General features: G+C 43.8%; 1 protein-coding gene across 3 annotated transcripts; it reads right to left on the reverse strand.

Moving 5' to 3' along the window:
* Nucleotides 1-50,658: 50,658 nt before the first annotated feature.
* On the reverse strand, nucleotides 50,659-58,283 carry HMGB3 (high mobility group box 3). 3 transcript variants are annotated; one of them, XM_047716487.1, is made up of 5 exons: nucleotides 58,180-58,283; nucleotides 53,127-53,281; nucleotides 52,762-52,901; nucleotides 52,102-52,276; nucleotides 50,659-51,669 (listed from the first exon to the last, which is right to left on the reverse strand). In XM_047716487.1, the coding sequence occupies exons 1-5, from the start codon at nucleotides 58,256-58,258 to the stop codon at nucleotides 51,529-51,531; spliced, it is 690 nt and encodes a 229-aa protein (XP_047572443.1). In that variant the 5' UTR covers nucleotides 58,259-58,283; the 3' UTR covers nucleotides 50,659-51,528. The 3 variants fall into 3 exon arrangements, with proteins under 3 accessions (XP_047572443.1, XP_047572446.1, XP_047572445.1); XM_047716490.1 differs by lacking the exon at nucleotides 58,180-58,283 and adding an exon at nucleotides 55,582-55,676; XM_047716489.1 differs by lacking the exon at nucleotides 58,180-58,283 and adding an exon at nucleotides 55,380-55,529.
* Between the last annotated feature and the right edge of the window lie 4,835 nt (nucleotides 58,284-63,118).

Genomic DNA, 63,118 nt, shown 5'->3' on the forward strand with positions numbered 1-63,118 from the left:
ATTTACACCTACACTCACAAATGGCCACCTATACACATACGTATATACACTGATATATTCATAAACACACTCACAAATTCACACACGCATGCACAAAATCACTCACAAGCACATTCACACACATCCCCACAGATGCACTGATACTCTGATGTTCATACACTGGTGTTGACACACATACACTCCCCAGGATAGTGTCGCTTTAGGCAGCACTATTGCCTCCACACTGCTTTGTGGGATGGGGAAAGACTTGGAGAAATTTCCAGGATGGCATGTCTCAAACTTCTCTGGCTTATAATCTCCTTTCATAATAATGATACTAATAACATAATAACATTCATAACAGACAGATTTAGACTTTTCCCATCTTAAAAAGCGACATCTGCTCTTCATTTTAATTTATATGAGTTATGAAGCACAAAAAATGGTTTGTCGACAGCTACCTTCTCAATAAGATTGAGCTTGATTAGCTAGAAGATCAAATGAATGTTAACATGTAGATTACATTCAATCACATGTTATAGGATCAAAGACATGCAAACCCTATTTTTATGACCTAATGTTAGGATTATTCTAGTTGAACTTTAAAATTCATGTAATTATTATTTTTAATTTACAGATCTGTGTCCAAATGATTAGCTAAGAACTGACATTTAAGGCTGTTAGTTGTAAGGACTTTTCTCCAAAAATAATTTGCTAGTCTTTATTCCAAATAAATAAAAAGCCAAGTTGGCTGCAAATATCACTACATTATCTATTCTTAACGTTATTTTTTGAAGTAAAGAAAATTCTTGATGTGTTTTATAGGAGTTTTGGTGAGATGAATATAATTTACGTATCTCGTGAAAACCATCCTAGATAAATTTGCAAAATTATTTTCATTTTCATCTTCCTCACCTTGTATTTGAATATCAGGTATGCCTTATGCTTATGCCTTTAAGCAATCCCCCTTTACAAATATAAAATAAACCATGTTTTATTTACATAAGAATAAAATCAATTTACAACTGTATAATGAGTCGAAATGACTATGGGGGATAGCAGTATATAGCTGAATTATAAACTGATGTTCATTATATCTGCACTAAACCCCACACCTGCTCACTTAATATTCAGTGAGACACTTTCAAACTATTCTGGTTTTAAAGGGGAAAATGTTTACATAATTTTTAGCGAAGTAACTTTTAATTGGAGTCGAACTAGGAGCTTCACCATCTTCAAGTCTATAAAACTTGGACCTATAGAAACTATAAAAAAAGGTATAAAACCTTGAAACACCATCACAGACCCTACGCGGGATGGGTCCATTAAGGCTCTGACACTCATTTCAGGTAAGGACCTGGAAGTCCAGGGTTACAGGACAAGGCTTCCTGCCCTTCGAAAACCGACATCTGAGACCTGGCTCCCCTACTAATATCCCATGCGAGCCTCGGTTAGATTATTGCTTCTCTTGGCTTCTGTTTCCTCCGAAGTAAAATGGGAAAAATAACAAAGTCTGCCCTACTTCTCTTACATTATTTGTACAATTATTACCCAAATTTGTCGGATTTGGAGCCATCAGGAACCCTGCAAGCTTTGCTAAGGGGTTTGAGTGAAGTCCTTAGCTAGCAAGGGTGACATCACGGCACAAACCAAGCGCTTGGGTCTAGGTGTGACTGGCACGGATGGGGAGCCGTCTCATCGCCCACGCAGCGTCCTGACTGCAGTTACGCCAGGTCCTATCCAACGACCGCTAACTGGTCTCCCAGCCTCTGAGTCGCCTGTGTGTTTTGCTGGAGCAACGATCTCTCACTAGAAACTCCTTTTGATCTTCACTCCTAAACCACCCATCCCTTCACAGAGTGTGGAAGGAAATGGAATTTTTGGACTCCTGCCTTACGGAGCCCAAGTGGCTCTTGAGACACATCCTGTAAGCGGTCCAAAGAGTCAGGAGCATGTTGTCGGTTCTTCCTTGTTGCTAGAAAAGCCAGACAACAATATTAAGACAATTTTGAAATTAAAGAAAAAATACCCATAATGCCCTATTCGAGCAGAGCGTTATGTTTCTGCCTTTCAGGCAAAATTGCATCGCTAATATTTCCATGTGGAAATATAGCCCCAGTGTCTCTCATTGTTTTTTAAAGATAACTTTTTTTATGTAACACAGGTAACACAGATACATTTTAGAGAGGTGAAGAAGCACAAGCAAAAACAACCTAAGTGTCTGCTGTTTTGTGACAATGATTGACATTCCTGTCTGGAAGCTTCAGCTCTTGGAAGCACTAACATTTTGTCTGCTGCCCCAAAAAGGAACTATGGCACGAGAGGGCTTTGGCAGCAAGCAAGTGCCCCAGCTGGGACAATGGGTTACTCCTACTCAGGATGGGTAGGAGCAGCTCCCTTCCTGCAAAGGCTACTAGAGGCACATCACACCCTTATCCCACAAAGCCTCACCTGATCTGGTGTCCATACCCTCTCTGAAGTCACCTTCCACTCCCCTCACCCCTTTGCTCTGCTAACACCAGCCTCCTTGCTGTACCTTGAACATTTTAAGTACACTCCTGCCTCAGGGCCCTTGCATTTGCTGTCCCCTCTGCCTAAAACACTCTACCCCTAGATATCCAAAGGACTAGCTTCCCCACCTCTTCCACAAATGGCACCTCCTTACAGACTTTCTTTGACCATTGAATCTAAAACAGCACCCTTTATCCCTTCTTCCACCTTGATTATTCTTAATAACACACGTCCCCTGAAGACAGGGTTCCTATGTATCTGGGTGTTTATTTAATGTCTCACCACACTAGAATGTCCACTCCTTAACAGCAAGGGCTCAGAGTCTGTCATTCATTGCTATATTCCCATCCATAGCACAGCGCCTAACTGTTGACTGAACACAGGTAATCCCACCTCAAATGCTATGTAAGAGAGAAGAAAACACCCAACTTATTTCCAAAATGAGAATAATTTTATTGTGTCCTCTGATTATAAGGGTAATTAATAATACATGATCATTATAAACCTTCAGAAAATAGAGCAAAGTGTTCAGAAGGAAACAAATACGTTGCTTGTAATCTGATTGTTCTCAGAAAACCACCGTTACTATTTTGATATATTTCTTTTCCCTCTCTCTCTCTCTCCTTCTCCTCTCCCTCACTCCCTCTCTCCCTCTCCCTCTCCCTCTCTCTCTCTCCTTTTCTCCCTCTCCCTCTCCTCTCTCTTACCATACGTAGGTAGATGATAAATAGATAAAAAATGGAACTCATGCTGCACAAGCTATTTTGTAAGATTACTCTGCACCGAATATCCTTGTAATTCAATCTTTGCCCACATCCTGAATTATTCCCTGAGGATAAATTACTAGAAGCAGAATTGTGGGGTCAAAGCAAATGAACAGTCACAAAGCTTAAGCTATGTGCTGACAATTGCCTTCCAGAAAGACTGAACAAATTTCTCTCCCCTACCATCTTGCACCCTCACCAACACTGGTTGTTCAACCTTTTTACAAATACTTGACCGTTTGGGGCACCTGGGTGGCTCAGTGGGTTAAAGCCTCTGCTTTCGGCTCAGGTCATGATCCCAGGGTCATGATCCCAGGGTCCTGGGATTGAGCCCCGCATCGGGCTCTCTGCTCAGCGGGGAGCCTGCTTCCTCCTCTCTCTCTGCCTGCTTCTCTGCCTACTTGTGATCTCTGTCTGTCAAATAAATAAGTAAAATCTTTAAAAAAAAAAAACAAAAAACAAATACTTGACCGTTTGATAGGCATGATTGCTTTCATTTGCAGCTCTCTGTTTATTAGTGAGGAGGAAATATTTTTCACGTCTGTGAACCATTTGCAGCTCATTATTCTGATGCTTGTTATCATTCTCAGGAGCCAGATCCTCCCCCTGTCCACCGGCCCTGGCTTTGCAGCCTCGCTGCCTCCTGGACTCATTGAGTGACTTTGGGACAGGGGTTACCTTTGGAGCCCCCTTTCATTGACTGTAAATAGAGGCTACTGCAGCCCTCATAGGATTGGCGTGCGGATTAATTATAAAGTATGTGTGAGGAATTTATCACAGTATCTAGTGCCTAGGAAATCCTAGTAAAAGTATAAGAAGAAAAAATAAACTGGCATTACATACTCTCAGGAGAAATGACTTCCTTCTCTGTCTTGAGTTTAATGGGAATGTCTTTAAGCCTTCACAGCTATAATTTAGGCTATTCATTTGGAATTTAGAATCAGGAAGTTTATCAAATCTTTTATCAAATTTTATCAAATGTCTATGGCACCTGTTGAATTTATCGTGTTTGGTCACCTTTGAACTACTGGCTGATGTGATTAATTAAAGAATTTCCTAATATTGAATCACATTATGGTCACATTTTCATTCAGTCAGAAAATATTCATTAAGCATCTGATGTGCCAAGCTTTGTCCTAGGCTCTAGGCCTAGATGTGCCAAGCTTTGTCCTAGGCTCTAGAAATACAACAGTGAGCCAAGCCTCTGCCAAGCCTCAAGCTTCTTCATTGAGAGAGTCAATAAAGAAACAGGTACATGTAGAATGTCCATACAAAAGACAGGAATGCTCTTGGCATGTTGAAGAATGACAAGATGACTTGGGTGGCTAGAAAGCCTTTGAAGAATATTAAACGGGTATTGACAATCTAACTTATGTGTGAAAAATACCGCTCTGGCTGCTGTGTTGGGAAATGGGTTAGCAACGAGTAAGAGTGGAAGCAGGAGGCTCTGACCTTCAACCCAGTATGAACTAATGGAAGACTTTGGTTTGACTGTGGAGCTAGCAGTGGAGGTATGTTTGGGACACATTTGGGTATATTTTGAAGATAAAAGTCCAGAAGATTCAGTGACAGATGGGCTATAAGACATGAGAGAAATAGAGGAGTCACAGGTAGTAGAATGGAGTTGCCATACACTGAAATGAGGAAGACTGCAGAAAGAGTGGGTTTCATGCATGGTACGTTTGAGATGCCTCTTAGACATGCAGAAGGAGATGTCAAGTGGTCATTTGGATACATGCAATTGGAATAACACTTGCTGGATGTGTTTCATCTTTTATTTCATACTATGCTGAAGTCAATTTGCCAGGATTTTGTCTAGGAATTTTTATTATATTGGTCTGCACCTCTTTCTTTTCTTTATGGGTTGTCATTTTCAACCTTTCAAACCCAAATTATGCCGAAGACTCTGATCTAATTGATCTGGGTTGGAACCCAGGAATCTGCACTTTAAAAGCACTCCATAGGATTCTGATACAGGTGGTCCAGGGACCATTATTCAGGAAACAGCATGCTTCAACGTTTTCAAGTTCTTTCAGTATTACTCATCCATTCAACTCTATTTACCTTTCAGTCCATTTTGGCCACTTATATTTTCCTATGAAACCATCCATGACATCCCAGACTTTCAATATTTAGCATAGAATTTACATAATAAAGCCTCATAGTTAAAAAGAAATCTCTGTATCTTGGCTGGAGCTATTCTTTGCCATTCTGAATTATATACACTTCTCTGATACTCTATTTAATTGATATTATTTGTCAGAGTTTACCCAATTTTATTTTATCTCCTCAAAGAACTAGCTCTTCAATTTATTTTTCAACAGTTATCAACTTCACTAATTTATTTTGTCTTTTAGTAATTGCTTCCCTTTATTTTCTTTAGTTTTTCATTATTGTTGATGTTCTTATTGTTTCTAACTTTTTGAATGCAATAATGTATCTTTTCCTTTTATTCTTTCTTATTTGTTTAAGAAAGGAGTTAACTTCTGGGAAAGATGTCAGTGAAAGTGTTCCTTGACAGAAATCTCCCACTGAAATGAACAAGCAGGCCCAAAGAAAGAAAACTTTTTCTCTAGTGAATACATATACCAGCTACAATATAACTTGTCCCAAAATGAAAGAGATTTTCAGAGACAAAACACAACCCTCCAGCTCTGGGTCATAGGGCAGTGAAGATAATAGTGCTTCAGAAAGGACAAGAAACACTGCTTTACTTAAGCCTTTTCTCCACTGAAGATTACTGGGGAGTGGAGTAGAAATCGTACTAGGTAATTGTGATTTTTTCTGCTAAAACCAGCTTGTGATGGTGAAAAAAATTAAGGAAGGTAGGGCTTTGCTACCTAAGACAGGGGTGGGTTGGAGTGGAATCAAACACAACTCAAGCTACCGATACCAATAAACAAAAGAACAGAAAACAGACAAACACTGGATATATCAGGAATATCAGCAACAAAAACCCTCTGTGCAATCTATCTGAGAAATGATTTCAAACCAATGAGTCAGAGTCAGTCTAGCAAACAAGAAAGAGCTTTCTAAGATCTCATTGGTATGCTCTGTGAAATTACAGAGAATATGCAAATATAAAGCAAGAGCAGGACACAAAAAATAGAAAATATTAGAGAATAAAAAAGAATCTTTAAGGATGCCTGGGTGGCTCAATCAGTTAAGCGTCTGCCTTTGGTTCGGGTCATGATCTCAGGGTCCTGGGATAGAGCCCCACGTTGGACTCCCTGCTCAGTGGGGAGCCTGCTTCTCCCTCTCCCTCTGCCCCCCCCCCCCGCTTGTGCTCTCTCGTCCACTCTCTCTCTTTCTCAAATAAGTAAATAAAATCTTTTTTAAAAGAACAAAAAAGAATATTTAGAAATATTTAACACAATTGACAAAATAAAAATACAAATGAGGAACCATAGACATAGGATAGTACAACTGCAGAATACCTTAAAAAAAAAAAAAAGATAAGATTTTGAAAAAAAAATAACAGGGGAAAAGGACAAATTATGAAATAATGACAGTTGGAATTATAGCAGACTTTTCAACAGCAACTAGGTAACTCAGAAGACAAAGGAATAACATCTATGGAGTAAAGAGTAAATATATATAAACCTGAAATTGGTATGCAGCAGTCATCTTTCCAGAATGAGAATAAAATAAGTACATTTACAGATTAAAATAAAACTGGGAAAGTTTAACATAAAACATTTTCCTTACAAGAATTTGTAAGAAATGTAATATAACAGGAAGAAAAATGATCCTCAGAAGAACAATCTGAGATGTAAAAAAGGAATCATGAATAATTTAAATGGTAAATGTACAGGTAAATCTAAATAAATATTGTTCATATAAAACAATTATAATAGTGCCACATTCATGGAATTAAAAATACAAAACTGAAATAGTGAACAATAATATATATCACTACAAAGGGATGATTACACTAAAATATTTTAAAGTTTTTGTGTCATTCATGAGAAGAGTCAAAATAACATTTAATATTAGCCTTTAAGTTAAACATAGATGGTAAAAGTTCAAGAATAATCATAAGTAATAGAAATGGAGAGTGTACATTACAAATTGGTAAGAGGGAAAAGGTGAGAAAAGAGGCATGGAGAGGAATAAAAATATTTAAAATGAGGGGGAAAGAAGAAAATAAAACACAGGAGGAAACCAGGACAAATTAAAATCCAGAAGTTAGATAAAGGAAACAAGTTTAAATATATCAAAAACACAATAAATGTAAAAGTATTAAACTTGACAGTGAAAATATAGAGATTTCCATGTTGGATAACAGAAAAGAAAGCCCAGATGTGTGCTCTTTATGAAAGACATACATATAGTATAAATAAGGGCATAGATTGAAAATAAAAGGACAGTAAAAGATATGTCAGAAAAATACTAACCAAAAGAAAGTGCACCTATATTAACTTCAAGAAAAACAGGTATTAAGACAAAGTGTTATTAAGGATAGAGAGGATCACCACACAGTAATAAAATTCTTGATTTGTTAAGAAGTAATGCAATTGAAAACAATGTGTGCATAATAAAATAACCTCAAATATAAAAAGCAAAACTGATAGAACTGCATGATGAGAATACTAAATCAACCCTCATAAGGAGTAGACATGCCTATCTCAATTGTTGATAGCCAAGCCATCAAAAAAATAGTACATGTATAAAAGATTTGAACACAATTAACAAACTTGACCTAATGAACATATAGAGAGTTATAAACTCAATAATTAGAGTATTGTATTCTTTCAAATACACATTAAACCTTTATAAAAATTAGCCATAATGATAGTCTCATCAAAATTTCAAAGAATAGATATTATACAGACCTGTTTTCACTAACCAAAAGAAACCCAAAGAGGATTTTTGCTTTTATGAAAAAAGGCATTACTGTACTAATGTAGGTCTTTTGTAAAAGTGAAGTGGCATAATGCAAACTTCCAGAAGGCAGGGGATACCTGTATGTGTCTGTAAGGTCCATTTGTTCTATAGTGTTGTTTAAATCTGCTGTTTCCTTATTGGTTTTCTGTCTGCATAATATATCGATTGTTGAGAGTTGGGTACTAAAGTTTTCTACAGGGACAATTGGAATAGACAAATAGAACTAGAGAGACCAGCAACTGATTTGCTATATGAGAGAGGCAGCTTGACAGATCAGTAGAGAAAAAGGTTTAATTCACTAAGTGAACCTGGAAAAAATGATTGTCTATATGAAAAGATGAAATTTAATCACTACTTTATATTACAGTGAAATGAAATGCCTCACACAACAATTAATTCCAGATGGATTAGAATTTGAATATCAAAAGAAAAACTTTAAACTTTTAGTTCAAACTAGAGATGAATATATTTTTCACCTTGGAGTGGGGAAGTATTTGTATCCATCAAGATCCAGTTATAAAAGCAACATCCACACTAGATAGATCATGAGAAATTAAGACAGGCAACTAGTTGCAAAGTTGTTGGAAAGGTGAACAGGCAAATGAAGGACAATGAAGCAATCCAGAGATTAACAACTATAGAAAGAACTCTTTACCCCTAGGAATGGAAGGAAAAAGGGAAGAGATAATATCTCCAGAGCTCAGTAACTGGGGTCACCCATTAGAAGCTGGAACAGTAGGGTCGCCTGGGTGGCTCAGTCGTTAAGCATCTGCCTTCAGCTCAGGTCACAATCCCCAGGTCTTGGGATCCAGCCCTGCATCAGCCTCCTTGCTCGGCCGGAGGCCTGCTTCCCCCCTCCTACTCCCCCTGCTTGTATTCCCTCTCTCATTATCTCTCTCTGTTAAATAAATGAAATCTTTAAAGAAGGAGAAGAAGAAGAAGAAGAAGAAGAAGAAGAAGAAGAAGAAGAAGAAGAAGAAGAAGAAGCAGCAGCTCGAGTAGTAGAGACTATTCATCTGGAGCAGAAACAGGGTTGCCTAGCAGGATCTGTAACTACAGAAGAGACATGGCCACTCCCTGGAGAGGCCACCCAAAGCAAATTTGCATTACATTAAAAGCTACAAATTGGTGATACATATGATTGACAAAGGATTGGTATATGTAAGACTGCAAAACGATAATAAGATAAAATCAAATAATTCAACAGGCAAATAAGCAGAAGACATGAACAGACATTTCATAGAAGAGGAAACGCATATGGCCAATATCCATATGAGCAGATGCTCAACCTCATTAGCAATCAGGGAAATGGAAACCAAAACTACATTCGGATGCCATTTAACATTCATTCAATTGGCAAAAATTAAGAAGTCTGACAAGTGTTGGAGAGGATGAGGGACAACAGAATATCCTATATGTTTTTGATGGAAGTGAAAATTAGTACTATGACTTAGTTAAAACAATTTGGCATAATATTATAAAGTTGGATGTTTGTACACCCTCCAATGCAGCACTTCCACGTTGGGGTACAATAAGAGACATGTATAAGCAAGAGTCAAACTCTCTCTCTTCGCAGATGACATGATTCTTTATATAGAAAACCCAAAAGACTCCACCCCCAAACTCCTAGAAACACAAGCACTGTTTGCAATAATACAAAATAAGACCCTAAATGACAATCAACATGAGAATGAACAAATTATGATATATTATTCAGCAGTAAAAATGAATGAATTAAAATCTTAAATGATAATATGGAAAATTTTCAGTAATGATGTTGAGCAAAAAAAGGCAAGCCCAAGAAGATTACATACATAGTATGATCCTCTTTTTATAAAGTTCAAAAAGAAGTAAAAATAAAAATCTATTGCATAGGTATATATATACATACCTATTGTATAGGTAGATATACCTATGCAATAGATACATATACATATATGTATATATATATATATGTATAAAATTTGAAATATAAATACAAAAATTCAGGGTAGTGATGATGTTGGAGTTATGGGATAGATAAGGAATGGGATAGAAGATGAACACAAAGCCAGATATCAGATATGGGTAATGTTTTAGATCTCAGGTTGGATATAAGGATCACAGGTGGTCTTTATATTAATTAAATAATTAAAATGAATAAACTAGACCATGTAAAAATCAATGGTGATACTGCATTATAAACCAAGGATTATGATTAATCCAATTATTTATAACAGAGGTCATAAAGAAAATAAAAAGAATTGGTTAACAATTCTGGTTAAGGATAGCAGATTGACTAGGTGACTTTATTTCTCCTCCCTCCAGAACCTCATGCAAATTGACTCTAAACTACGGTTAAAATTAACAACACAAGAAACAACAGATGTTATAGATGCAGAGAAAGGGGAACCCTCTTGCACTATTGGTGGGAATGCAAACTGGTGCGGCCAATCTGGAAAATAGTATGGAGGTTCCTCAAAAAGTTGAATTTAGAGCTACCCTGTGACCCAGCAACTGCACTACTAGGTATTTACCCCCAAGATACAAACATAGTCATCAGAAGGTACATTTGCTCCCCAATATTTATAGCAGCAATGTCCACAATAGCCAGACAATGGAAACAGCCCATATGTCCATCTACAAATGAATGGACAAAGAAGATGTGGTGTATATATATGTGGTATATATATATAAAATGGACTATTACTCAGCCATCAAGAAAGCATGAAATCTTTCCATTTACAATGATGTGGATAGAGTTAGAGCATATTATCCTAAATGAAGTAAGCCACTCAGAGAAAGAAAATTATCATTTGATTTCACTCATATGTAGAATTTAAAGAACAAAACAGATGAACATATGGGAAGGGGGAAAAGAAAAAAAAAAGAGGGAGGGAAACAAACGATAAGAGACTCTTAACAATAGAGAACAAACTGGAGGTTGATGGAGAGAGGTGGGTGGGGAAATGGGCTATATGTGTGATCGGGATTGAGGAGGGCATGTGTTACGAGCACTGGGTGTTCTATGTAAGTGATGAGTCACTGAATTCTACTTCAGAAACCAACATTGCACTGTATGTTAATGAACTAAAATTTAAATTTAAAAAAGGCAAAAACAAAAAAAATGGAAAAAGAAAAAAATTGAGTCAAAAGAAAATTTTTATTTTTTGGTTCAGCCACTTTATTATTTATTATTTATTTGTTTGTTTGTTTAGAAAGGGAGGGAGAATCTCAAGTAGGCTCCATGCTCTGTGCGGAGCCTGACAAGGGCTCAATCTCACCTCCCTGAGATCATGACTGGGCTGAAATCGTGAGTCAGACACTTAACTGACTGAGCCACCCAGGCATCCCTCTAAAATAACTTTTTAAATATTATATACTCACCATGGCAAAAAGGTCCAAAAAAAAAAAAAAAAAAGACCTGCAAGAAAAATGTCAAGCTGGAAAGTAGACAGAAGAATGGTAGCTGACTTAGCCAGCCAGGGGAAACCATCAGAGGGGAGAAACAACTTGATTTTCACAGAACCCAGAAAGCCTTCAGAACTGGAGGTGTCAGATACCAAGGAAGGCAGAGTAATGTATGGGGCTGAAAATAGAAGGGTAAAATGATCTCTCATTGTAGTTTTGATTTGCATTTTCCTGATGAGTGATGTTGAGCATCTTTTCATGTGTCCATTGGTCATCTCTATGCCTTCTCTAGAAAAATGTTGATTCATGTCTTCTGCCCATTTTTTAATTGGATTTTTTGGGGGGTTTTTTGTATGTTGAGTTATATAAGTGCTTTGTATATTTTGGATATTAAACCCTCATTGGACGTATCACTTGCAAATATTTTGTCCCATTCAGTAGGTTGTCTTTTTGTTTTCATAATGGTTTACTTCACTGTGCAAAAGCTTTTATTTTGCTGTAGTCTGTATAGTTTAATTTTGCTTTTGTTTTCCTTGCCCTCATGCACTATTGATGGAATGCAAGTTGGTGCAGCCATTGTAGAAAACAGTATGGAGTTTCTTCAAAAAATTAAAAATAGAATTACTATAAGGTACAGTAATTGCACACTGGGTATTCACTCAAAGAAAATTAGCACTAATTCAAAAATATATATGCACCTCTATGCTTATAGCAACATTATTTACAATAGCCAAATGATGGAAGCTTCCTAAGTGTCCATCAATAGATAAATGTGTAAAGATTATATATATATATATATATATATATATATATATATATATTATTCAGCCACAAAAGGTATGAAATCTTGTCATTAAGAGCAACACGGGTGGAGCTAGGGGATATAATGCTAAGTGAAATAAGTCAGTCAGAGAGAGAAAAATACCATATGATCTCATTCATATGTGGAATTTAAGAAACAAAAATGGACAAAGAGAAAGAGAGGCAGGCAAAAAACAAACTGCTAATGGGGCACCTGGGTGGCTCATTCGGTTAATCATCTGCCTTTGGCTCAGGTCATGATCCCAGGGTCCGGAATGGAACCCCGTGTCGGACTCCCCACTCAATGGGAGGGTCTGCTTCTCCCTCTCCCTCTGGTTCCCCACTCTGCTCATTCTCTCACTCTCTCTCTCTCTCTCTCCCTCTCTCAGATACATAAATAAAGTCTTTTTTTTAAAAAAAATGGACCATTCACTATAGAGAACATACTGATGGTTACCAGAGAGGTTTGGGCAGGGGGGAAATGAATAGGTGAAGGGGATTAATTAAGAGTACACTTATCTTGATGAGCACTGAGTATTGTACAGAATTGTTGAATCACTACATCGTATACTTGAAACTAATATAACACTCTATGTTAATTATACTTGAATAAAAAGTAACAGTAATAAGTAAATAAGAAACAAACAAATAAATAAGTTAAAAAATCTTAAAAAGGGTAAACCTCATTTCTTCCCCAGGCAGCTTTTACACCTCCAGTCAGAAGACAGGAGATTTAATCTCTGGAGAATGGGGAACACCAGGCACTGTGAAGGATGGGAGGGAAAACTGACTAACAAATCTACACACTAAGTAGTAAGTTTACCTCTCCCCCAGTCCCCAGAACTCGGGAAGCCAAGACCATCAAGTAACAAGTTTACATACACACACACACAGAATGAGAGAGAGAAAAATATTTTTTAACATTAGAATATAAATCTAAGAGGTCTAACATTCAACTAATAAGAACTCCAGTAAAAGAGAACAGACTAAATAGAAAAATTTTAGGTAAATGATACAATAAAATTTCTCAAAACTAAAAGACATGAGTTTTCATGAAGGACATGAAATTGCAAGGGCCCCATCAAGTACCCATCAAAATAAATGAAAACAATACCCACATGGAATATACAGTATCACGAAAGTTCAGAATACTGTGGGTAAGTAGGAGATCCTAAAAGCTTTAAGAAAGGAAAAGTGGATCAAAGGACTAATTATCACAGTGGTAGAAGACTTATCAACTGCAATAATGGGAGCTTGACGACAATAAAGGCATGCCTTAAAATTTTTTAGAGAAAATAATTTCTGACTCAGAATTCTGAATTTAGCAAAATATCAATCACATGTGAGGGGAGAATAAAGCTGTTTTCAGACATACACGAGCCCCTCATGGAACTCTCATATACTTTTTCTTGGTAAGATACTAGAGGATGTGCTCCCCCAAAATGAAGAATTAAGACATAAAAAGAGGGTAACATGGGATCTGGGAAAATGGGAAAGAAAGAGGAAGAAGAGAGCTTCCAGGATGAGAGCTGGGCAACATGTCTAACAAAAAATAAATCCAAGGGGCGCCTGGGTGGCTCAGTGGGTTAAGGCCTCTGCCTTCGGCTCGGGTCATGATCTCAGGGTCCTGGGATCGAGCCCCACATCGGGCTCTCTGCTTGCGGGGAGCCTGCTTCCTCCTCTCTCTCTCTCTCTGCCTGCCTCTCTGCCTGCTTGTGATCTCTGTCTGTGTGAGATGAATAAATAAAATCTTTAAAAAAAAATAAAAAAAATAAATCCAAATTGGAACAGGGGAGTGAAGAAGTCATTATAGGAAGATCTCCCAAGGCAAAAAAAAAAAAAAAAAGCAATTGAACTTCATGTGCTAGGCTGTATTAAGAGTAATTTTACATCTCTGGTTAGAAAATCTCTGGTTAGGAAATCTGGAAGAAAACCTAATCATAGGTGTAGAGAAAGCAAAAGTAAATGAACTAAATGAAGCAAGGATTGACTTCAGGAAAAAATCAAAAGGCTAATATGGAAGAAAAGGTAATCATATTTCACTCTGTGGCTCACCTGTGAGCAATGCCTACATAGTCATCATAATGTAAACACTGAACATTTATTTCACCAAACATTATGATAGAACTATATTGAAGCAGGGGGAAGAGGGAATTTGCTGACTCGGTGTTAGTGTAAGAGGGATCACACCTCATCTTAAGTCCTCCCTCACCTTCCCTACCCGCACCCCGGGTTGCCAGTGTTAACTGTTGAGTATGTATACTGCCAGATGTTTTGCTCCATCTCATACCATACACAACAATGAACTCCAGATGCATCAAACACTTAAATGTCAAAAGCAAAACTTAAAAACTGAGTGGATAGATTTCTGACCTTGGGGAAGGGAAGAATTTCTTAAACAAGACCCAAAATGCACTGAGAGAAAATTGATAAATTAGGGAAGTCTGTTCATTAAAAGACATAATCAAAATGAGAAGACAAGTCCCAGACTAGGAGAAAATTTTTGTCACACATATAAACAAAAACATATCCAAGGCAATTAATCATTAAGAAACAGATAAGCATTGCAATGAAAACAAGGAAAGGACATGAGCAGACATTTCAAAGGAAAAATAAATACATATAGTCTCTGTGTCTCTGCCTCTTTGTCTCTTTCTCTTCCTGTATGTATTTATGTAGGTATGCATGTATATCTCTGCATATAATCTGTGTGTGTGTATATAATCTCTTTCTGTATATATATAATATACAAAATAAATATATGCACAGAGAGAAATAGGTAGACAGTCTACCTCATTACTAATCAGAGAAATGCAAATCAAGAGAAGCTGGAGCCAGTCTCAAATGTCACCTTCTGCAGTCAAATGCTCTACCACTCAGATGTCACCTTCTGCATGAGGCCTTCCCTGACCACCCTGTTTACAATTCTAGCCCAACATATTCCCTGATTTATATAGCACTTATCACCATCTAATACACTGTCTATGTACATGTTTATTTTGTTTACTTCCTCTTTCCTTCATCCCATTTAAATGCCAACAGCAGGAAGGCATGAATTTTTGTCTGGCACAATGCCTGGCACTTGGTAGATCCTTAATAAATGTTTGCTGACTGAGTGGATGAATGGATTCAATAAAACAAGAGCTCAGAGGAAACACAACAAATGAAATAGAAAAAAATATTCAGAGGTTTATTGTGAGTAAATTTTCTCAAAATAAAGCAAGAAGTGGATCAGCAGATCATAAAAGCATACCACATATGAAGAAAAAAATAGATATAGAATCATTAACTTGGAGGCACGTCCTGATTACATTATTTAACTTGAAGTATTAAAAAGAGTTCTTCAGGTAGGCAAGCAGAAAGAGCTAAGCAGCACAGGGAATAAAAACCAGATTTCCATGTACTCCTCTGTAGAAACTATCAGTGCCAAAAGGCAGTGGAGCAATGTTCGACAAAGTTCCAAAGGAAAGAACATATGGCTCAAGAATATCACACCCAGGGGAGCCCGGGTGGCTCAGTGGGTTAAGCCGCTGCCTTCCGCTCGGGTCATGATCTCGGGGTCCTGGGATCGAGTCCCGCATCGGGCTCTCTGCTCAGCAAGAAGCCTGCTTCCTCCTCTCTCTCTGCCTGCCTCTCTGTCTACTTGTGATCTCTCTCTGTCAAATAAATAAATAAAATCTTAAAAAAAAAAAAGAATATCACACCCAACCAACTTATTATTCAAAGATTAACGCTATCCACAGTCAGGGAAGACTTGGGGAACTGAGAATTCATTAGCCCTTCTTGAAAGACAAATCTTGCCAAACAAGGGATAGACCAGAATTCAGAAATAGATAGCTATGAGCAATGAACCCATTAAAATATAAAACTAAGGATCTAAGGATCTCCACTAAATGACAGGGGAGTCACAGCCTTGCTGAATGGAATGCACTCTAAGAATTGACAAAGTAAAGCTGATATAACCAACAAAAACTGGGATGTGAGGGGAACAAGAAAATGTAAAGGACCCATCCTCTGTTGTAGGAGTAAACTGATAGTGGCTACAGAGATTTTTAAAAGGAAGGGAAGGGAAGGGAAGAAGAAAGGAGGGAGGGGGAAGAGAGTGGAGAGGGAAGGGGAAGAGCAAAATAGAAGTTCCCAATCATTTCACTCAATGACTAGTATACCTCATGGAGAGAAGCAGTTACATGAAGTTCTGCAGTTCCTTTATTTTCACGGTGGTTCCTTTTTTTTATCACATATTCAAATAAAACCAAATTTCACACTTTTCATTGAAAATAACATGCCTGGGGGTGCCTGGGTGGCTCAGTGGGTTAAAGCCTCTGCCTTCAACTCAGGTCATGATCCCAAGGTCCCGGGATCGAGCCCCATGTTGGGCTCTCTGCTCCGCGGGGAGCCTGCTTCCTCCTCTCTCTGACTGACTCTCTACCTACTCATGATCTCTGTCTGTCAAATAAATAAATAAAATCTTCTAAAAAAAAAAAAAGGAAAGAAAGAAAATAGCATGCCTGGTGTGATCACAGTAGTATAAACTTATTTCCAGATAGCTTACTGTCTTGTACCTGGACATATGCATAAAGATATGGGTGGCATGCTGCTCACCAGATGTTAATTGTATTTTTTCTCTTTCCTGGGGGATGAAACTGTTGGTGGTGTATTTCTTTCTTTGCTGCAATTCTTAAATTGCTTCAATTTTATACTATGCATCACCTACTTAATAAAACAATATAACCATTACTCTTTTCAAAATATTAGGAATGAAGAAACTTCCTCCCTTGAGTGAAACCAACACACAGAAAGCTGTTTATTGCTGCATTTTTTATAATAGGGCAAAATGAAAACAACCTAAGTGTTCATGTTGGAGGAACAGTTACAAAAATGCTGTGGTATTTCCAAAAAGATCTACAAGGCAGCAATTTAAAAGAATGAAGTAGAATTATACATGGAAAGATTGCCAGGACAGACAGGTGAGAACTGCAAGTTACAGAACGATGCTTATAGTAAGATGCCATTTGTGGTTCTTTTCCAAACACACACAACCGAAACTCTACATCTCTGTATATGCGTTATTGCAGAGAAAAAGGTCAGGAGAAAAGATATACCAACCGGATAACTGGGTTTCACCAGAGAGCAGCCGGGGATGGGGCTGAGTCCACGAGGCTGGCCTTATCTGTAAAGGATGATATTTTTTAAAGGAAGATTTATCAAGTATTAATTGCATTATTTAAAACCCCTTTCTTTTTAAGACAAAATATTCGGCTTGATTGTTTGAAGCTCATAAAAGGGTCAGCCTTGACAGCAGAAGAATCATGCTCTAGTCTAGACCCAGCAGCAAAGAGCCAGAAGAATCTGCCCTCTATCCCCAAGACCGGAGGAGGTGGAGGAGGTGGCTCCCTAATGGGGGGAGACATTTTCCAGTTAAGGCTGCAGGCAATGAAGAAATCCTTCTGGGAAGAGATTGGGAAAGTGGTGGTATTTGTTTGCAGTGAAATGAGAGTTCTAGAGGGCCTTCGGGAAGAGCTTGGTGGAAAGGGGCAATAGCTGGGAGGAACCAGGGTCCGAATGCTCATAACAATAATGGGAAGGGGATATTGGTTGGGGAAGGGGCTTCAGCCCTGAAGTGTCTGAGTATTACAGTGGTGAGAGGTCTGGTTGGAAATGACTGGCTTCAGACATGCCCAGACTGGCTTATGGTCCCACTTATGCCTGACAGCCTCAAACTGGAAGTTGAGCAGCAAGAAACCTGTTCTTGGAGAGGGCTGCCATGAAATTTGTGGAGGGCTGGCCAGAGCCCTGCTTACCTGGTGTCAGGAATGGCAACAAAGCAGTGGGGGTGGTGGCAAAGGCCATTATTTATCCTCTGCCTATGTATGTAATGGATATCATATTTATTAAAAATAAAAATAGCGAAGACACAGTGCTTACTATGTACCAGGCACTGTTGAAATGCTTTACATACATATTCAGTCCTCACAACAACTCTCGGAAATAGGTCTCTTGCTATTATACTGTCATGGAAACTAAGGCCTAGTGATGGTAAAAGTGGCCGGCCCAAGACCCCATAGCTTGTACGTGGCAGAGTTGGGATTCAAACTCATGCAGCCTGGCTCTCATAATCATCACATTAATTATAAAACACCATATTTTAACATTCTAATATGCCCTTTTGTCATCTTTAAAATTGAGATGCATCTTACAATCAGTGGAATTGCATGGTTTAGCTGGCAAAGTTTTCACTTTCTTCAGGGTATATAAAATAACAGTGCTTCTTAAGTTCAATGATTTGGAGTACTAAACTGTCATATTATTCATTCTCCCGAAATCGTGGCACCATGGGACTTCGCACACATTAGTGCTTGGGGAAAATCTTCAGCATCAGTAAGACCCAAGATGGGGCTGAGTGGGGTGGGGGTAGCATGGTGAACACTTGGTGGTCCACCTCCTGAGTTTCATTAAGGCATCTTCAGCAGCAGTTGCTAGCAAGACACGCAGTGACCAGGTGGGGCAAAGGATATGGCTACAGTGGCCAGCAGGGGTCCAAAGGGCAGCACAGAATTCCCCCAAGTGGATATGAGGCCCCCTCTCCCTGAGGATATATAAGAATCTCCCCCATGGTCCTCTCCTGCCATATGGCATCTGGAGGCTCTCCATCGCTTTGTTTCCCAGTGGCTTCCTCTCCACTCATCACTAATTAGCTGCACTTGCTGGAATCCTGTCCGTGCCCCAGCACAGGATTCTGCCTCCACAAGCACAGTGCTGAAAGGCCTGGGTCTGCCAGGAAACCCACCATGTCCCCTTCTGCCCATAGAATCCAAACTAAATCCACAGGCAAGAGGTTTCAGGGGCTCAATGCCCTCAACCCCAGATCTAGTAGGTTCAGGACCAGGAGGAAGTCCTGGGACACTATTAAACAGGATAGAGAATTGGAAAACCAGAATCCCTGCCAAGCTCTGGCTCAGAGGTGGCATTATGCGTCAAACTCAGGAGGGGACACAGGCAAAACTAGCAGAATGGGGCTGAGCTGGTAGCTAGGGGAGCCTATTGGAGTTTGAGCAGTTAAAACTAATACCACCCCTTTCTCTGCCTGTGCTCAGAGTCAATTGAAAGAGACATCAGGACTTCCCTGAACCCCAGGGATGTGCCCACCTTTTTCAAGTTCAAGGTAATATTTTCATTGTTAGTGTATAAGAAAGCCACTGATTTCTGTACATTGACTTTGTATCCTGCCACGTTACTGAACTGCTGTATGAGTTCTAGGAGTTTGGGGGTGGAGTCTTTTGGGTTTTCCATATAAAGAATCATGTCATCTGCGAAGAGAGAGAGTTTGACTTCTTCCTTGCCAATTTGGATACCTTTTATTTCTCTTTGTTGTCCGATTGCTGTTGCTAGGACTTCTAATACTATGTTGAACAAGAGTGGTGAGAGTGGGCATCCTTGTCGTGTTCCTGATCTCAACGGGAAGGCTGCAAGCTTTTTCCCATTGAGGATGATATTTGCTGTGGGTTTTTCATAGATTTGATGAAGTTCAGGAATGTTCCTTCTATCCCTATACTTTGAAGCGTTTTAATCAGGAACGGATGATGGATCTTGTCAAATGCTTTTTCTGCATCCATTGAGAGGACCATGTGGTTCTTCTCTCTTCTCTTATCGATTTGTTCTATCACATTGATTTGCGAATGTTGAACCATCCTTGTAGCCCAGGGATGAATCCCACCTGGTCATGGTAGATAATCTTCTTAATGTGCTGTTGGATCCTGTTTGCTAGGATCTTGTTGAGAATCTTAGCAATAGAGACTCAAATCTCTTTGCCATTTCCCCTTAGTGTGCCACATTAGAACTTCCCTAATCACCAAGAGAACCAAAATTAAAGGAGAGAAATAACAAGCAGCACTTATTCTGGGGGTGGGGGGAGGAGCTCCTGATTTCCAGAAAGAGATTCTTCCCAGGTTCTGGGGAAGAAGGAAGGTCATGCAGTGAACATGTATGCTTTGTACTGACTCCAGCAATGCACATACATGGGAACCCAGAAGTCTCTGGATCTTCACTTGGGACACCAATGTGGCACAGCTACTCTGCACTGTTGCCTATAGCTAGTGTTACAAATTGACTTCTTCACCCTCTATTGTCCACTTCTCTATTCATGGCTTCTACACTCCTGTGGTTCATTCTTCCTGATAACGTACCTCTGTATCTCATTCCATGGCTCCTCTCATCTCTCTTGTCCTAATAGCCTTTCAATTTCTGCTCCCACTGCTCACTGCCTCATCCTTCAGAAGTTCCCAGCTACAAGTTCCTTAGAGAATCCAATAGATCAAGCTAATTTTGTGTAGAACAATATTGAAAGCTCTTTGAAGGCACCTAAGTACTTCATATTTTGTGAAATTTTAAATAGTAGTATAATTTTTATTCTCAGTTTCCATGTGTCCATTGCTAGTATATAGAAATACAATTGATGATGTATGTTGATCTTGTATCCTGCAGCATTGCTGAACTCACTTATTAGTTCTAAGAGTTTTTAAAAAATGTATTCCCTGGAGTTTGCTACATAGAAAATCATCCCATCTGCAAATAAGGACAGTTCTATTCCGTAAGGCCAAAATTAACTGAAAAAATAAATACACAAATCCATAATTATAGTTGGAGACAACACCCCTGCCCCCATCGCTAACTGATAGATAGGGATGCAGATGACCTGAACAGCACTATCAATCAATCTGAGCTAATGTATAAAATACTCCACGCAGTACCTGGTGCACCCTCGGCTTACGATCCCAAGAAGCAAACAGGCTGAGAGCATATCTCTCCCTGATTCTTCTCCTAAAAAGCAGATTTAAGTTCGCCCTAAGAGGAGATGAAATAAGGCAACCTGCAGTGGTCCATTGAGACTAATAGCAAGGTCTGCACTGATACAAACTCCCCTGCTGTTTTTGTCGTGTCATCAGCACTGACAAGACCAGAGAGAATTTCTGTGTGACCTCTGACACCAAGGGTTGTTTTTCCATCCTTCACATTACACCTGAGGAGGCCACCTACAAGTTGTGCAAACTGAGAAAGATTTTTGTCTCACTATTGCTGAAGAAAGAGACCAAACAGAGCAGCAAGCAAAATAAGCTGTAGGTAAAGTGACTGCAAATATTTTTTTTACTTAATTCAAGATAATATGGTATGAAAATGAAATACTCCATCCAACAACCACAGAATTACACAAACTTCTCAAGCTCACATGGAACATTCACCAATATAGACCACATTGTGGGCCACAAAGTACACCTTATAATTTTAAAACAGGAGAAATCATACAAAGTATGTTCATATACCACAATGGAATTAAATTAGAAATCATAAACAGAAAGGTAGCCAGAAAACTGCCAAATACTTGGAGATTAAACAACGTACTATAAACAGCACATGGGTCAAAGAAGGAGGCTAAAAGAAATCTAAAAATATTTTTAATTAAATGAAAATGAAGAGACACCTGGGTAGCTCAGTTGGTTGAGCATCTGCCTTCAGCTCAGGTCATGATCCCAGGATCCTGGAATCGAGTACCACATCAGGCTCCTCGCTCAATAGGGAGCCTGCTTCTCCCACTGCTTCTCTCTCTCTCTGACAAATAAATACTAAAATAAAATCTAATTAGAGGGGGAGACAAAGCGTGAGAGACTGTGGGTTCTAAGAAACAAATTGAGGGTTATGGAGGGGAGGGGCGGGGATTGGTGAGCCCGGTGGTGGGTATTAAGGAGGGCACGTATTGCATGGATCACTGAGTGTGGTGCATGAACAATGAATCTTGGAACACTGAAAAAAATAAATTAAAATTAAGACGTTAAAAAAAGAAAAAATACATTTATCAAAATCTATAGGATGCAGCAAAAGCAATGCTTAGAGGGAAATTTATAGCATTAAATGCATATATGAGAAGAGAAGAAAGATCTAAAAATCAATAATGTAACCTTATATGTTAGAAAACTAGGAAAGAAGAAATCAGAAGAAAAGAAATAATTTTTAAAAAATGAAACAAACTGAAGAAACTGAAAACAGGAAAACAAGTGAGAAAAATCAATCAAACCAAAAGCTAATCCTTAGAAAAGATCAATAAAACTGATAGAACTCTAGCCAAGGGTAACTAAGAAAAAAGAGAGAAGATACAAATTACTAAGATCAGAAATGAAAGAGTAGCCATCATTACTAATCCTATGGAATCTAGGATAATAAAGGAACACTATGAACAATTTTATGCCCACAAATTTGATAACTTAGATGAAATGGATCAATTCCTTGAAAGATACAAACTACCATCAGGCTCCTTGCTTCTCCCTCTCCCTCTGCTACTCCCCTGGCTTGTGCTCTCTCACTCTCTCTCAAATGATTAAGTAAGTAAATAAATAAATAAATAAAATCTTTAAAAAAGAAAAGAAAAATACATATTACCAGACTCACACAAGAAGAAATAGATATGAGGAGGCCTGTATAAGATAAATTGAATCAATAATTATAAATATTCCAAAACAGAAAGCATGAGGCCCAAATGCTTTTTTAAAAAAGATCTTATTTATTTATTTATTTATTTATTTATTTATTTATTTATTTTAATTTGACAGGGAGAGAGAGATCACAAGTAGGCAGAGAGGCGGGCAGAGAGAGAGGGGGAAGCAGGCTCCCCGCTGAGCAGAGATGCAGGGCTTGATCCCAGGACCCTGAGATCATGACCTGAGCCAAAGGCAGAGGCTTAACCCACTGAGCCACCCAGGCGCCCCCAGATGCTTTAATGGATGAACTGTACCAAACATTTAAGGAAGAAAATTCCAATAGTCCACAGTTTCTTCCAGAAACTAGAAGCAGAAGGAATACTTCCTAACATATTCCATGAGGCCAGAATTACTCTAATACCAAAGCTAGACAAAGACATTACAAGAAAGGAAAAAAAAAAAACCCTACAGATCCATATCTCTCATGAACATAGATGCAAAAATCTGCAGAAAAATTAGCAAATCAAATCAAACAATGTGTAAAAATAATTATATACCATGACCAAGCAGGATTTATTTCAGGTATGCAAGACGGGGTCTGCATTCAAAATCAGTTAATGTAATCCATCACATTAACTAACTAAATCATATGATCATATAAATTAATGCAGAAAAAGCTTTTAACAAAATCCAGTATCCCATGATTGAAAAACAAAAACAACAACAACAACAACAACAAAAGGCCTGTAAGAAAACTAGGAATAAAAGGTTGGTTTTGATTCACCATTTTTTCCCTTTGGTTTTGGGTAAAATCCTATCTTCTTGTATTACTAATTATTCTTTCACTAAGTGCCAAATATTGTTTAGAAAAAATTTAAAAGATACCATGATACTGTGAAGCTGCAGTTAATGATATATTACCACTGTAGTTTTGTTCCTGGCAGACAACTAGGCTAGAGCAAATTAGATTAATCCAATTAGGGATTGAGATGACTTTAAACTGACGTTCAGTCCTTTTTAGGGCTAATCTAGTTCTGGCTAATACTTACTCTTAAAATGTAAGTTTCCTTCAGCATACCAGCTCAAAACCTGGGGGATGGGAAGCGGTTACCAAGGCTGTTCTTTAGTGGGTCCTTGACTATAATTTCCTCTCCCCAGCACTCTGAATCTGCACAACTTCCCATCCTCTCGGCTGTGGCTTTTAGAATTGACATTTCCCCCCTGAGAGACAAAAAGCCAAATGCCAGGATCTATTCTCTGGGCTTCTCTTCCAGATTTTTGTCCTGTAAATTCTTTCTGCTGTGGAAGCTTTCTGATACTCTCAGGCGGGTATCTTACTACTTTTCTAGCTTTTCTTTATTTTTTTTTTCTTTAGGATGCAAATTTCTTTTTTTTTTCTTTTTACAGTTTTTGATGTAGTGTTCAATGATTCATTAGTTACATTTAATAATCTAGTGCTCATCACATCCTGTGCCCTCCTTAACACCCATCACCCAGTTACCACATCCCCCCCAACTCATCTCCCTTTCCATAACCCTCAGCTTTCTAGCTTTTCTATTTATTCTCAGCTGGAGAACTGAACCGAAACAACCTAAGTCTGGTACTGCTGAAAGCAATATTCTATTTCTACATTTTAGAATACATTGAGGTTTTCTTTATGGCCCAATATATGTTCGACTCTTGTGCATATGTAGGGGTACTTACAAGCTGAATTTTATGATTACACAGTATGAAATATGATAAATATAAATAAGATATTGTGATAGATTGTAATACTGTTTCCAACTATTTGCTGCTGTCTGCCTAAAAAGACCACAACCCCTGCCCATTACCAGGTGACTTGTGCCCTCCTGTGGATACAATATACTTCCCCCACTTCAGTGACATTAAGCTTAGCCATATGACCGACTTCGCTCAGGAGAATATGAATGGAAGTGATCTGAGGTCACAATGCCAACACGTCCTAGAGAGGGGTTCTTCCTTCAGTTTGGACTTCGGAATAAAGAGAACAGATGGAGCTGAACCAAAGCCTACCCCAACCAACATGCAATGCGATGAAGAAATATATGTTTGCTCTTAGAAAACCACTGGACCTTGGAGGTTGTTTCTTATCATGGCATAACCTAGCTAAAGATGGTAACTACAGATTGATTTTATCATATTGTTTTGATCTCCTATATGTTTATATTTTTTCCATTTGTTCTGCTATGTACTGAGAAAGATAAATTTCTTAACTACAAATGTGTTTCTATTTCTCCTTGCATTTTCTGTACGTTTTTCTGCATGAATTTTGACACTCTATTATTTCATTCAAAGCAGGGTGTCAACCAAAAAAGCACTACAGTTGGTAAAATTGTGTTAATGCTAATTCAGCGATAGCTATGAATAAGAGACCCTGGGTTCTGACTCCTAGCAAGGTAAATTCTCAGAGTTCTACTACACAACTCGGAGAATTTATCAAGATTTGCCCCCAGCCGGAGGCAAAATATCTTTCAAGATCAGCCAACTCTACTGGTTTTTGAGACACCTGCACTGACTAACTGGATTTTCTAAGTGCTCTGAGAGTGAGTTGGGAATACTCTGACCAGAGAGCTCCTATCATTACACTGATATCTCCCACAGAAGAATGAATCTGGTGGCTTCCAGTCTAACCACCAATCATTTGAAGGTTTAAGTACCTTACTCCCACTCTGAATCTCAGGACGAACTGACAATACAAATATTTGTGTTCTGCAATCCTAAGGGGAAAATCGTGGGTTCTGGTGATGTATTACCACGCCTGTAATAACCAATAATGTTATTATTACTATCATAATTATTACATGACATCCTGAGCCCATTCCATGTGGCTCAGAGGGGTTAATAATCCCCACTGCTCTTGAACCCTAGGAGTGATGCTACATGTCTATGCCCCTTACCTCCAGAGGCACAAAGGCACAGACATCTTGTTTACACTTCTTTCTCCTCTTTCTTTTCATCTCCTTCTCTTCAATCCCCCTCCTCCTTTTCTTTCCTCCTTCTCCCTCCTCTTACTCCTTCTTCCTCTTCTTCTCCTTCTTTTTCCTTCTTCTCCTTCTGCTTCTTCTTCCTCTTCTCCTTTTCCTTCCTCCTCCTCCTCCTCCTCCTCCTTCTTCTTCTTCTCCTTCTCCTTCTCCTTCTCCTCCTCCTTCTCTTCCTCCTCCTCCTCCTCCTCCTTCTCTCTCTCTCTCTTCTCATTTCTGGGGATGGAGGTGCACCAATCTCATGAAGGCAGCTGGAAAATTAGTCCAGCTATTCTAGATACCACTGTCTATCACAAAGCCCATTTACCCTCAGACTCCTGTGTGCCAATCTGGCATAGTTGCCCCTGCCAGTTCCCCGGGACAGTAATCCAGGACCCTGATGTGCCACTCATGTGTGCTTTTCTCTTTTTTCTGGAAATGGATTAGGCATGTGGTACCATACATCACGGGCCAGGTTCCTTTTATGTAACAAGATGATCTGATTAAGTACTCTGGGTTATGATGACAAAAGGCTGTCTTTCCTTGGATCCTCCCACATTCCCATCAGGTGCTTGAAAGTGTCAACACAGTGCCTGGACAGTGATTGGTCCCTTAGAAAGGAAGTGCTCCTTCATTTCTAATAATGTCTCATCTCTGCATGTGATTGTGTGAGTATGCACATGCACACCCCTCCACAGAGTCACACAGATAAAGACTGCCCTTTGATATATCCCAATGATGTTTCTGTATATTTACTGGGTTCTATTCTGTCCACCAGATCATTTTCAGTTTTGTGTATCTGACCTAGTAGGAATGGTCATCTTGAACTACTATTTTGATTTTTCAGGGTGTTTCTCAACTTCTTACATTGTCATTCCATGCCAAAACATGTGAAAATCCTTGGAAACTGGATTCAAATGCATGCAATCACTCGCTTAATCATTCATTTGTTAACTTAGCAAATATATGCTAAGGGCCTACTATGTGCCAGGCACTGTGCTAGGCTGTGGGATGCAAGCATAGTTTCTACCTTTATGGAACTTAGAGACTAAAGGGAAAACAAAAACTGAACAAAGAAATAGTTATTCAAATATTGTGACAATTGTCATGAATGGGGTGCCATGACAGACAATAGAAAGAGAGGGTAATTTACTGAGAAAGGATAATAACAGTCAATGTCTGTAAGAAAAGGACATTTTAGCCAAGTCCAGAAGAATGAGAAGCCACATATGAGGAGAGTAGGAGAAGGACATTTCAGGAAGAAGAAAGAGTAAGTACAAAGCCCTGAGGCAGGAAGATGTGGAGGGAAAAAGACAACCTCCTTGTCATCAGGAGGTTGTACCGGCATTCTTGCCCTTCCACAGGGAGCAGGATTTCCCATTCTCTATTCTGGCACAAGATGATAAGGGGCTTCTTGCCAGCCCTTGCCTCTCTGTACCGAGATGCCAGCTCTAGGATGGAAGAGGCTTCCCCACTAGGCTGTAAAAAGCAAACGGAGGAGGAATGGGTGTTACCAGTGGAGGTATGTTTGAGAAAGGACAATCTCAGAAACCCCTGAGCCTCCATATCATCGCTAGAATATTTGTGGTGGTAGGAGAGGGCAATACAGGCCCCTGACACTCAGCCTGATAATTTGCTTACCACAGCTGCCCCTTGCTTGTCACCATTGCCACCACTATGCTGGCTTCTGAAGGATGCTGCTCATCTTCAGTTCTCTGAATGCATGTTCTTTCCATCACCCCAGGACAAAACTGAGAGCATGTTAGGTGTCTAAAGAAGACCTGCCTGAGGGCTTAAGGGTAACAAAATGTAAAGAAACACAGAAAGTAACATGTAACCGGAAGGGGTATTATCACTTTAGCATATGGTCCACCAGGGTGTTTCCCTTTCTAATAATATCTACTTCCCTACACACAGACTGTCTTTATCTCTTGCCACCACAGAGGAGGGGAATCATAGCATCTGTGTCCAAACAGGGACTCTTTTAAGACTGAAAGAGCACTACTAATATTTAAGCTGGAGCAGTATGTGCAAATTACCTTGGCTAACCAGCACATGTGGTTACCCTCACAAACAGAGATGTGGGAGAGAGAGAGGCAGAAGCCCTTCCCAGGCTTCCAAAGGCCTGCTATTCTCCAAATATTTCCCATTCATTTTCTAGGCACATGGTAGAATTGAATTTCCCTGATCCCTTGAGATTAGGTGCAACCAAGTGACCTGCTCTGGATGATACTGTGGTAGTTCACTTCTGAGCAAAAACATCAAAAGCCAGTATACAAAAGACATGTTTCCTTTTTTTCTGCTTTGGGGATAGTGAAATCATAAGGATAAACCCTCTCTCAGACTGGACTCTAAGAGAAAGTGGTATGGAGCGGAACACCAATTGGCATATTGACTAAGTAAGAAATAAATCTTTGTTGAGTCAAGCACTGAGATTTTGGGGTCATTTGTTACTGCAGCATCATGTAACCCAACCTGACTTATTCTACTCCCGAGTTTTGGTTCTAGGTCCCCATGACTGAGCACTCTGTGCAAAGATCCAACTCATGTCTTCTGAGTTGCTCTGGAGTTACATTCCCCCAAATAATGGCAGTGACCTTCTCAACTAGCTGTCCAAGGCCCAAATGAGAGTGCAGGGAAGAGCCAGACTGAAGGATGGAGTCAGGAGTTTGTAAAGGTGTGGGCTGAGCAGTAAAATGAAAGGAAAAATGATTGTTATGTATTGAATTGTGTTCCCAAAAAATTCATATGAATTCCCAACCACCAGACTCCAGAACGTGACCTTATTTGGAAATAGGGTCAATTCAGATGTCATTAGTTAAGATGAGGTCATTAGGGTGGGCCCTATATTTAATGTGACTGATGACCTTATGAAAAGGGGAAACTTGGACACAGTGCCACACACAAAGGGAGAACACCATGTGACAATGAAGGCAGACATCAGAGTAATGATTCTACAAGCAAAGGAATGCCAAAGATTTCCAGCAAACCACCAGAAGCTAGGGGAGAGGCATGGAAGAGATTCTCCATCACATCTCTCAGAAGGAATCATCTCTGCCAAAACATTGACCTCAGATTTTAACCATCAAAACATCAGGACAATAATTTTCACTAGTTTAAGCCACCCAGTTTGTGGTAATTTCTTACAGCAGTCTCAGGAAACTAATACAATACAAAAAAATGGTGGATCTAGCAGCAGAGCTAACAGGCAGATTTTATAAACCTTCTTGCAAGTCTGAAAGCATCTCCAATGTCCCTTGACACAGATATAGAACCAGACCCAGGGACAAATAGAGACACAGATATAGGCGTAGATAGACAAACAGATACAGGTACATATAGGGACACAGATATGGGGTGGGGAGAGAGAGAGAGAAACACTGAGATATAGGAACACATAGACAGGCATATGTATAGATATAAATGCACGCCTGCATAGAGGTAAAGACACAGAAAAGAAGTACAGATACTAACACAGATATGGATACTAATAGAGACTTAATAGAGTTAGAGAGAGAAATAGATACATGTACAGATGGAGACAAAGATATAGGTAGATGGAAAGACAAACATAAAGATACTTATAGAAAACCAGATATAGGTTCAGATGGAGACAAAGATACAGATACTTGTAAAGATACAGATATAAAGACAGAGAACCAGATACAGGTAGAGAAGGAGATGAAGAAATGGGTACAGATGGAGATACAGATACAGATGCAGATAGAGATATAGACAAAGATACTGGTATAGACACAGATACAGGTACAGGTGGAGACACAGTAGATGTGGAGATGGAGACAAAAATAGAAGTGCAGAGAGACACTGATATAGATAAAGACTGAAACACCGATACAGATGACGAAGAGACCAGTAAAGATACGTAGAGATAAAGATAGAGACCCAGAAACAGCTAGAGATACATAACCAGATACAGGTACAAAGAAAGAGAGTCTTAGAAAGAATTATATATAGAAACATAGCTTCAGGAACCAGTAGAGATATGTACATAGATACAGATAGAGACACAGATAAAGTTTCAAATGGAGACCAGACACATGTATGAATAGAGACACTGATACAAATACACATAGAGAACAAGAAACAAGTACAAATACAGTAATAGAGACACTGACAGATAAAGATAGAGCTACAGATAAAGATAAAGGAAAAAATACAGATACAGGTACAGATAGACACAGGGACAGATCAAGATCCAGATACATTTACGGATAGAGATATAGGCTCAGATAGAGTCTCAGATGTAGATACAGATAAAGGTAGAGATAGTGACCCAGAAACAAAGATAGGTAGAGACCAAAAAAATGTAAAGAATGAGATCCAGATACCAATACAGATAAAAGCATAGATATAGGCTCAGATTGAGACATAGATAGAGGTATATAAAGAGGCAAGATACCAACTACATACAGAGTCAAAAATACAGGAACAGACAGAGACACAGATACAGATACAGACAGAACCAGAAACAGGTATAGATATAGACACACATGGAGATATACAGAGACCCAGACAGAGGTACGGATAGAGACAAAAGTATAGATACAGAAATCCAGATATAGATAGAGATACAGACTCAGAAAGCATAGAGATAAAGACACAGATTAAGATACAAGTAAAGATACAAATCTGCAGATAGAGATACAAATAGAAGGACAGATGAAGACACTGATACAGGCTGATAGAGACCCAGATACAGGTAAAGATACAGATCCATATACAGACCTAGTATTGATGAAGTATCAGTAGAGACCCAGCTATAGTAACAGATAGAAACCCAGGTTTAGGGAGAGATAGATAGACATTGATCCAGGTACATAGAGAGACACAAATACTGGTTTGTGTAGATATGCAGATAGGGGTGCCTGGATGGTATAGTTGGTTAAGCATCTGACTCTTGGTTTTGGCTCAGGTTGTGATCTCAGGGTCATGAGAATCGAGGTCTGCGTCAAGATTCACGTTCAGCGTGGAGTCTGCTTGAGATTCTCTCTCCTCCACCTCTGCCCCTCCCACTCATGCTCTCTTTCTCTCTCTCTCTTTAAAATAAATAAATAAATAAATAAATAAATAAATAACTATTTTATAATGGACTATTACTCAGCCATCAAAAGAATGAAATCTTACCATTTGAAACAATGTGGATGGAACTAAAGCATATTATGCTAAGCAAAATAAGTCAGTCAGAGAAAGACAAATACCATATGATTTCATTCAGTCAGGGAAAGACAAATACCATATGATTTCATTCATATGTGGAATTTAAGAGACAAAACAGATGAACATAGGGGAAGGGTAAGAAAAATAAAATAAGATAAAAACAGAGGAGGAGGCAAACCAGAGAGACTCTTAACTCTAGAGAACAAACTGAGGGTTGCTGGAGGGGAGGTGGGTGGGCGGGTGGGGTAACTGGGTGATGGGCATTAAGGTCACTTGATGGAATGAGCACTAGGTGTTATATGCAACTGATGAATCACTAAACTCTACCCCTGAAACTAATAACACACTATATGTTAATTAATTGAATTAAATAAAAAATTTAAAATTAAATAAATAAATCTTTTTTTTTAAAAGAAATGCAGATAAATGAACAAATAGACAACAAGATACAGGTACAAATAGGGACCCATTTACAGATACAGTTAGAGACACAGATAGTGGTATTGATAGAGTCCCACATACAGATACCTTCTGAAAACCAGATACTGGTCCTTGTAGAGACACTAATACTGGTACAGATAGACACAGTGACTGGTATTTATATTGATAGAGAAACAGGTACAGATAGACAAACAGATACAAGTACAGATAGAGACATATTGAAGTGTGGTGAGAAACACGGATACAGGCACAAACAGACACGTAGTTAACATATACAATTACAGATACAGATGTAAGTGCAGATAGAGACAAAAACACAAGTACAAACAGAGAAATGGTCATTGATATAAAGAGACATGTACAGGTACTTCCAGGCACAGATATAGGTAGTTATAGAGATGGAAACACAGCTACAATTAGAGGCACATACACAGATACAGGTACAAGTAGAAATCCTGCTATAGGAATGACCAGAGAACCAGATATATGTATGATATAGAAACAGACACACATAGAGATAGAGACACAGATACAGGTATATACATAGACTCAGATCCAGGTACAGATAGAAACCCAGATACAGGTACAGGTAGAGGCATAGACTCATGTGTAGATAGAGACCAAGCACAAGTTAAAGATAATGATAGTTTGAGGTACAATTAGAGACATGGATAAGATATAAAGAAAGAGATTCAATTTCACATAAGAACACAGATGCATGTGCAAACACAAATGCAGTTACAGATAATGAAAGACACAGCTTCTCTTACACAGAGAGATCCAGACATGGGTACAGATAGAGACACAGATGCAGGAATATGTTGAGACACAGGTACAGGTACAGGTTGAAACAAAGACAGTGGTACAGGTAGTGATATATTTACTGTTACAGATAGAGACCAAGATACAATTACTTATAGGAAAAAGACATTGGTTCAAATACACAGTTATTTTTATAAAAATCAATATAGTTACAGATAGAGACAAAGTTACATTACAAATAGAGACACAGATACAGATATAAATGGAAACAAATACAGATACAGACAGGGACACAGATACAAGTAGAGAAAGAAACACTGATACTGGAAGGGCGAGAGCCAAATAAAAGTATACATTTGCAGGTATTTATAAACACCCAGAGAAAGGTGAGATTGAAACAGGGAGATAGATATCTCTATCTGTACAGTTACAGGTGCAGATAGAAACACAGATTCAGATATGTTAGAGTCAGAGATAGGAGTACATCTATAGTCCAGACAGGAGTAAAGATAAACCCAGATATAGGTATTGATGGAAACAAAGATACAAGTACAGGTAGAGACCCAGATACAGTGACAGAGGCACAATACAATTAGAGATAGAGACCCAGCTACAGGTAGAGATGGTCACACAGATACAGGGTCAGATAAAGATACAATACAGATTCACACTGAGAAATGGATATATGCACAGTAAGAAACACCAATTCCTATACAGATAGAGACCCAAACACAGTTACAGAGACACAGATATAGGTAAAGATAGAGACCCAGACACCAAGCCTTATGACACCCAAATACAGGTATAGAGGGAAATAGACAGGCTTAGATCTATACAGGTGCAAACACATGACAGAGAGAAACACAGATTCAGACACAAATAAAGTCATATAGGCAAGTACATATAGAGATTCAGATACAGGTACAGATAGAGACACGAATGCAGGTGCAGATTGAGACACAGATATAGGTATTTATTGGATGTAGATACAAATATCTTAGAAATACAGATACAGGTACAGACAGAGGTACAGATTCTGGTATTTATAAAGACATAGGTATGTAAGATAGAAACACAGACACAGGTACAGAGTGAGATACACTAAGAAGTACAGGTAGAGACACATTTATAGGGACTTATAGAGACACAGAAACGGTACATACTGATATACATATACAGGTAGAGTTAAGGGGACAGATACAGACAGTGACAGAGATGTGAATTCAGATAGAGACACAGACAGGTAGATATACTTCTTCCCCATCGTCAACATCAGAATTCAAAAGTGGATTTAATGGCAATTGGGAGGTGCCAAGTGCTAACAGTTGACAGTATCATCAAACGGCCTTTATAAGTGGCAATTAGAATTGATTGACAACTGTGTTTCCTCTCACTAGTAATGAGAATTGTAAGGATAATTGGCTTTCTCTTTTCACTTTGGCAGCCTGGCAATTCAGAGCCTATGATAACCCTTACTGTCAACGGTAGACCTGATGTTCTACATATTCATACATGTCTTTGCCTTGGTTTGATTTTCTAGTATTATTCGTGTTTTCTCTAGGCCTGCTCCTCTATTTCTGTTTTATTAGATGGTGGATATTTTAAGCTATCTCAAATTTCTTGTCAAATGAAGCCAGATGTCGATCAATGAAATGGAGATAGCTATAGAACATAGTGGTTTGAACAGACAGACCAGGGGCAACCCTAGCTCTTCCACTTCCTAGGGGGAAGTTTGAGTTGATTTGGGATTCTCAGGGAGGATGGATTTCCTATTGGTCACTACCATAAGGTAGTGAGCCCCCACCATTGTAGGGCTGTGGCTGGACAGGCAGAGGATGGTAACCTTTGAAGGGCTGGGGTGGAGGGAGCTCCTACTGGGGAGAGTCCTGCTTCCTACAAACATGCCACCAAGTAATCTCCAAGGCTCCTGCCCGAGCTAAGATCCCACCCCATTGTCCCCAGAGATGCTTCAGTTCGAAGGGAGATGCAGCCATCTGGGTAGTGGGCTCCTTCATGTATATGAGACTGTGGGCCTGGGCTGCCTTTCCCACACTTGGTCTTGATCCCTTGCTTGAGAAGGACTGAAGCCATCAGTGCCTGTGGGAACAAGAGGCAATGAATGATTAACAAAGCTCTGGGCAAGCATGACCCCAGCTCTGCAGCCAGCCACCAGCATGGAAGCCTCAGCTCTTAGCCTCAACCTCCTTTTGCTTTGCCCAGAGCTGCTGTGAACTTGACCTGAGCCAGCTCAGTTTCCTCATCTAGTCAGCATTGTTCACATGTTTATAAAAGGGAGAAAAAGAGTTTCCTTTTGTTGATCCTTAACACCACAATAAGAAATATATGTTTATTGTACAAGGTTTAGAAAATAAGGATGACCAGAAAGGAATGTGTGCCCATTACTCAGCACCCAAACAGAACCACAGTTAATATTTTGCTGTGGGACCCTTCAGCCTTGACCAATACCTATCAATATATATTAGTTGAATCGTAGGAAGTTGTTGTTTCGGTAGGTCAAAAATGGTTGAGCTATTGCATATGGCTTATTCTAATTATACACTTAAAATATATTTTTAATTTGAGTAGAGTTAACATACAACGTTACACTGACTTTAGGTGTACAACATAGTGATTCAACAAGTTTATACGTTCTGCTCTGCTCACCACAAGTGTAGCTGCCATCTGTCACCATGAGATGCTATTACAAGACCACTGGCTATAGTCTCTATGCTGAGCCTTTTGTTCTCATGATTTATTCTTTCCATAATTGGAAGCATCTAATTATACATTTATATATAAATACATATGTATTAATTTTTTTCAAAATAGGATTGTATTATACATATTTATTTGTAATATTTCATTACTTGAAATATATAGTGAACACAGTTCCATTTAATGTACCTGGAATCCATAGCAGCATTTTTTTTTAAAGATTTTATTTATTTGATGCAGAGAGAGAGAGAGAGAGATCACGACTAGGCAGAGCAGCAGGCAGAGAGAAAGGGGGAAGCAGGCTCCCTGCTGAGCAGAGAGCCCGATGTGGGGCTCGATCCCAGGACTCTGAGATCATGACCCGAGCTGAAGGCAGAGGCTTAATCCACTGAGCCACCCAGGCACCCCCATAGCAGCACTTTTAAAGAACATTTAGTATTTCAATGTAGGGATATATGATCATTTCTTTAACCAGTTGACTATTTTTGATTCTTTACTATGTCTGCCGGGTTCTCCTGGGCCCACTCATGCAGCTGCAGTCATCCAACAGCTGGACTGGGCCTCCAAGGCCCCAGATGTTCTCACTCAGGTGTTTGCCAATTCATGCTGGTGATCGGCTCTTCACTTCTCCATGAAGCCTCTGTGTCAGGGCTCTCCCAAGACTACCCTTAGGTTTGATGACTCACTAGAAAGACTCACAGGACTCAGAAAAGCTGCTGTATTAACAGTGATGGTTTATGATGGGGAAAGGATGCTAATCAGATTCAGCAAAGGGAAAAGGCATGTGGGACAAAGTCTGACAGAAACCAGTCACAAGCTTCCAGGTTACTCCTCCTAGTGGAATCTCCTTGGGACATGCTTTACTCTCCCAGCAACGTGTGTGACAACACATGCAAAATATTACCAACCAGGGAAGGTCGCTGAGTCTTAGTGTCCGGGGTCTTTTGTATTGCTGGTCAGGCGGGAGACATGTAGCACCCACGTAACTGGCCTTAGCTACTCAGACTCCAGCTCCCCCAGAGGTCAAACTGGTAGAGCCTGGCCCGAAGACTGAGGCACACAGAAACACGCTCAGGCAGGAAAGTCCAAGGGCTCACAGGTTGTCTCTCAGGAGCCAGGAGAGGGCTAGTCTTTTCTTCGGAGTGTGCCTCCGAAGTGTGCTAGGTTAACCCTTTACTGCCCACATCTGCACCCATCTCACCCTCCAGGACCAGAGAGTGGCGCAGGTCTGAGGATTCCAAGAGGAAGAAAATGGAAACGTCAAGGTTTCTTAAGGCCCAGCCTTAGAAGTCACCCAGTATCACTTACAACGCACTGCACTGGCCAAAGCAAGTGACAAGTCCAGCCCGGAGTCAACGGGTGGGAAAATTCACCCTACCTCTTGAGGGAAGGAGCAGCAATGTTACATTGCAAAGGACGGTGGTCATAGGGAGGTATAGTTCATTGGCGGCCTTATTAAAACAACATACCAGGCAAAAAGTCTTCTAATTTTTTCCCATTATTAAGCAAGGCCATGATAATCATCCTCATCTAATAATTTTCTATTTATAATTTATTTTTGTTTAAAAATTATTGTGAAATATTCAATATTCCATATGTATAAAAAGTATAAAAGCAATATAAAAATCAGGTAGATGTAGTAAGTTTAAAGATGTGTAGATTTTGGGGCGCCTGGGTGGCTCAGTGGGTTAAGCCTCTGCCTTCAGCTCAGGTCATGATCTCAGGGCCCTGGGATCGAGCCCTGCATCAGGCTCTCTGCTCATCAGGGAGCCTGCTTCCTCCAACCCCCTGCCTGCCTCTCTACATACTTGTGATCTCTCTCTGTCCAATAAATAAATAAAATCTTTTAAAAATCATATAAAAAAAGATATGTGGGTTTTACACTTGTAGGACACTGTGCAAATGCACACACTTCCTAATAGGGTGTCAGTTTCTGGCATTTAACTATATTTAATATGTAATTTGGGTATTTCTAGATTCTGCAGTAAAGGAACACGAATGGAAAATCTGTCAATTTTGTGGAATTTTTGACTCAGGTAAGGAGTGAGCGGAGAATTGAGAAAGAAAATGTTTTTTACCTTAATAGACATGTTTTTGAGTTGGCTATATTTTGTAAAGTGCTATGGAAGTCTGTTTTCAATAAAAAAATCACAATCCGGGGGCGCCTGGGTGGCTCAGTGCGTTAAAACCTCTGCCTTCGGCTTGGGTCATGATCCCAGGGCCCTGGGATCGAGCCCCACATCGGGCTCTCTGCTCAGCGGGGAGCCTGCTTCCCTTCCTCTCTCTCTGCCTGCGTCTCTGCCTGCTTGTGATCTCTCTCTCTCTCTGTCTCTGTCAAATAAATAAAATATTTTTTTAAAAAATCACAATCCAAATTATTCTAAACACATTTTAAAAAGAAGATGATGGGATGCACTTACATTTTTGCATTTTTGTCAGCTGGTTTCTTAGGGTACACCTTGAGAATAAAGTACAGGCACTTTTCAAAAATTTTCAGTGTGTTGCTGAATTGCCCTCCAGACACGCTGTCTTAATTTACTTAAATTAATTAAATTTACTTAATTTACTTCTTCTTTTGTCACCCCATTAAGTGAAAATAACTTTTTGCTTCATTTTGTATTTTTTTATTAGGTTGAAGTTTTTATATATTTAATGATTATTTGCATCCTCTATTTTTGTGGACTGTTTTTTCATCATTTTGTAATTGTGCAGTTTGTCTTTTGCCTATCAGTCTTCATAGATCTTTTATAGGAAGGATATTAACTGGCTATTTGTCCATTTCAGATTTAAGAAGCACGTCAAGATGGGGCACCTACGTGGCTCAGTCAGTTAAGAGTCTGCCTTTGGCTCAGGTCATGATCCCAGGTTCCTAGGATCTAGTCCCTGCTTCTCCCTGTGCTTGCCACTCCCCCCCTCCCCCCGCTTGTCCTCTCTCTCTTTGACAAATACATTTTAAAAACTAAAAAAAAAAAGCATGTCAAGATGCATGATCTGATTTGATCTTCATATGACTCCAGTGAGGAAGGTATGATAGAGTTGTTCTTAAGTCCATTTTATCAATGAGGGAAACTGAGGCTCAGAAAAGACTGACACAGTGACATAGGGACACAGTGAGTTAGGGCAGAAGCTGAGGGTGGAATCCTGTGTCCCAGCCCGGGGCACTTCCTCAACACCACAGGCCCTTCTACTGCACTGACATTCTAGAAGGAGAGATGACCTTCGTGAGACTCTGAACTGAAGCCTGGAGCTTAGCTGCAACAGTCCGGTCCTCCAAAGACAACACGAACAACATTACTGACGAAAGGGGACGGTTCCAGCAGACACGGGCTTTCCACTCCCACGGGCCACAGTGAGACTGCGGGTTTAAGGAAACAAGTGAACCGGCTGAAGGTCGAAGCTTGTAAAACCGAAAAAAGAAAAGACTATTATTTCCTCCCTCCCCCTTAGCCCCACCGAGGCTAAGCATACTTTGCACCTGGTTTGCAGAGGTCAAAGGGTTCGGAGGAGAAATCCATTTATCTTTACTTTTCTCAAGTGACTGTGGTTAACCTGTCACCAGGGCAGAAGACCTTGCTCCGCCAGATCAGGACACCCGCCCGGTGGTGGTGCAGGTCAAATCCAGCTTTTGGCTGCCGCACCCTGTTTATCCATCAACAAGAAGCTCTAGCTGTGCTCTTGGCTAAGCCACAGCCTGCGGGAGCCGGCCCTTCCCCTTCGAGAGACAGTCCTCCCTGTTTGCTCCTTCGCTTGCGAAGAGCAAGAAGAGCGAAAAGGGGAGGATGTTCTTCTATTTTCCCCGCCTCGCCTCGTGCACAGCCCGCAGGATTCTGCCCCGCCCACGGCTCCACCCCCTCGGAACATCAGCCTCCCTCTCTGAGGGATAAGGGTTTGGACTGGATGCTCTGGCCCTGCCAAGCCTGCCTTCCTGGGATCCACCTGTTCGCTAAGCCAGGAGGCCTGAGTACCCATTGTGGGTAAAGCCAAGAGCCCCCTCTGTAGGAAGTCCTGGGCATCACGAAGGCCTTAAGTGGAACAGGCAGAGGACAGGTGGTGTAAGGTGACACGAGAGGACCCAGTAAGATTTCAGGGGTTTGGTGGCAGCAATAGAAACCGAGTCAGACGAACGGAAGGCCCCAGAGTAGGGCCAGGGCAAGCTCCTAAGAACTGGGGCTGACTTTGACGATTGTCGGCTGGGAGAACCTTCCACTGAGGCGGTGGAGATGCGCCGGAAGGAAAGAGGAGCCTGGGCCTCCATTTCCTCTTTGGGAGAGTGGAGCTAACAAGTCTTGCCAATAAGCCCATGAAAAGATGTTCACCATCATTAGTCATTAGAGAAATGCAAATGAAAACCACAACGAGAGACCACTTCCCATCTACCGGGATGCCTATAATCAAAGGACAGAGAAAAGTAAGTGCTTTTCTTTGGGCAAGGGTGTGGAGAAATCGGACCCCTCAGGCACTGTGTGTGGGCTCATAAAATGGTGACACCCCCGGGGGACACAGTTTGGTACAACACAGAATTCCCATATGACCCAACAATTCCACTCCTGGGTATAGACCCAAAGGCAATTGAAAGCATATGTGCACAAAACCTGGTACACAAATCTTTGTCGCAGCATCAGTGATGATCACCAAACAGCGCGAACAGCCTGATCGTCCATCAACTGGTGAGTGGACAGACATGAGGTGGGCTGCGCATTCGTTCACAAAAAGGCTTGAAGCATAAGTCCTGCAACACAGTGCACCCCGAAAACATGCTAAGTGAAGGAAGCCAGACATAAAAGACCACATGCTACATGATTCAATTTGTATGAAATGTCCAGAATAGGCCTACAGAGACAGAAAGTCAATTAGTGGTTTCTAGAGGCTGGTGTGGTTGGGGGATAATAGCTAAAGGGTACAGGGTTTCTTTCAGAGGTGATGAAAATGTTCTAAAATTAACTAGTGAGCACAACTCTGTGAATACAATGAAATCCATTGAATCGTACACCTCAAATGGTTGAATTGTGTGGCGTGTGAACTACATCTCAATTAAACTGTTTACAAAATGGAAAGAGTCCTTTCCAAGTTTTTCTCACAGGACAGGTGTGAGAATATCACGAGAACAAAACCTTTTTTCCCTGCCCAGGCCAGGCCATTCTTTTTTTGGTTTGCTGTTTTATGGTGAAATATAACACATGTACAGAAGAATAAAGAAAGCTTAAATACACAACCTGAAAATTTATGGTAAAGGAAATTCCTATGCAGTTACCATCCTAGTCAAGAAATAAAAAATTGGAAGCTCCCAGAAGCCCTCCCAAATAAAGCCCTCCCATAACAAAGTAGCCTGGACTGGGTGGCTTATACAACAGAAATTTATTTCCTCACAGTTCTAGAGGCTGAAAGTCCAAGATCAACGTGTCAGCAGGTTCAGTTCCTTCTGTGGCCTCTCTCCTTGGCTTGTAGATGGTCTTCTTCTCCATGTGGCCTCACATGGTCTCCCCTCCATGCATGTCTGTGTCCTAACCTCCTTTCACTATAAGGACACCAGTCAGATTGGATTAGGGCCCATACCAATGACTTCATTTTAATTTAATCACCTCTTAAAGACCCTACCTCCAAATATTGTCACATTCTGAGGTACTAGGGGTAAGGGCTTCAACATATCAACTCAGCTCATAACACCCCTCATAGTAACAACCTTCTTCATCCCTCACCAGAAGTAAACCCTGTTTTGACTTTAGAGTATGGCCTCCTGGCTTTTGTTTAGAGTTGAGCCATCTCTGCGCACATCTCTAAACAAAGAGTTTAGCTTTGCCTCTGAGATTCAGCCATATTGCCGTGGATATCTGAAGTTCATTCATTTCCACTGTATGAAGATATCACAAGTTCATTATCCATTCTACTGTAGACGGACATTTGGGTTGTTTCTACTCTGAGAATGGTGGGTGAATTGGGGTTGTTTCCACTTTGTGCTCATTACAAACAGCGCTACTTTGACTATGTCTCCTGGCCATCACATGCCTGCCAATCTGACGAGTGTCTGATGGTATCTCACTGCGATTATAAGTTTCTTTTTCATTATTACTAATGAGATGGAGCACCTTTTCACGTTTATTGGCCATTAAGATATCCTCTTTTGTGAAGTAACTGTTCAAACCTTTTGCCCATTTGTCTGACTTTTTCTTATTAATTTGTAGGCGTTCTTTATATATTGTGAATGCAAGCCCTTTGTGCTTATATGTGTTGCGAGTATCTGGTCCCACTCAATGATTTGCCTGTTCGTGTCTTTTGATGATGATGTCTTTTGATGAGCAGAAGTTCTTGATTCTGTTGCAATGTGTCAGTCTTCTATGCTTCGTGGTTGTTTTGTGTGTCTTCATCACAAAGTATTTCCCTGCCCTATTTTAGGAAGATGTTCTCCGGTACTATCTTCTAAACATGTTACTGTTTTACCTTTCAGCCTTACATCTACAATCCACCCAGGCAGGCCTATCATGTCATCTTTTCATATGGATATCTCATTGTCTTAGCACTGGTACACATTTGTCCTAGCACAGCGACACATTTGTCATAGATCAAGTGTCCGTATATGCTCTCAGTGGAGTCTGGATTCTGACTCTTTGTCCTAAGCCCTCAGCTGCTGCTTCTAGGTCAGCCAACCCCAAACAACCCAGGTCAAAAGCAGTTCCAAATGCCAGGCTCACCTCTCTCGATCCCCCTGTGTCCCAGGATCTTGGCTCAGTATTCTATTTCACGATCTAGTTAGCTCATTGATGATTTCATTTTTATTTTTATTTTGTTAAAGATTTCATTTATTTATTTGAGAGAGAGTGAAAGCAAGAAAGATCACAGAGCTCTGGAGAGGGAGAAGTAGACTTGCTGCTGAGCAGAGAGCCTAATGGCTCCCAGAACCCTGGGATCGGGACCCGAGCCAGAAGCTATCGCTCAACTGACTGAGCCACCCAAGTGCCCCTCATTGATGATTTTAAAGTGACCTGTTACCTTGAAACAAAAACCGAAAAAAATGATCTTTTAAAATGTTTTGTTCAGTTTTTTCCATGGGAGGGTTGGTTCAAGTTACCTAGTCTTCAATGATCAGAAATCAAAGTCCAGAACACAGCCTTTCCATTGTTTAAAAAACAAAACTTTTTTAGTAAGGCGTAATGAACACGCAGTAAAGTGTATAAAGCCTTACAATCTTAATTGTACAGCTAGATACATTTTTATATACCTATGCACCCATATATCCACCATTCACACCAAGACACAGAGTGTTTCTGCCCTCCTTGCCCCCATCCCCTGCCACAAGATCTCCTTCTGACCCTTCTCAGTCAGTAGCCAATTTCCAGGAATAGCCACTATTACTATCCATTAGTTTTGCCTGTTTTGAATTTCATGTACATGGAATCATTCGATATGTACTGTTTTTGTGTCTGCAAGATTCACCCATGTCATTGTGTATACCTAGATCTCATTACCTTTAGTTATTGCACAATATTCCACGGTATGAATATATCACCATTGATTTTCTCCTTCTGTCGATGAGTACCTCTGTTGTCTCTAGTTTCTGGCTGTTACAAATAGTGCTGTTATGAACATCTTGTGTATTTATAACAGTGTAACTCACTAGTACTTCAATGGAAGGGAATTACTGCATTGTAGAGTATGCCGATGACTCATCTTTTGTTGTTGTTGTTGTTGCGGTTGTTTTTACAATTAATATCTTTCCTAGTTTTATTTAAATAGAGCCAGCATACAGCAGTGGGTAAGTTGCAGGTGTGCAGCATAGTGACTTGACTTACGTATATTGTGAAATGATGACCACAGTGACTTTAGTTAATATCCATCATCTCACAGAGATACCAAAAATGGGGAGAAACACGTTTTTCCTTGTGGTGAGAACTCTTAGGATCTACTACTCTCTTAACAACTTTCAAATCTAGCAAATGTTTAGTTTTAATAAATCCTACCTAGCAGCTTTTCACAACGGACCTACCAGCATATGAGAGCCCTCCTTGCTCTATGGCCTCACCATTCCTTGTTGTCTTTTTTAATTTTAGCCATTCTGGTGGATGTGTGGAGGTACTCCTAGTAGTTTTCATATGCTTATTAGCCAACCTGACTTTTTATTTTAATTTCCTTTATAATCTGTTAGTGATTATTTCTGTCGCTAAGTTTGCTAGTTTTTCTTGGCCAATATTGCTAATTTACAGTTTACTAGCAAATCTCCCCCCACCCCCTGCCTTTTCAAATTAATCATCATAGAGTTTTTGTAACAGCTTCATTGAGATATAATGCGCATGTCATATAATTCAGCCATTTGAAGTGCAAGTTTGATGGTTTTTAGCATACAGCGTTGTGCAACCATCAGCACTATCTCATTTTTGAACAGTTTAATTACCCCTCCCCTAAAACCCATTAGCGATCATTCCCATTTCTACCCCAAACCCCTATTCTCAGCCCCAGGACATGCAAATACCCATCCATGGGAGAACATAAATAATCTATAGCATATGTGTGTGTGTGTGTGTGTGTGTGTGTGTGTGTGTGTATGCACACAATGAAACACAGTTAAAATGAATGCACTAAAGCAACACAATGTGCATCACTCCTTATGACGTGATTTTATGTGAAATAAATAAGCCTTAAAAGGTGCGTATAAAATAGCACCTTTTTATAAATTTAAATATGACTGAAATTCTCGACGATGGCTCTCAGTGATCTGCACCTCCTACTATTCATGCCCTTGTGTCATCTCCTCCCTTTGAATGAGGGCTGGACCTAGCAACTTGTTTCTAATGAATCTAATGTGTTCAGGGTGATGGGATTTCACTTCTGAGATTTCGTTCCAAAGAAACTGTGACCCTCCCTGTTGCTCACACACACTCTCTCCTTGGCTCTTCCCGCTTGCTCAGCCTGAATGAATGAAGTTTCCACGTTGTAAGCTGCCCGATGGAGAAGCCCATGTGACAACGAACTGATGGCAGCGTGCATCCAACAGGCAAGAAACTAACCACTACTTAGAATCATGTGAGTGATCTCGGAAGCCCTCCTCCTCCAGACCAGACTCGAGGTGACTGCTACTGTAGCCAAGACCTTGCACTAGAGGATGTAGCTAAGTGGTCTGGATTCCTGACACAAAGAGCCTTGAGATAATAAATGCTGTTATATTTTAAGCCACTAAAGTTTGGGGTGACTTGTTGTGGAGCAATACATAACTAATGTACCTCTCATTCAAACAAACTGCTTGCAATTTCCCAGTCCACACTATGCGCTGCTTTTTTCTGGGCGTGTGTGTGTGTGTGTGTGTGTGTGTGTGTGTGTGTGTACACGTGCGCGAGTGCACATGCTATTCCCTCTTCCCATCCCTCCTCCTTTAGCTAGGTCTACTTTTCAAAGAGCTCAAGCATCCCCTCCTCCAGGAAGACTTCCCTAATTGGGCACTGCAAACATTGCTCCTCCTCCTTACTCCCTAGGAGCCCCCTGCGGACTTGTACCAGCACACTTACTGGATTTCAATTGCTCCTTTACTGAACCCTGCAGCAGCTTTAACTCGGCCGAGATTTCCAGATCCTCCGCTTCTCCTGGGATTCTTGGTACTTGGGGTGCATTCTCCGCGTGCAGGGTAGGTAATCACACAGATGCTTGGACCAGCAGACATCCATTTGAATCCACCGGCGACTTCCTGTGTAACCTAAGAGAAGTCACTTAGCCTCTCTAGAACCCAGAACTTCTTGTTCCTGGAGTGGGGAGGGGGCTGAGCAGCACCCCAGAGGGGAATTCCTATTTGTGCTCTGCCTATATTCCAGGCACTGGGCTAGATATCTGATGTTCCCACTGCAATCCCATGTGGCCTCTTAGCCTTAGGATGATCTCCAATATCTAAATCTAGGTAGAAACCTGGGGGGTTATGCTACACGATCAGCTACTTTTATTTCATAAATTAAATATACGCAGAAGAGGGTTTCTTGATATAGAAGTTAAAAGTGGTTCCAGCACAAGAGGATTAAAAACATCATGGCTAGCCCAATATTTTTAAGTGACATATTTCAGCCTTCTGCTAATGTTTCATTGCTAAAATATCAGCCCTTTTTCATGTAAACCACTGAGGGTTTGGACAGAGGACAAAAGCATCATATGTTCTACACATCTTGCAATGAGAACTGTCAAATGTTGCAATCAACATTGCCACAGTATCACCGCTGACATGCTTCCAAAAGACTTTTAAAACAAAAACCTACCACAGGCCTGGAACAAAATACACAGCCCAGGAAAATGTGCATCTCACATTTCCTCTGTGGATTGAAAAAACCAACTGTGGCCTGAAGCCAACAACAGGAAGGTTCTTTGAGCTTTTCCTCAAATGCTCCCAGTTTAGAAACAGATTTCGAAGTGTGAGTGTGGAAAGGGGGAAGCCCCCTTCTAGCCCAAGGGATTTAGTTTCCCTTCAGGGAAGTTTCTAGCTCTGACACTCTGGTAAGATCACACTATAGCAGACAGATCCTACCAGGGTGTCTGCTGGAGAATTCCCTGGAGGGAAACTGATTTAAAAAAAAAAAAAAAAAAAAAGCCTGAGAAATGCAAATTCCAGACTAGTCCCAAAATGGAAAGACAGGCTGACAGCATGAATGGTCTGTGATTCCAAGTTACAAACTTTCCCTTGCGGGGAAATGTGAGATCAGACCTGTTATCCCTTCTGAACACTGCTAAGCCTTGAGGTGATTCCCTCTCAAACCTGCTTCTCTTCAGGGGCTCTGTCTTACTGAAAAACTCTGCTACCCTTCCAGTGTCCCAAGTGAGAGAATAATAGACTCATTCTCAGCGCCTCCTTCTTCCTCATGCCCCCCACATCCAATCCTCTAGCAAGTCCCAGCAATCCTAAATCTCTCCTGAATCCAACTCTTTTATCTACCCCCATTACCACCACTTTTGGACAAGCCTTTCACATCACACCTAGATAGACTCCCACAACCACCCCCTATCCCATCTTCCCCGATGGCAGAGCCATGCTGTGTGTCCATAAATCCATTTCATTTTCTCCCTGGGCACACAGAATGACTACATCTCCCAGCTGCCCTTGCAGTTCAGTTGGAAACCATGGAATGTGGGTGACAAGGATGGAATGCCACTTCCAGGCCTTATCGTAAAGCCTATTCTTCAGTGACATAAAGGTCATGGCTTAAAAATGGTGGCACCATGAATGGAAGGAGCGGGGATCCCTGAGTCACCGTTTGGAAGGCTGTCAGCCAAGTATCTGATTGGAACTGTAATGCCAGTGAGATGTAAACCTTTTATTGTGTTAAGTCATAATATTAAGAATTGTGTTAATTGAGGGTTGCTCTCTGCCCCTCCCCTCCCCTCCCCACTCTCCCTCACTCTCATACTCTCCCCCTCTAAAAAAAGAGAGAGAGGGAGAGAGAGAAATGAGGGTTGCTCTTTGTAGCAGCTGACTTACCCTAACACTAGTTCCACTCTTGCCCCTTCCGGTGTCTTCTATTCTCACAGATGCCAGTGTAATTTTACTACAAAACACATCTGAGCATATCACCATCTACTACTCCGGAAACACGAAGAGGTGAAAATTCTTAAGTGCCTGCCTTGACCTTAGGAAAGTTCAGAATTCTAAAGATGGCCTACAAGTTCTACCCAAGTTGAACTTTCCCCTGATCTGTCCCTATTCATTCATTCATTCATTCATCCATTTATTTATTCAGTGAATGCATATTGAGCACCAACGATGTGTCTATAGCTATACTAGGTCTGGGGATGGAGTAGAGGCAAGAGAGAAAAAAAGACAATCATTTGGGAAGCTATCATATTTGCCCAGGAAAAAAAAAAAGATAGTGAGGACCTGAGCTACAGCATGTCCCTAGGCTCTAACTCCAGCTCTGATGACACTTAGCAGATAAATCTAACCATGGTGTCTGAATTGGAGATTTTTTTGGAGGGATATTGATAAGCAAAACCCTGAAAACCCAAGTTCTAGCCTAGCACAAAGAGGTTAATAGGAGAATTTGAAGACAGATATTTACTTGCAATGGACAGCATGAATGAGGGGAGGGGTAGATCCAAGATATTTTAGGAAGTACACTTGGCCGGATTTGGGAACTGACTACAGAGAGTGAGTAAAGACACCTTGGGTAGAGTTCCAGATGGCAGGTTGTGGTGAAAAACAGATCCGGGCAGAGATAATGAGCTTATGCCAATACCAGAATGTGTTGATGACTATAGCTTTGTAGTAAGTTTTGAAATCAAGAATTCTGAATCCTCCACCTTTGTTGTTCTTTCCCGAGATTGTTCTGGCTATTCTGGGTTCCTTGAGTCTCTGTACGAAATTTATAATCATTTTGTCAATTTCTACAAAGAAGCTAGCTGAGATTCTGATTGCAATTACAATGAATTCATAGACCAGTTCTGGGAGTATTGCTATGTGATCAATCTTGTCTTCCAACTCATGAACACAGGATGCTTTTCCATTTATTTAGGTTTTTAATGTCTTTCAACAATTTGTCATATTTTTCTCCATACAGATTTTGTCCTTCTTTTGTTAAACTTATTATTACTATTTTATTTTGATGCTATTGTAAATGGAATTGTTGAATTTTGTTTTCAAATTGTTCATTGCTAATGTATAGAAATACAACACATTTTTGCATACTGACCTTGTATCCTGCCATTTTACTCACTATTTCTTCTCTTTTATATGGAAATCCCTTAGGATTAACCAACAGAAGAAGATCATGTCATCTGTGAAGACATAGCTTTAGTCCTTCATATTCAGTCTGGATGTGTTTGTTTTTTTCTTGCCCAATTGACCCAGCTAGAACTTTTAGTACAACAATAAATACCAGTGGCACAACTGGGTATCCCTTGTCTTGTTCCTGAACTTGGTGGAGGGAAGCTTTCAGTCTTCCACTGAGTGTATTAGCTGTGGGTTTTCCTAAGTGCTCTTTATCCGGCTGAGCAAGTTTCCGTCTATTCCCAGTTGTCTGAGTATTTTGGTTTGGTGTGTGTGTGTGTGTGTGTGTGTGTGTGTGTGTGTGTGTGTGTGTTTTTAAAGCATGAAAGGGTATTGGATTTTATCAAATACTTTTTATGTAACTATTGGTGTAGGGGCTTTTTTTTTTTTGGTTTATTGATATTGTATCCCAGTTTCTTTTTTTTTAAGATTTTATTTATTTATTTGACAGAGAGAGATCACAAGTAGGCAGAGGGGCAGGCAGAGAGGGGAGTGGGGCTCGATCCCCGGACCTTGAGATCACGACCTGAGCCCAAGGCAGAGGCTTAACCCACTGAGCCACCCAGGCGCCCCTCCCCATTTCTTTTTTAAGCTAAATTCTCAGGAGGAGGCTCAAGATAAAAAACAGAGTGAGGGGATGCTCTGGTTGAAACAAGAAGAGAAGCCTGGGGCCAGCCATTCCGTCCCAAGGAGCCCTGGGTCCACGGGAAACTAAGCCAGGGTCCGAAGAAGAGCAAGTGGCCCCCACAGCTCTCATCTAAAGTGCCTTGTGGGGCCCGGCTCTGTCAGCCAGTGAGGCCCTGACCCCCAGCCTCAGGAGGCCCTGGCTGGCAGGCCTGGCGGATTACAAGCACCCCGCCACTCAGCCAAGCAGCTCATGAGCATCCTGGCATAGGGCTCCAGGGCCGACTCCCCCACTACCCCTCTGGCTGAAGGGTTCATCTGGGGGCTTTGGAATCCTTCACACTTGTCCCTTTTGGCAGGATCCCTCCACTAAACAGTTCAGACCTGTGGCTACAGCAAAGCTTGTACTTCCAGAACCTTGATTATAATCAACCCAAAACACAGAGGTTCAGTATCTCAAACAGATTGCAGACAGCCCACTGATTACTTTTTGGGAAGACTGATTAAGAAACTTTATTACAGAAAATGCATCCAATGCCCCAAGTACATTTGTGACAAGAACAGACACACGGAGACACAGACAATAATTGCTACATCACAGCCTTGTTCTTTCCAAAGGATAAAACACCATTCAAAAATGGGGTGAGAGGGTTGGGAGAGAGGTGGTTAGAGAAAGCAGGTACTGTCCTTTTGATTTTAAAAAAGGAACAGGTTGGCATTACGAGATCACATATTCCGGGCCCAATAATCAACTTGAGCCGAAGACTTAGGTGGGGACACCATGCCACTTGTAACGTCTCAGAGAAGCTACAGAGCACCATTCCATGAAAAGGAGCAGTCTTGTGCTGGGGTGAAAATGTGGGGCCAAGCAGCCTTAACTGGAGTTTCTTTAGAACTCTGTCCCCATAGTCAAAGATCACGGAAGCAGCTCCCCCACTGGTTTAGCACAAAAAAGCAGGCACGGAAGTGTTACAACCAGATAGACACCACTTAGCAAGTTCGCTCTCCTTTGGGACTACAAGTTGAGCTTCTCTTCCGGATTCGATGAGGCTGACCAGTTCCCTAGTCTTAGCCTGCCGCATCGCATGCTGGGCAGCAACCGGAGGAAAGTGACAAGGGTATGGCTGAAGCAGAGGGGCAATCCTGGAACAAGTGCCTCTGGGCAAACCTCAGGACCAAGGTTTTCAAATTAGTGGTCGTTTTGTAGAAGAGCTTGAAAAACACAGGACAAACAGTTCTGATGTGAAAAGGAATGACTATGAATACCGATTAGAGACTGGGCCAGTGACCATGACCGTGACATACCCATCTAGGACCTGACAGGGTGGGGAGGACACAGGCCTGCAGACATGCAATTTTGCAAATAGTGAATTTTAAGCAAAAAAAAAAAAACTGTGTTCTCCTGAGTGAGGAAACTAAAACATGTCCGAGGGCTTCACAGCCTCAAACACACATGGCAGAGTATAATGCCGGGCAGTGGGGACACTAGCCCACAACATGGTGCTCTTCCTTACTGCCGACAGATAAGATGATCACCCTCACAAGGATTTTTAATGCCACCATGTGCTGCTGTGGCCATCACATCACCCCCTTCCCCAACTGGGACAAAATGGGCCATCATCCACCAACGTGAAATAACCACTGAAACACAAACCAAACTTCTTCCAGTTCAACAACATTGAACCACCAACCTATGTTTGCAATCGATGAGCTCAAATTGCGGGCGGGCCATACTACTTTCCAGAGGACGCATGTAATGCTTAGAGACAACCGATCCCCATCAGACTGCCCAAGATGCAGCCACAACAGGAACCCCGGTCTGGTCCTTGGGGTGTCTGGTTTCTTGAAGCAGTAGGAAAGCAAACGGTAACTGTTCTCGACCCCGCCACCCTTGCCCTCACTGGGGTTCAGAAGACAGAAGCGGCAGCTCAAGACACCTCCTCTATCGCTGAGTAGAAGCAGCGATACCTCTGCCACATGTACCTGGGGCAGAGGCGACGAAAAGGGAAAAAGCAAGCCTGAAGGTTTGATATACCATACCCTTAAGACATTTTTGCTGTTTAGCAGTGAATCTGGCCCCTTGGCATTGGTGGGGAGGGCGGATGGTTGCAGGAGGCAAAAAATAAAAATAAAAGAAATAAACCTACATAGTAGTCAGCCTCAATCCTAACCGCCCCCCCCCCTGCACCTCCTTGCCTGGGTCAAGTTATCCTGGCTTGTCCATTCAGCAGTTGACTCCATCCTAATGCCACCCAGACACAAACAAAATCACGCAGCACCTTTGAGTTGCCTCTTCCGCTGTATCCTAAGCAAGCTGGCCACATTAATAGAAGATACCAGATGTGCAGGGAGGCTACTCGCCAAATACAATGGAGTGGGTTGTTTGTTAGCTAAGACTGCTGTGACTCAGAAATTTAGACTGTTATAATAGAGAACAGTTTTAAAAATGTAATACTGTTTATTTAACTTCAAAAACATTTCAGCATTCTAAACATACAAAAAAATAACAGAACGTTGCAAATCGTGTTTAGTACAGAAGGTTCTTGAACTTTCATTGATGCAGTGGCTCTTTCGCTTTGCTGACAATGAAGAGTTCCACAGTTTGTTTAAAAACAAACAGTTTAAAACTACCGCACTTAACAAAAAAGGATCCAAACACTTCTCATGCCGGCTGACCCCCCTTCTCCACAGCTACGAATGGCAGCAGAATGCTAGGTCACTATATACAGAAACAAGACAACCTGAAGCTAAATGGATGCCCACTGCAGTGTCCACAGGTCCAGCCTCACAGTGCACGCCCTGAGCTACAGCCCCTCCAAAAGGCATCTTCCCCACAGCCTCAACGCCAAGCAAGGAGCATCAAGAGTTTGTCTCGGTTGTTTTGTTCTTTTTTACAAACTATAGATATGTACAGTTGATAACTCAGGATTTCTAGCCAATAACCATATAGTTAACACCACCTTACAAATCAAAAAAAGAAAATGCCAGGAACATCTTTAAATGCCTTGTCACACCAACAGCAAAGTGCACAGAGTGAGGAGAACACGAGAGCCTTTTCATTTTAAAAATGTTTGGAAATATGTACAACTTTGATACAGTTTCAGGGTGCTCTGGACACCCATGGCCACTTCATGTAAACCACTGACAATTTCTAGAGCACTTTGAGAAACTACAATATGACCATGACCCAATTGTGTGATTAAACCTAACGAGGGCAACAGACACGCCTCCAATAAGAGGGGTGTCAATGTCAATGACGGCGCTCCCTACTCTAAGGTATTCACAAGGAGACAGATCAACAGTTTCTTTTATTCATCCTCCTCCTCCTCCTCCTCCTCCTCTTCCTCCTCCTCGTCTTCTTCATCTTCCTCTTCCACCTTTTTCCGGGCAACTTTGGCGGGACCCTTCGCGCCATCAAACTTTCCTTTAGACTTATAGTCGGCGACATCCTGGAAGGAATGGGGACACATTCCGAATGAACAGACAAGCTCTCCTGCAGCTGTTTTAGCAAAGGCTAGAAACATGCTGTCCCCACCTCAGAACTGAAAACAACTGAGTAAGACGGGGCTGCTATTTGAAGTATTTGTTTCCAGATACACACAAATCTGGTTCTTGGCCGCTGGAGTTTCAAAGTTAAGGGGTGTTTAACAGGACTATCAAACGTTCTGCCCAGGGCATCTCACACGTTAGCAAACTTTTTAAGCCTGCCTGCAATTGTCCCAAAGTCAAAATTCTACAGAGAAGCCTGAACAGCAGCAGTTGCGGCCGACCTTGCTGGAAGATGGGCCCTGGCACGCTAGGCTCACTCCTCAACTCAGCAAAGCAGCACACCCCCAGCCCATACCCAGGGTGTAGCCTGGGCACACCTGGGCCCGTCTCACCTTCTCGTACTTCTCCTTCAGCTTTGCTGCCTTATTGTTGTAAGGTTGCTTCTCACCGTCACTTAAGTTATTCCACATCTCGCCCAGCTTCTTTGCCACATCTCCAATGGAGATACCAGGGTTTGTAGATTTGATCTTGGGGCGGAATTCTGAACAGAACAGGAAGAATCCAGACCTTCGGGGAGAGAACTGTATAAATTAGAGGCGAGCCTAAACTATGAGCTTAAGCCAAAATCCCCTGTTCCTCACCTACTTACTTCCTACCACTAGGACTGCTCCGTAAGTGGAGAAATGTAGGATACTGTACACAATGTTACAAAGTTGTAGGTTCTAGAAAGTTTAAGATGCTCCAGAAATACATTGTATTTTCTCAGTCTCTCAGTTACTGGAGAAGCGGGAGAAAACATACCTAAGGACCCTGACAGCCAGAACTCTGGTGCGTCCCTCCCAAGGGAAAGGCCGCAAGCAACTGCTGCAAGCACACGGCTCACCAGTTACCTCAGCCTTAACATCGCACTTCCCTGGCACAGCACCTTAAAGCTCCAAGTACAGAAGGCGTGGCAGGGTTATCTTAACACCTTTAGGCAACATGTCCTCTTAAAAACTCTTCGAGTAGAAGGAAAGCTCTTAACTGTTACCCTGAACCCTACAGTCACTTACGGTGGCCTTTTGGGGGCATTAGGGTCCTTCTTCTTCTTGCCTCCCTTAGCTGGTCCATAATCCTTCATTTCCCGGTCGTAGCGCACTTTGTCTGCCTTTGCCATTTCATCGAATTTAGATTTCTCCTTCCCAGACATAGTCTGCAAAGAACAGGACCTGTTAGGTTCCTCAGTGCACTGAGCAGGACTTAAACCCTTGTCCAGCTTTAAAAAGGAAAAAAAAAATAAAAGCACACACACAATTCTAAAGGCAGGCAAGAGGACCCCAGGAGTGAGAGAAGAGCCACCTGGGGCTACTCAGAAGGTGAGGAGCCCCATGTGTGAACTCCAAGCAAGGCTGGCTTGAAGGACACGAAAGAAAAGTACCTTCCACCTCTCAGAGCACTTCTTGGAAAATTCTGCAAAATTGACAGGGACTTCTGGGTTTTTCTTCTTATGTTCCTCTCTGCAAGTCTGCACAAAGAAGGCATAAGCAGACATCTTGCCCTTTGGTTTCTTGGGATCACCTTTAGCCATCCTGACTGTGATGGATGAAGGGAGAGAGACAAAGAAAAACAAATACAATGACTAGAACAGACCTTCAACATACACCAAAGGCAGGACAACATCCAAATTAAGGTCACCGTTCGGAAGCAGCACACCCCCCCCCCCACGCGATGCCTGATGCCACTGGCAGTCGAAGACAGAGTGGGGAGGAAATCAGCTTCACTGTTGCTTGTCATTTAACTTTTGACCAGCATGAAGCGCGCTGGTTTGCTAGTTACTTCTCGGAGAGTGAGAGCGATCAAGTTCTCCAAATGGAACCGACCCAACTGGGGTGGCTCAGCGCTACATTCCGATTGAGAGCTACTACGTTTTGGAAAGTACAACCACAGAGTGGAAAGGGCGCAGGGAGGACACATTTGTAGGGGTGCAGGCGGATGACAGAAGCTTGAGACCCATGACTTAAGGCTAGCTGTCAACTGTTTAACTGCTCCGTTACAGACTCAAAAATCCTGTCACTGCTGCTAAACACAAGATCAAAGCAGGAGAACTGCAAATAGGCAACATTTCAAATTTCACTATTGTTGATGCATCCCGGCTTCTAAAAATGGCTTTTGCGAGAAAGGTGATCTGGCAAGTGAGCAGCTATCCCTGTACTATGAGTTCGAATCTGTCACTTTGTCATTATCTGAAGGGGGAGGGGATGCCAAAAAGGCTAGTCTTGCTCATCTGTAAAGCGGAACGCATGTCCAGCCAGGAATACTTTCTCCAAAGTTTCCAAATAAAAATGCAGCTGTGGCGTGTCATCGTCCCTGTCCCACCCCCCAGCTTCCCGCCATCTTTTCCTTTTCCCACACCCAAGGTCATCATGTAAAACTAAAGCGCTCCCCTTCGCAGGAGCCGACTGAGGGGCTGCGTTAGGGCCCCGCAGTAGCTGCGCGGGTGGGGCGGGACGGGGCAGGGGAGCCCGGGGCTGGCAGCGGGCAGCCGGGCCGGGCCCCGTGCTGGGTCACCCAGACACCCATAATTCACCTTCCATTTTGTCAAAAGCTTCCTGATGAAAGAAACTGCCCCTGAAATCCCCCGCTGCCACCCTCGGGGGGCGCGCGGGGCCGGGGGCGGCGGTGGCAGTGGCGCGCCGAGGGAGCGGAGCCCGGCCGGCAGCGGCAGCGGCGACGGTGGCGCCCGCCGAGCCTCCGAGCTCCGCTCGCTAAAATGGCTGATCCGCGCGCGGCCGGCGCGGGCGGCGGCAGCGGCGGCGAACAAAGCGGTCCGGGCCCCGCCACCGCCGCCGCCGCCGCCCGCGCTGGCCCCCACCCCGCCCCGCCCCGCCCCGCCCGGGCCGCCCGGGGGCGCGGGGCGGCGGGGGCCGCAGGCCGGACCCCCCCCCCGCCCGCCGGCGCGGGGCGCACTCCTCGGGATAACAAAGGCGCCCGTGCAGCCATGACGCTCGGCCGCGCCGGGGCCCGCGGCGGCGCCCCCGGCCCTCCACGCCGCCAGTCCCGGGCCGTGGGCGCCGGGGCCGAGGCCGGAGCCCGCCCGGGCGCCCCGCCCGCCCGTCCTGCCCTCGCCGGGAGCCCGGCACCGCACGAGCTATGGTAGCAGCGGTCGCGGCGGCGGCGGCGGCGGCCGGTGGGCAGGAGACGAGCGGGGGGCGGCCGGCCCGCGCACCCACTCCCCCCCCGCGGGCCGCCGGGCGCTCCCGCGACGGCCATGTTAATGCAGAAGCAGCAGTGCAGCCCGCGGGCCCGCGCGGCGCCGGGTCGAGCCCGGGAGCGAAGTTTGCCCACGCCGCAGCCCCCAGCGGGCACTGGCCGCTGGGCCCTCGCAGAGTCCGTCCCGGGCCGGGAAGCACCCGGCCCCCTTCCCAGTGCCGCCGCCGCCCCACGCCGGGACGCGCGCCGCCGGAGCCCGCAGCCCGCAGCCGCCCCTGGGCTCGAGCCGCCGCCGCCGCAGCCGCCGCAGCCGCCGCCACCGCCGCCGCAGCTACCCCAACATCTGGCCTCTGGGGGCCTCGGCCCCTCGGCCGCTGTCCTAGGGGGGCGGGGGCAGGGCGGCGGCCGAGGGCGTCTCCCCGAAGGGGACTGAGCCCCGACTGCGGGGAGCTGAGGATGAAGCATTGAAAAGTTGCAACACCTGAATTGCTTCTTCCTTCCCGGCCACCTAGCAAGAGGAAAGGAGAAGGGGCGGGAAGGGCGCAGGGACGACAGGCAGGGGGAGGCGGCAGCGGGGCGCGCTCTCGGCGGCGCGGGCCGGAAAGTTGTGCGGGCGCTGCTGCGGCGGCGGTGGCGGTGGCGGCGACGACGGCGGCGGCGGGAGCGGGCGGTGCGAAACGTACCTGTATTGTTCGCTAGTCTGGGCAGCGCAGGGCACGACGCGCGGCTCAGCGCTCCCCAACCTCGCGCTAGCTGCCTCCACGAGAGCCGCCTGATTGGCCAGCAGGCTCCGCCGTTTAAAACAGCCTCCTCGCCCGGCCATTGGCCGCGGGCCTCATGCATATTAAACAGGCGCGGGCGCCTATTGGGCGCGGCCGCTGGGATCATTCATTCAAACAGAACAACCCGCCGGCGCTGGCTGCCGAGGCAAAACAGAGGGATAATAATATTCTCGCTTTCCCACACACCCCCACCCCCTCCCCGAACCGAGCTAGGATCTCAAAGGACTTTGGAGAGGTGGCCCCGCCATTCCCGGCGGCCGCGGCCTCTGGCGTGGAAGATGAGGTCGAGCCCAGCTGCGCTGACCTCTCTGCTGCCGCCGCGCCACGGCCTGGGTGCCCCTGACGCCGGCCACGGCCCTTGCTCCCTGGTCTCCAGGCACCCCATCAAACCGGAAAAACCTCCAGGGACCGACCACCGAGGGTCCACGGTCCTTCACCTCTACCCAGTTCCGGCGCAGCCCCGCGGCAGGGGCCCGGCCGCAGCTCGCTAGCTCCTCATTGCGGGTGAAAGACCGCGGTTCGCTCGCCGAGACCTCGGGGTTTAGGCGCTAGGGCCCTGTTGCCCCGCCCGAAGGGGACCTGACTCTGCTCCTGCGAATCGCGCTCCGCTAGACTCTGTGCACTAATTGCCAGAAATTCAATTTGCGCTTGCATCTGCTGAAAGGGCAAGGTAGGCGGGTTACAGAAGGAAAACGGAGTTTGGCAAAAAGCAGAAAAATTGTGAGACATTATAGTTTCGTGGGCAGGAAGTCCCCCCTCTTAACTGCCTCAGTTCAGGTCCGCATGCACAGAGTTCTCCTGACACACACCCTGGTGAAGAGTAAAAGTTCTTGTTATTAATGAATGGGCTTTGACTTGGCCTTGGCTTTGCCACTGGCTGGTGATATGGCCTTGAGCAAGTCACTTCTGGGGAGCAGGGGTTCAAGGCAGTGGTTTTCAAAACGTCGAGGGAGGTAGTGTCTCCTCTAAGGGATGTTTGGAAGTGCCCCATGTCTGGGAGTCCTTGCTGGAATTTTATAAGGAAAGGGGATGGCCAGGGATGCTAAATGTTCTGCATTGCATACGGCAGTCACACACAAGGAAGTAATTTCCCACTTCAAATGCTAGTATCAGCCTTGTTGGGAAATATGAGGGCCCTTCCCTCTTTGAGGTACCACAAGCTTCCTGGAAAGAATGGAAGAAAAAGGAAGGATGACAAAAGGGGGCACATTTTAGAGACTGAAATTTTGAGAAAATAATGGAAGAAGCATCATGACTTTTTCTATAGGAAGTTCCCTTTCTAAAGCACTTTAAGGACCAAGATATCCAGCTACTTATAATTCCCATATTTAGAAAAGAGACCCACCAGATGAGTTTTACAAATGCTGTTTCCAGAAAACTTCCAGAAGTTTCCAGAAGCTTCAAACTAAGTTTGAAGAGTGCAACAGAACCCACCTCACAAGGCATCTTCCTCCCTACCCCACCCAGCTCTTGCCAACTCCTCTGAGCCTCCTGGGAAGGCCTGAACCCCTCCAGCTTGCACTGCTAGGCTTCCATCATCGGGGATCCAACTGAGACCGAAGGCCAAGGTAGTTCTGCTTTTGCCAAGAGCTGACAAGTATGGGGTCACTTCCCCATGTCCCCAGTTTTAAAACTTTCGGGAATGCAAACATCTTAAGGCCACCTGGTCCAATACTCTGCCCTGTTGGAGCTAGCTGAGTGGTTGCCTACCTTCTGCTAGCATACCTCCACTTATAGGGAGCTTACCACCTCCCTTTTGGGTGGTCTCTTCCATCCCAGGTAATCTCTGAGCTTTGGGGTTCACCACTCTGCACACAGTACAGTTCCTTACCCTTCAGGAATTCATGGCAGGCCAGGTCTCTTCTCCAGGCAAAGAGCTCCAGCTTTTTCCACAATGAGGTTCTTAGGGTCTGACCTGCCCAGGCTGTTCCCTTCTCCCCTGTCTCTGCCCTTCCCAGAGGGGAGCAGGATCTCCACATGTGATCTGACCTGTATCTCCCCTCTGCCAGAGTACCCTATCCTCTCAATGTTGTCAGGCCTTTCTAGGCCCAAGATGTGAGTTGCGGTCTCGGGTGGGACAGGGGTCTCCTTCTGGTCCATCCACTGCCTGGCGTCCTGGCCACACTGGGAAGCTGCACTTAGCAGTTGGCAGGCACCAAGGGGGAGGACCAGACTGTCAACCTTCAGAGCCCAGAAGGCACTACTTGGGGAGACCCTGAGTGAATGGTGAGGTTCACATTTACAAGCACAGGCAATTCACAAGCAGCACATGTATACACGCTCACACCCGGGCACATCGAGGGCATTCCCAAAGATAGCAGCTTGAAGGCCAAACCAGGGAAGGAAGATCATCCCCCATCTAGAAGAGACTGTATAGTAAGTGATGTCCAGACTCCGCCCTCCCTCAAGACCCATCCACGCCCACCCCACACCCCCAGCCCATCCACCCCCACCCCCGCCACAGCCCCGCCCGTTGACCTCCTATCGCTGCAGACGTACTTCGCAGGATGAAAGGTTTGCGCGGATTCTTCAGAGGAAGGCTTTCCATCTCAGCTCCTGCGAACGCCTCTCCTTCCATCAGGCTGAAGCGCTTGTCCTGAAGCTGAAACCTATGGTCTCTGCTATCAGAACCTCACAGAACACGATTATGACATGGCTGAGCGAGGCAGAGATCTGAAGACGGTTGCCATGGTTCCCTGTTCCTTCCCCCACCCCAACAAATGCCCATATCACCCCAACTCTCCGTGTCCTCTTCAGGTCCAATCTCCCCAGTTTCTCCATCTGTCCTTCACAAGCCTTGGTTGCGAGGCTCCTCATAGTACTGCCCTTCTGTGGCAGCGAGCCTGAACACAGGCTGTGGCCTAGCAGGCTCCTACTTCAGTAGAAACTCATAACTCAGTTTCATGTTCAGAAAGGGGGTGAGATGACATGACGGTAGGGCTAGGAGGCAGCGGCGAGGTTGTGGCTTTGGGCTCTGTCACTGACTTTGGGTGCCCTCAGCTGTGTCACCTCACCTCTCCCAGCCTCAGTGTCCTCTAACAAAGGTAGTTTGACCCACCTCTCCACCCCAGCCACTGCGCAATCTGCTTGTGTGGGAGGCGATGCTGGTCAGATGCCTCGGAATGTGGTCTGCTTGTCACCAGTGAAAGGCCACCCAGGGAGAGCTAAAGTCCGGTCTGGAAGGTGAAAAAAATGACAGAAAGTCAGGGGTGCCTAGGCATGGCCTAAATTCAGGGGCCCCAAGGCAGCCTGCCTCCACTGCAGCAAAGCCCAGGGCCCCATGGCTTGGGGGTAGCTCCAACTGGTCAAGGTGATGGACAGCACTCTGGGCCTCTGCCCTGGCCCTCACTGGAAAGTACTTTAACCACATCAATCACCTCTGAGGCCCAGTACCAGGCCAAGCCCGCCCACAGAGGGGAACCTCAAACCAGAATCCCTTAAGCTGCTTGGCTGCCTGGAGAGGTTAGGAAAACATTGAAAGTAAATAGGAAATAGGGAAAAGTTTGGCAAACACTGTTCAAATAGGTTTTCAGTTCCTGTCAGTTCAAGACCCCCAAAAGATTAAAGGCAGTCTTCATCACTCAACAACAAATGTGAAACCCTGTTCTCCTACCTTCTTTACCCCTTCCCTCCCCCACCACCCGGCCCCCAGGAGTTCGTGGGGATGCCTGGGGCTTCAAGGTGAGATCCCTGAGGCCCAAACAGGGCCGCCTCCTTTTAAGAACCCATGGAAATGCTGCCAGAGTGAATCTGGGGTGGGGCCGAGTTTTTGAATTCTTTAAACTCTGTTAAGGGAACTGCCATGAAGATCCTACAGTGAGGCTTACCCTTTCAGTAGGGATCTAAGAGCCTTTTGTAATTCAGATCTCCACAAGCAGGGAGTCTTTAGGCCGGGCCTGGGGCCCTTGCCCTACCCTGCTCACCCCCACCTGACCTGGTTCAGGGCCTGGAGCCTCCCCACTCCCCTCCGCCTCTGCTCTTCGGTGGAAATTGCATTCCAACGGGACTTCTTCCGCATAGGGAGGAAAATGTTCTCGGAGGTGGGTCGGGTCTATGGTTCTTACAGGTTTGTAAAGGTGCACAGCTGGAAAGGACCTTCAGGGACCGCTAATCCGGGCTCCAACTGAGGCGGCGGGGTGGGCCCAGGAGTCAGTGGCTGAGCCAGGGCCGGGCGCCTGGCCCTTAGCGTCACGCCTGGGCCGCCCTTAATAGCTCAACTCCACCGTGGGGTGTGCCGGCCACTGGCGAGCTGGGGACTCCGGGCTCGGAAAGGCCGCGCGAGAGGGTCGCGGGGAACCGGGCGCGTGGGGCCGGCCTGAGCGCGCTCTCCCGCCGCGAGGCCACACGCAGGTCGGGCCACCCGGGCCTCCGGGGCCGCAGCGCCGGCGTGTGCCCGGGGCTCGCCTTCCCCGCAGAGCGCGGAGCCCGGGCCGCTCTGGCCTCGGCGGCTGGAGGGAGCGCGGGGACCGCGACCCTGGAGGCGGGGAGTGGGGCAGCACCCGCACGGTGGCCGACCAATCCCTGCCCGGCCGCGCGTCGTGGGAACGCAGCCCTTGCCACCAGCAGCCGAGCGGGCTCTGCCCGCGGGGCAGACGGACGTGCCGCGGAGGGCCCCTGCCCTCCAGCGCGCTCGGGGCCCGGGGGAGCTGGGGCGAGGGCCCGGGGCTCCGGGGTGGCCGCCCCGGACTCGGCCGCGCCGCGGGTAGCTGTCCGCAGGGCGCCCGCGGCTGCTCCGGCCTCCCCGCCCCCGCCCCCGGCGCGCCGCGCGTGCAGAAGGGCCCTTCGGCCCTTGAGTGGTGCAGGGGCCGGCTCTGGCTCGCTGAGTAGCTAACGGGCCAGCACCCTCTCTTGCGGGAAAGGTACGAGCTGTTTCTCTGCACCTGATCCGAAGGGATTCCTGCGGTGGGGAGAGGGGGAACCGGGGCTGCTATTTTTTAAATGCTCCCGAGTCCCTCTTCCTGGGCCTCAGTTTCCTATCGTGAGCTGGTCCCCGGGGTCCCTTAGGGCATCGCCGTTCTTGGGATTGCCGGCGAGGCTTCACAAAGGGAATGACTTTTCCTGTCTTCACTCACTATCTACTCCTTGGCCAAACAAAACAAACCTGAAAGGTGGTCCTCTGTGTGCAGCAGTACCAAGGTGAGAGAATTTTAGAAACAGACCCACCGGATGATGAAAGAACCTGATTCTGGCGAGGATGGCGCTTGTATTGACTGACCACACTTGGCCCCACACTTTCAATTTCAGTCCTTTCTCACTGTAGCAGCTGGAGGGGTCCTGCCACGTCAGGCCTTGCCCCTCCTCTGCTCAGGACCTCACAGCTTCACCTCCTCTCCTCACTCTTCCCAGTGTCCATCAGGGGCTTACACAAGCCCACCACATACACCTCTGACTCCATCTCTCAACTCTCTCCTCACGCTGCCCCCACTTCACTCAGGACCTTGCTACTTGCTCTTCCCTCTGCCTGGGACACTCTTCTCCCATAAACCTGCAAGGCTCTCGCCCTCACCTTTTAGGTCTTTGCTCTAATGCCACCTTCCCTGACTACTTGATTGAAAATCGAAACCTATAACATTTATCTTGCTAATTGATGGGTTCCCCACCAGAGAGTGGCCACATGAGAGCAGGGACCTGTGTTCTATCCTGTGCAGTTTCCCCACTATGGGTTACAGAGCAGCCACGCCATTCAAATTTGTTAACCAATGAATGCATTGACCTTGGTGCGCTAGGTAAGCCCCAGGGCAAAAGGACCTCCTTACATTCTCAAGGCAAAGTCCCTGTCCTCAGACAACTTGCAATCTGGAGAGTAGACACACCAGCAGCTCTGAATGGAGTGTAGGATGAATTAAAGGCGAAGAGGAAGGCTTTATTCTGATAGTGGGTGGAGCCAAGTCTGGCAAGGTTTTTTTAAAAAGATTTATTTATTTAATTTGAGAGACAGAGAGCGCGCTGCTAGTGCAGGGGAGGGGCAGAGGGAGAGGGAGAGGGAATCCTGAAGCCTACTCCCTGCAGAGCATGGATTCCCATAATCCTGAGATCACGACCTGAGCTGAAATCAAGAGTCAGTTGCCCAGGTGCCCCGGCAAGGCTTTCTGAGTAAGGAGGTCACTTTGAGCTGGGCACCGAGGGTTAGTGAGGTTTCCATGGGCAGAGAAGGAGCAAATTACCCCAGGCTGTGGGGAAAGCAGAACCCGTGGACAGAGATGTGGAAGTGTGTGGTGAACTGGTGGGAGAACCCGAAGGCTAGAGTGGTCAGGGACGGCCGCGGTAAGAGGCTGTCCCGGCAGACATTGTCATCTGTAGGTTCTCACAGGCACTGGGCCATGGGGAGCCACTGCAGGAGTTTGAGCCCACAGAGACCCAGTCAAAGCTCTGCCTGAGAAAGCAGCCCCTGTCGCTGAGGAGGACGGGCCTGAGGGGGCCAGAGGGAGAGAGCCGCCGAGGGCCTGGATTTGGGATCTTGGCAGTGAGGGTGGGGAAATGCAGCTAGGTCTGTGCCCCACCCACCTCCCATCCCAAGTCTGGCCAATAGCAAGTGTGATCCTTCTTCATACTGTAAATCATCTGACCTTGTCAGCCCGCCAGTGGCCTCTCTTCCAACTGCAGTGAGGACAGAACTCCCTCCCCTGCCCCTGCACACAGACACACACACACTCATATACACACACTTCTGCAGCCTCTTCTCCCTTGCCTGCCCTTCACCCTTAATGCCAGTTTCCTCCCTGGGCCAGGAGTGCACATGTATGTATGCCTGCTGTTCTGCTTCCTGGACCCCGTCCCACTTCTGGGGCCCAAGGGAGTCCTACCCACCCGGGATATCTCAGCCAGGTTACCCGCACCACCACCCTCCACCTCAGAGGCTCCTGAGGTCCCCCAGCCACACTTTCCTTTCTCCCTCTGGTCTCCTTTGTGGCCCTTATCCTACCCATCACTTGGCCACTGTTTGGGTGATCGCTTGTTAAATGTCTGTCTCAGCTGGGTTTCTGCCCAGCTAGCCCAGGGCCTGGGGCCCAGGAAACACTCTGAAATGCTAGATGGAGGAATGAATTCCTGAGAAACCGAAGGCCTGTGTTATTGGATGCCCAGTGCAGGGGGCACACCTCCTCTCTGGTTGTGGGCGAATGATGAGAAAACTCAAGAACAAATGCCAACTGCACAGAGGGCTTAATCCAGCCAAGCAGGGGAGTCCCTCTGTATCTACGTCACTTCTAGAGAAGGCCAAGGGCACTTCCCTTTGGGGCCTGGTGCCACAGGCAGCTCTGGGGAACTGATGGGAGGGTGGGTTGATTTTCAGGATGAACTGGGACTTTGGCTTATAAAGGGAGCCCCATAGTCCACATAGCACTTTTCAGCTGGGCACTGTGGGGAGAGCCAGAGCCACTCTGCTAGGCTTGGAGTCCATGCTCTGCTACTTGCCCCTGTGTGACTTGGGCAAACTACC

This window comes from Lutra lutra, chromosome X, assembly GCF_902655055.1.
Source record: "Lutra lutra chromosome X, mLutLut1.2, whole genome shotgun sequence".
Lineage (NCBI taxonomy): Eukaryota > Metazoa > Chordata > Mammalia > Carnivora > Mustelidae > Lutra > Lutra lutra.

Bases quoted from the DNA above. Each gene is read 5' to 3' on its own strand.
- HMGB3 (XM_047716487.1), bottom strand. From the start codon at position 58,258: ATGGAAGGAGAGGCGTTCGCAGGAGCTGAGATGGAAAGCCTTCCTCTG. The intron at 53,282-58,179 runs GTACGTCTGCAG...CATCCATCACAG, and splicing joins CAAACCTTTCATCCTGCGAA to TCAGGATGGCTAAAGGTGAT. The intron at 52,902-53,126 runs GTACTTTTCTTT...TGTTCTTTGCAG, and splicing joins AGTGCTCTGAGAGGTGGAAG to ACTATGTCTGGGAAGGAGAA.